Raw genomic sequence first — 61040 nt, forward strand, 5'->3', positions numbered from 1 at the left:
ATTCATGCTTTCGTGGCTGCATGTACCTTGTTATTTAGGGTACACACTTACAGCTAGTAGATAAATCCGTCCTGGAGACCCAGTGCACAGGATGGTGAATCTAGACAATATTGTATTATGATCATACAACCGGCTGAGAGATTAGATCTTAATTACTCCCACCACAAAAAAAGAGATGGTAATTATGTGAAGTGATAGAGGTGTTAACTATGGCTACAATGGCAATCATATTACAAGACAGAAATGTATCAAATCAGCATGTTATACACCTAAAATTTACACAATGTTACATGTCAAATAGACTCCAGTATTCATTCATTCATTCATTCATTCATTCATGACTTCTTTCAATAAACATAAAAAAGCCACATCCTCATTTAATGTTATTTAAATCTCAAAAGAAATTAAATATCAGGGGTGCCTGGGTGGCTCAGTCGGTTGGGCATCCTGCTCTTGACTTCAGCTCAGGTCGTGATCTCAGGGTCATGAGATTGAGGAGCCCCATGTGGGGTTCCATGCTCAACAGGGAGTCGGCTTGGGATTCTCTCTCTCCCCCTCTCCCTCCGCCTCTGCCCCTCCCCCTGCTCATTCTCTCTCTCTCTCTCTCTCTCTCATGCTCCCTCATAAATAAACAAGTCTTTAAAAAATAAATTAATTTAACATCAACACTTAAAACAAATTGAATTAAAAAAAACAAAGTCCTTAAACTAAATCCTACCCCCTCCAACATTCTCTCTCTCTCTCCCCCACCATATACCCACACAATTCTTATTAAAGGAACAAATAATGTGAAGGTGATCCTTTCCAAAGCCAGAAAACTATGAACTAAACAGCTCCCATCCCTCCTCCCTACCTCCCCATGGTATCACAAGCCCTTAAAAAACAAAAAACCAAAGGGGCGCCTGGGTGGCTCAGTCATGAAGCGTCTGCCTTCGGCTCAGGTCATGATCCCAGGATCCTGGGATCGAGCCCCGCATCGGGCTCCCTGCTCGGCGGGAAGCCTGCTTCTCCCTCTCCCACTCCCCCTGCTTGTGTTCCCTCTCTCGCTATCTCTCTCTGTCAGGTAAATAAATAAAATCTTAAAAAAAAACAAACCAAACAAAACCCCCAAAACCACACACACACACACACACACACACACACACACACACACACACACACACAACGTTGGGCAATGCAATGAAAGCAACTCGGGGGGGGGGGAGGGGGGAGGACTGGGCTCAACATGGTTCCTGGCAGGAGGAAGGGCCCCACAGAAACTGAAAATCAGACTTTTCATTTTCTTGCTCAAATTTAAGCTGACTTTACCTGAAACTAATCACTTGGCAAGGGTACCTCTACAGACCGCCTCTTTTCCTATTAAGTACGGAAAGATTTCGAAGAGCAAAAACTATAAATTGGCTTTAAGAAAAGCAGACTTTTATTTATTTATTTATTTGACAGAGAGAGACACAGCGAGAGAGGGAACACAAGCAGGGGGAGTGGGAGAGGGAGAAGCAGGCTTCCGGCTGAGCAGGGAGCCCGATGCGGGGCTCGATCCCAGGACCCCGGGATCATGACCCAAGCTGAAGGCAGACATTTAACGACTGAACCACCCAGGCGCCCCAGAAAAGCAGACATTTTTAAAAGAAAGAGGCCTGATTCATTCGAAGTGCACAACAGCCTATGCTGGTTCTAGATTTGGTTTGCGATGCATCATCAAAGGGACTTTTATATGAAACACTGAAAGGTCCCACTGTGACAAGCCTTAGTCTTGGAGCAAACAGAGGCCAACAGAACTCCTTCCTCCAGAGGGACAGAAGGCAGGCCCCCCCCCCCAGCCCCATGCCCCGGAAAAAGGCCTGCCCATCACAGCATCCTCTCACTACAAAGGGAAACAACAGGCCCTAGGATTCCACCACCCAAATAAATACAGGACTCATTTCTGTGTCTAATGGTTAACATGAGGTGCAAATGCCATGGGTCACATGGGTTAATTCAGAAAGAAAACACATGCAATCGTGCCATTAATCATTGACTTGAAAATCTTAACTCCCACGATAGGCTCAGTTCTTAGACTTTCCTCCAAAGAACAGTAATAAAGGAGGGGGGAGCCAGATGAGCTCCTAGCAGCTTTTTAATCAGAAAAGATTGCCGGAGCCAGGGGTCTACCATTGGCAATTAAGCTTCATGCGCTAAGTAAATGCCCCGGCCTGGTCTATTTCTCCCTAACCCTATATTCAATAATGTCATCCATTGGGATTTCATTGCACCAAGGGAGCTGATTCTAACTGTTGCAAAGAAAGTTCCCGGAAGTTCCCACTGAACTTGGCAGGCCAAGGCAGGGCACTTTGGCAGTTCCCCAGATTTGGATTTCAGTCCCTAAATCTGCCCTCAGGATTCCATTCTCCAGAGAATGGGCCGGCAGCAGGAAGGCCCCTCTGTGACAGATTTATTAACTCCTATGCCTTTATTTACAATCTCGCAGGCTATTGTTTCAGGGAAGAAAAGATGGTTCCATGGAAGTAAATCGGGTCTCATGTGGTTTGACATCTTCTGCTAACCTTATAAGCTTCTCCCCCTAACCCCATTATTTTTTGGAGCCCATATGAAGTAACTCAGGAAGGGGCTGGTTTAGAGAATGTGACTGGATGAGACATAATTTGGGGCTTTTTTTGAAAGCTCAAATCACCTTTGTCCTCTAGGTCTCCAAACACAGGGGCAGGACAGCCTTTAAGACAAAAAGAAGGGTGGGGTATGGGTATAGCTTCAGGGAGGGGTGGAATCTGTTGCTCTAAATAGACGCTAAGTAAATATTTGAGTCTACAACCGCAAAGTCTGGTCATTTCTTCCATGACCTGAGGGCACTTTCTAATCATCAGATCAAAAACATGGTCAGCTCCGTTTCCAACAGAGTAAAATCTAAGATTTTCCACTCTGATTCTTATGTAGCTTTCTAGTCTTATCTCTCACTCCATCTTCCTCCCCCAATTTTGTCATCACGACCTGCCCTCCCCACAGTCACCTCCAGCCCTTCCCCACCTGCCCACCCGCGAATGCTCTCCCAACACATACCCATGAGTGCCCGTGCACACACGCACACACACTTCATTTCAGGCATTTACCAAGAGCCTCCGACGTGCCAAATACTGCCTAAAATCCTCCCAACAAACCTACATGGTGGGTACTTTTTTTTTTTTTTAAGGTACTTGTTAATGTCCTCACACTACAGGTGACAAAGCTTAATCAGAGCGATTAAGTGATTTGGGTGAGGTCACACAACTGGTACGGATGTTAGACATGGGTCTAGAGCCCAGGTCTCCGAACTCCTGAATAAAAACATCACCTGTGTCTCCTCCCCACACCTCCCACAAATCCGTTCAAATGGAGTGTTTGGTTTTTTATTAGTACATCATGCTAGAATGACTTTCCCATAACTCCCATTGAAAACTCACCTCTCTCCTACATTCCCTGTGTTTTTGGATTTGACCCCTAGTAGGTCTCGTCACACTATCAATTTTATGTCAAAGTGGATACGTATCTGCCTCCCTAAGGATATTGGGCACAGACTAAAGGTGTGTGGAGTCTCTAGCAATGCCTGGCATCATGCTCTGCACCCTGTAGATGCTTAAAAATATTTGTTGGCTCTACTAGAAGAAAAGCCTTCCCAAACACCTCCAGCAAAGCGAGCATGACAACAGAGAGTGGGAAAACCTCAGCTGTCACTATTTCGTATTCTAGATTTTTCTCCTTACTCTTGAGCAAGAACCAGCACAGCTAACCACCAGCACCCTGATAGACTCTGCATAATCTGGGATAAACCAGGAGGGTCTGGGAAAACCTCGGGGAGCCCAGCAAACCCCGTGTGGAGATAGAAGCCCAACTGTGTCTCCACGGTGTCTCCTCTCCAACTCACCCTCTTTGTTTGGTTTGTCTTTGTCATCTAGAACATCAGCAAATACATTTCATGAGATCAATTATTCCATCAATAACTGAGGCCTGGCACAGGACAATCCCCCAATGAACTTTACTCAACTGAACTCACCGTAGCTGCAGAGAAACAACCTTAAAAATGACACTGGAAAACGGACAAGCAAACAGAATAAATATGTATACCAATCTATTTTACAAAGGATAGAAAGCAAAAGAGAGGAAGAGAAGCAGGGAAGTTCTGTCAAAAGGCTGGGTAGCATAAGCTTAGTGGACTGAGTTTAAATTGAAGCCCTACCAATTTTTAACCATGTAACCTTGGATGAAATATTTAGTTTTCTCTATGCCTCAGTTCTTTCCTCGAGAAAATACTAGCTCCCCTCTCCTAGACTCTTATGAGGGCAAAATATGATAGTACATGCTAAGTGCTCAGAACAGTGCCTGGCACACAGTAAGCTTTCAACGACGCTGTATGGTTATGACCAAAATTCTGCCAAGAGTTGAGTCAATGGAATCTGGGAAAAGCACAGGTCTTTGAGTTAGAAGATGGGACTTAAATTCCCCAACTCCGCCACTGAACAAACTGTGTGACCTTGAGCCAATCCTAGCCCTCTCTGAGCTTTTACTTCCTCACCTGCACTTGGATTTCTTATCTCTCAAGTCCTACCCTGTTTGTGGGGAAAGGGAAAGCATTTCCTTGTCAGTCTTTTCCCCTCCCCTTCAGTTCTCACCTGGGGCTCCAGGTCACTCTGTAGTGACATTTGCTGTCCTCCCTGGATATGGTGCAGGTCCCAGGTGTAATATCATCCCACTGGTTAATTCTCGCTGGATGGTCCATTAGCCTGACGCAGATTCACTAGCCACTGTCAGAACTGAGTCTACCCTAATCATAAGCAAAACTTCTTCACTTCATTATCCATTATCCAGGTTGGAGGGTCTTGGGGTAAGTATCTCTCACCCAATGGCCCTGGGGCCTCTTTGCTCTGACCTATAATCCTAAGGTTGACAAACACCTTTCAAATTGAGACTGGACCGGGCGCGGTGGCGCGCGCCTGTAGTCCCAGCTACTCAGGAGGCTCAGGCAGGAGGATCGCTTGAGCCCAGGAGTTCTGGGCTGTAGTGCGCTATGCCGATCGGGTGTCCGCACTAAGTTCGGCATCAATATGGTGACCTCCCGGGAGCGGGGGACCACCAGGTTGCCTAAGGAGGGGTGAACCGGCCCAGGTCGGAAACAGAGCAGGTCAAACTGAGACTGGAAACCAGAAGGACATTAAAAACAAAAGATAAACACATTTAACTATGTAAACATCCTTATACATTTGTGGGCCAAAAAAAAAAAAAAGTGCCACAAATAAAATTAGTAGAAAAATAATAGATTTGGGATACAATATAATATACATGACAGACCAAAGAGTAACATCTATAAGACAAAAAGAATATTGACAAATTGGCAAAAAAAAAGACGGGAAAATACACAAAGGATAGTGAAGAGACAATTCAGAAAAGAGCTAATCCAAATAGCAAAATTCTTTAAATTAATTATGGTTGGGAAATACAAATTTATGCAACAATGAGATATCACTTTACTCCCATTATATACCAAAAGGTTTTTAAATTGAAAGCGTCAAGTGACTACAAATGGAATAAAAACTAGGGGATGCAGTGAAGAGGGTACTCTCCTACACTGCTGATAGAAATGTAAATTGTCACAGCCTTTTGGAAACAATCTGACAATGTCTATTAAAATGTAATAAATATCACATACTCTTCCACCCTTCAATTTCACTCCCGGGAATCTATCCCATAAACATAAAACTACTGGTACAAAGGACATGTTTACAAGAATATTTATTGTAGCCTTGTTTGTAGTGACAAACCTGGAAATAATGCCCATCAGTAGGGGAATGATCCAATAAATTATGTATATTCACACAAAAGGAGATTTTTATAACCATTAAGAGAATGAATTAGAGCTGTATCAGTTGGTTTTGAGGGATTTCCATGAGGCATTACTGAATGAAAAACACAAGTGTGCATAATATGAACCCATTCTTATAGAATAAATAATGGCAAATCGTCATTTGTATGATTACATGTGCATGGAGAAAAATCTAGAAGAATTCATCCTGGGCTGTAACATGTTTTATTTGGTGGAGGCTGAGGTCCATGGGTGATGAATAGGAGGAGCTTAGGAGATGAAAATCAAGAACAAGGAAAATGACAAGAACAAAAAAAGACTACAGGATGTGTTCACGTATATGAAAAATTCTATTTGTGTATGCATAAACTAATTATTTATTATCTAAAAGTTTAAGGGGCACCTGGGTGGCTCAGTCGGTTAAGCATCTGTCTTCGGCTCAGGTCATGATCCCAGGGTCCTGGGATCGAGCCCCGCACCGGGCTCCTTGCTCAGCGGGGAGCCTGTTTCTCCCTCCTCTGCCTGCAGCTCCCCCTGCTTGGGTGCGCTCTCTCCCTCTCTCTCTGACAATAAATAAAATCTTTAAAAAAATATAAGTTTAATTGAAAAAAAATGGACAGCCTTTGATCATTTTTGCTTCATCTTCAGGGAGAAGTCTGCCCTGTGAAGCTGGTCTAGAATGGGTCTCTCCGCTATTTTTGGAGTAACAGTCAGAAAGTCTCAGAGCTCTGGAGACTGGCTGTGAGGGAGGATTTGTTTTACATCTGCCTCTCCTCCTATTCCTTCTCTCTCCCCAGCTCCACTCCCCTGCCTTTCCAGAGTAAAGAAACAGAGGGGGCGCCTGGGTGGCTCAGTCAGTTAAGCATCTGCCTTCAGCTCAGGTCATGATCCCAGGGTCCTGGGATTGAGCCCCGCGTTGGGCTTTCCGCTCAGCAGGGAGTCGGCTTCTCCCTCTCCCTCTGCCTGCCACTCTGCCTACTTGTGCTCTCTCTCTGTCTCAAATAAATAAATAAAATCTTAAAAAAAAAACGTTCCCACAAAATATATCATTCCAGTCTTGGATAAATTCTTCCACAAAACAGGAATCTGCATTACCTGGGGCCCCTGGGTGGCACAGTCAGTTAAGCATCTGACTCTTGGTTTTCAGCTCAAGTTATGATCTCAGGGTGGTGGGATCAAGCCCCACGTCAGGCTTTGTGCTCAGCATGGGGTCTGCTTGAGATTCTCTCTCTCTCCCTCTCCCTTTTCCCCTCCTGCTCATGCTCTCTCTCTAAAATAAATAAATCTTTAAAAAAAAAAAAAAGGAAAATGCATGACTCTTTCCACTTTATGAGGCTGGCATAACCTGTACCAACAACCAAGGTCAGTTTGGAAAAGGAAAACTACAAGATAATTCTACTCACATGAAGGTGACACAAAATCATAAATACCATCAAACTGAATCCACTTATATATAATAAAAAAGACAACAGGATGATTTGACTACATAACATAGCAAAAGAAAAATATCTCCTGATTGTCTTAATAGATGCAGAAAAGCATTCAATAAAATTCAACATCGATCATGATAAGAAATAGTAAACTAAGAAAAAAAGAAAATACTGTTTTTAAAACCTACCCCACACATAATAGTAAATGGTGAGTCCACAAAACTAGGTGGGCCCAGAGCAGTCCCTTAAAGATCAGGGACATGACAACAACTATGACCACTTCTCAGCATCTCCCTGGACATCCCGTCCTACACAAGAAAGCAAGGGAGGAACCACAAAAGAGAGTCACCTGGGAACCCACCCAAGGCTGACTTTGTGTAAAAACAGGTTACAGGAACAGGGAAAGTTTTAAGATAGTCTCTGCACGCTATGTAGAAGGGCCATATGCACCCCCAATGTTCATAGCAGCAATGTCTGCAGTAGCCAAACTGTGGAAAGAGCCGAGATGCCCTTCAACAGATGAATGGATAAAGAAGATGGGGTCCATATATACAATGGAATATTACTCAGCCATCAGAAAGGATGAATACCCAACTTTCAGATCAACATGGACCCACCCATGGAGGAGATTAGGCTAAGTGAAATAAGTGAAGCAGAGAAAGTCAATTATCCTATGGTTTCACTCATTTGTGGAACATAAGGAAGAGCATGGAGGACATTAGGAGGAGGGAGGGAAAAATGAAGCATGGAGCACTGGGTGTTATACGAGAACAATGAATCGTGGATCACTGCATCAGAAACTAATGATGTATTGTATGGTGACTAACATAATAAAATTAAATTAAATTTAAAAAATAAAATAAAAAATTCAAGTCTTGCTAATTGTAAGACTTTTGCACACAGCGTGGCATTTTCGGAGGGCTATGTATGCGAGGCCCACTGCCCGGGCCATGTTACAGGTCAACTAAAAAGTAATATTGGGAGAAGCAAAAAGCAACTAGAAATTGTTGAAATGTCCTAGTGTATTCAGCCTTAGTGAGTCACAGCGTACAGTAGGCCCGAGTCAGCTCTGGAAGTGCAGGAACCACAAAGCTCAGAGTCTCCACTGTCCTCCAGGGGGCCACCGCCTGCCTTGCACGCCCTTCAGAGCTCACTAAAGTCCTGAGCTAACAGAGGTGGATGATTCCTGTCCTGGAGGAGCTAATTTCTACAAACACTTCTACAAACAAACAAACAAAAAAACAAAACAAAACAAAAACACCCTTATGCGAAATAAAACCACTTTTCAAGCAAAGTCATCTGTTCTCATGGATATTCGGTCCGAGACTTCGTAGCAGCTTCCAGGAGTTTGAGCATCTCTATCTGAGATCACAGGATGCCATCAGGGGAATAAAGAGGAGAACAGACCCCTCTGGCCATAAAACAATTAGAAGCTTTTCATAACACGGAAGATAATGCAAGTAAAGTTGCTTTTTCAGCTTTGAAGCGGGGTGCCTATATCACTGTCTTATTTTTATGACTGTTTATTCCTGCAGTGTCCACTTCAGAAATAGAACTTCCCCTTTCCCCATCCAAGTGTGTTTTTATCTTTCATCTACAAAAAATATTTGCAATTTCTAAAGTTTCTCAATGTTGACAGTCCCCAGACTCCGAACTAAGCAAGGCTTTCTGAAATAATTAGGTTCCCAGGTCTGGGGGGATTTTGGTGCTTTTGACAGCTCCAACTCTGGGCAGCTTGAATTTCCTTCCTCTTTCTCTTCCACATTTTTGCTTCCTTGATCTCTGTGATTGTCTCTTACTGTTAAAAAAAAAAAAAAATCTTGTCACCATCACCTTCGCATTCCCTTTCTGGGTGTTACTGCCCCGAGTCCTTGTAGCGTTCCAAAGGTAATCACGGACAGCTCGTTAGACTGGAGTAAGGAGAGTGTGGTTTTACAAAGGTTTCTCTTCTGGGTGTGGAGAAAAGAAGTTGGGTTGCGTAGGAAAAGTCCTGGGTTCAAGTCCTAATTTACCTCATCTTGGGCAAGATGGATCCCCTCCGTGGGCCTCTGTTTCCTCCTCCGTAAAGGAAACGTTGGTCTACAGCAGGGATCCCAGAGGCAGGCAGCAAATGTAAAGGAAGGAAGCGCAGTGAGTGTAAGGAAAATCCTGGTGTCCAGAAGGCAATAAGGGGTGGTGGGGACTGCAGAGATCCCACACGGGCACCTCCAGAGGTGAGGACTTCTTCTCAAATACAGCAACTCAATTCAGCGACCATAGGAATGCAAACTTTGTCCTTCCAGTTGTTTGATTTCTAAAAAGAGCTCTGAAATATGGATTTTTATTTGAATTCTGATTTTTTTTTTATTGCTTGCTCAAAATATGTAGATTATCTTTTTCGAGTCAACTCCTAGAGTCTCTTAGGTCGAATGTCATATGATCCTAAGAATATGCTTGGTGGTTCTGCTGCCATGGAACTTTCAGAGAACCTTCCACATGCCTCCCTCCAGTTTTTGTGAATATTCTTGGAGCTTTGTATCAGGGTACCTCAGTCCATAAGACTCTGTTGCAGATTTGGGAATGACTACCTCATCCTCAGGGGAGAAACATTCTGGAGCTAGGGTTTCCTCACAGACAGGATTCTCCTAAGTCTGATTTCTTGGCTTGGAGTAAGCGAAGAGTGAGCTGGCCCTGAAGGTTCTGCCTCAAGCCCAGTCTCCTCTCTGGGAACAGACCAGCACCAATCCATTCGCCTGCTCTGATGTTGGGATTCTTGGTCTTTTCCCTGCTCCATTTTCTCACCTGTCACTAATCCAGCCCAAACTATTCTACACTGTCCAGCTCACCACCAGGAAACCAACCCGCAATGTCTGGTAGGTCTGACTCGCCCCCGTGCCTCAGGTCCCTCTTCTATTTGGTTCCTGAGACTCACCCCTCCTCCAGCCAACATCTCTTAGCTACTTCTGCTCTGCTTATGCTTAAGAGTCTGCTCATATGCAAACACTGACTGACTTTCCTACATGTCAGGTCTTTCCAGGACTACTGCAGGTAAGGAGAGAATAAGACAAAGTGGTTAAGAGCCCATGCTTTAAATACAGAAACACCTGGGTTTGAAGCAATCCGGGCAGAAAAGCCTAAAGCTGCTACTCATTGGCTTTGTGATCTCAGTCACATTGCTTAGTGTCCAAACCCCAGTTGCTTCATCTATAAAATGTATACAGTAATACATACCCATGATGGTTAATTTTATATGTCAGCTAGGCTGGGCCACAGTGCCCAGATAGGTAGTCAAACACTATTCTGGTTGTGTCTATGAGGGTGTTTTGGGATGCCGTTAACATTTAAGTCATTAGAGTTTGAGATTGCCCTCTATTCATGTGGGTGGGCCTCACCCAATCAGGTAAAGGACCAAACAGAAGGAAAAGACTGGCGTCCCCCAAGCAAGAGTTATCTCCGCCAGGAGATTGCCTTCAGACGTCATCTGCAACATCAACCCTTCCCAAATCAACAGGCAGGCCCACTCTATAGATTTGGAGCTTGCCAGCTCCATAGTCACATGAACCAATCCCTCAAAATCGCTTTCTCTCAGGGTACCTGGATGGCTCAGTTGGTTGAGCGTCCAACTCTGGGTTTCGGCTCAGGTCAGGATCTCAGGGTCATGGGATCAAGCCCCATGTCGGGCTTTGCACTCGTTGGAGAGTCTGCTTAAAGATTCCCCCTGTCCCTACCCTGGCTTGCATGTGCTATACTCTCTAAAATAAATCTTAAAAAAAAAAAATCTCTTTCTCTCAAATATATATATTAAACATATAAATATATAAAATATAAATATATATACTATATATGTACATTTTCTGAGTATAGATCTTCTAGATATAGTACAGATATACTCTGTGTGTTATAGAGAGAGAGACATGATCAATATCATATCTATATCTGTAGACACACAGTTCTATTGGTTCTGTTTCTCTGGAGAACTCTGACTGATACATGGGTTCTTGAAAGGATTACATGAGATAAGGTTGGTAAAAGATGAATTACATAGTGCCTGATATGTACAAATCCTCAATACGTGGTAAAAAGGGATAAATGCTTCTAGCTGGCTCCATTTCTTCCCTCTTTCTCTCCACTCCCTAGAGCCCAGGGCTCAGGTGCTGGCAGCCTCACCCCAGCACGGCTACCTCTTAGGCTGCAGGTGGGTGCAAGGGTCAGGTTTAGGCTGGAGGAGGGTGGAGTAACATGCCACCCTTTCCAAAAGATTCTGGGAGCAAAGCCAACTATTTTAGAGCCATGGGTTCAGGTGTTACCGGGGGGTACCTGCAGGTGTGGGGACTATGATGGCCACATCTAGTACCTTCTGAAACTAGAAAAGCCCCAGTTCATCCTCCTCAAAGACCACCAGCCTGGCATGATGTAACACTAACAAGAGATCCAAATCCTAAACCCTCTCCGGGTATTCAGACCCCCTGACCAGGCTTCCATCAGGCCAAAAGTAAAAACTAGCACCGTATGTGCTAAGCCAACAAACCATAAAAGGGAACAAGGAAGACAGACGTGCATTTTCTGAAGGGTGAGCCCTTACACATGCTTCCTGCCCTTTATTTACTTGGGGTCTGGTCACCCGGCCCTACTGGGGATGGATCAGCCAGACCGAAGAGCCTCCCTGCACTCAACAGCTTTGCTGTCTCCCCTGTAGACCCCGTTGGAGGGAAAGAGTCTCCGAAAACTTTCCGCCCTTCTCCTGGCAAGCCGCCTTCTGGCAGCAGCAGCCCTAGGATTCCTGCCCCGTGGTTTTGGGCTTGGACAACCTAGGCTTTCAGGACCTCCTGACCGCTCTGACGTCCCTTCTGTCCTGAACTTCCATCCCAGGCCACTGTATTGTTTTCACTGCCTGTACTTCTTAGCTTCCTCACCATAATAGGACGGCACCTTCCCGGCGCCCCTGGGAGGCAGGCAGGATGCTACAGCACACTGCGATGGTTTCGTACAACTTCTAATTGCGGTCCCTTAAGGTGCCCTGCAGGAGCCGTAGGGGTGAGTGTCACAGGGATGCGGGGCCTGACTTCAGATGTGGTCTCTAGCTCCAGGACGGGCTGCCTTACACTGGAATTGGCTGGTGAGGAATCCCCGGGGCCCAGCAAGGAATCCGGAAGCGGGATGCGCGCCGCATAGAGGTATAAACGGAGTCCGGAGGCTCCCTTTCACCTGGGTCTCCTAAGTCAGGTAAGCTCCCCAAGACGAGAGGGCCACAGGCCTGACCCCCCGCCCCCCGCCGCCAGAGTCCTTCCCCTTCATGGGCAAGCTGCCCTCCACCCTGCGTCTTCCACAACAATGACCTGGAAACCCTGATCCCAGTTGCAATTGCGGACTTGCACCCACCGTGGCACGCAGGAATTAGCGCCGAACAGGTGAAATCAGTAGTCCTCATCTTGGCTCAGACCTCCCTGGTGAGCAGATTTCAGAGACTTTAAACTGGGGTGGGGGGGGCGGGGAAGGGTTAATGGTGATTATAAAACATTATTCATCGAAAGGCACATTCTTCTTTCAGAAATGTTAAAAGTTGGGGAGAAGAGGTTCTAAAATGGATAAAACACAATATTAAAGACCTGGTAGTATTTTATTTATTTTTTAAAGATTTTACTTATTTATTTGACAGAGAGATAGAGAGCACAAGTAGGCAGAGAGGCAGGCAGAGAGAGTGAGGGAGAAGCAGGCTCCCCGCCAAGCAGGGAGCCTGATGCGGGGCTCGATCCCATATGACCTGAGCCGGAGGCAGCCGCTTAACCAACTGAGCCACCCAGGTGCCCCGACCTGATCCTTTTTAGTAGGTATGTGACTTGTTTGGGGTCCAAGGCATATCTATTCCATCACCTTATATCATTGATAATGTGGATGACTATGAAAATCGCAGTAATATATGACATTTTCATTGTGTTTCACACTTTATAGCATGTGAAAAGACTTCATCGTCCTTCATGCATCCAAGAGAAATCCTAAAGTTGCCAATCTGATTTTCGTCCTCTATCCAGAAAAAAATTCGTTCTTACTGGGAGAGAAGCTAAGTTCATCCACAGAAGGAAAGAACAGACGGTGTGGACATTAGAGAAAAATAACAGCACCCACAGAGGAGGGGAAGGGTTTAGGGGGTCGGGGGACTTGAGCTGAGGGTGTGAAGGATGTATGTGTGAGGAAGGGATAGTCTGGGTATTGTGTGCTTAGATCTGCTTTACCGTCCTTTCGGAGATACGAGAAAAGAGTAGAATTCCTTTTTACTTATTTCTGGCTATTGTATTGTGCTTCTTAAGTATGATACCTTTTTTTTCTTAGAGAAAAAGGAGGGAAAAGGGTGGAGAGAGAGGGAGAACTTCAAGCAGACTCTAGGCTCAGTGTGGAGCCCAACACGGAGCTTGATCTCATGACCCTGAGATCATGACCTGAGCTGAAATCAAGAGTCTGATGCTTAACTGACTGAGCCACCCAGGCGCCCCATTATGATACCATTTTGAGACTGAACCACTTGGGTCCAGGCTTTTAAGGGGAACATGAATTTTGATGCTGTAATATAGCAGGGCAAACATCATTCAGTGGAGTATTTAAAGTATTTAAAGCATAGTTTTTAAAAATGCTAATGTTAATCAATTTTCACTGAGTAAATACATAATTCTTCATATATTCAAAATGGTAGAAGGGGCAATGTCGGCTCAGAGATGCAATAAAACATCCTGCTTCAATGAAGATATGACAAATAAACTGAGTAAGTGTTCGAATGTTTGAACCAAATGATCAATTGGCTTTGCAAATTGTTCCAAAAATTTAGTATATCTGTATGTTGCCCACCATGACCCTGTTAAAATTCCTATTAAAAAGACTTGTGCCTGAGGCACCTGGGTGGCTCAGTCGGTTTGGCGTCGGGCTCCTGGTTTCCGCTTAGGTCATGATCTCAGTGTCCTGGGATAGAGCCCTGTGTCATTCGGCTCCATGCTCAGCAGAGTCTGCTTCTCCTCTCTCTCTCTCTCTCCTTCTGCCCCTCTCCCCTCCTCGTGTACTCTTTCTTTCTAAAATGAATAAATAAATCTTAAAAAAAAAAAAAGACTTGTGCCCATCAATTCCACACCTAAGAATTACCCAAGAGATAATTAGGAAGTGCAGAGAAATGGGTGACACTGGCCTGTGTGTACAGGAGGGATTGTTGGCTGTAGGAATCATCTGAAGGACAAATAGTGAAGACCGAAATACGGGACAAACATGCCATGGCTTTGCAACTGACGATAATAGAAAGGAGGGACCATGATTAACAGAAAGGCAACGTTTTCAGTACAAGGCTAGAAGACCAACATCAAGTTTTGGTGCCTATGAATATAAATTGCGGAGATTGGAGGTTTATATAGAGTCCACTGTCAGAAACAACCTGTAGGTAAGATGAGAGTACATAGTTTCTGGCCATCATGTTTTGCTGGCCTAGCCACAGCATGGTGGGTAAAGTCCCTATCATAGGAAGCTTTTGGTAAATTATTATCTACTATTGTACAAAATAAATCAATCAGCTTTACAATCTATTGTTCCAGGAGAGTTCAGTTATTGCCCTAGGTAAGTGCTTTGTATTTGGACATAGTTTAAAATATATTGCTTTGAAAATACTTAATTTGTTTCTACTTTTATGATATATAAAACCATGTGTCTTGTTTAAAGTAGTTTTATGGTGCCAAATGAGTACACTTCCACGGATGAAAACTTCAAAACCCCAAAGACACACCTGGTCCTGGTAAGGATTAAAACAAACAGAAGGGAGTATTAAATTCTAGGCAAACAGTAGCTTCCTTGTATCACCCAGAAGACAGAAGGACTCAGAAAGGCAAAATGCAACACCAAGAAAGAAATTCACAAAGGTACCTGCTCCCACCATTTCTGCACCTTCCTCCACCTCCCCCTTCTTTCTGTCTCCTCTCCTACCAAACCGCCCAGGAAGTAAAGGAAAGGAAATGAGTTACTCAATCCGCCTGCCTGTCTGGATGACTCCAGAGAGCCACCTTCTGCAATCTGAGAAGGTCCCCAAGAGGTGTACCAGAATAAACACAGGGCTAACCGTACATGGGCATTCTCCAGAGGAATCAAAAGCCCCTCAAATCTCCTGCATTACTGAAGCCAGTTCTTAGGTCCAGAAAGGGTAAGAGTATGGTGCCAGTGACTGGCAAGACCCTTAAGCTCGTGCCTTTCCTCCATGCTACAGGTACCCGTGAATCAGACCAAGAGGTGGTAGTTTTATGAGAGTGGGGACCAAGTTCACATTGCTGTTCACCTCCAGCAGGATGAACTTACCAGTTGCCTGGAGGGGCCAGGCTGGGGAGGAGAAGGTCAGCTCTGTCAAAGAGCAAGTAGTGGGCTATGGCACAGATCTGGGGACCCGGGGGTGATGCTGGGAGGCATTCCCACGGCAGTTGGTACACCAGGTCTCTCTCCCAACCTGGGATTGTATATTTTTAAAAAATATGTTTCTATTCATTTTCTCTTGTTCGTTTTGGTCCATTTTAAAGAGTATAGAATTTGAAATCAGAAAACCCAGGACATAAACCTGGGTACTCTGTAGTATAACATTGAATGATCTTGGGGAATTTATGTAAGTCCTGGGTCCCATCTAAAATGAGGATAATTGGTCATACCTACCACACGGAGTTGTTTAGAGACTTAAATAAGATCATTCTTTAGAGAAGGGCTTTGTAAGGTTCTGTATATGTTAATTATTATTTTAAAAACCTTGGCCCTGGCTTTTTTTGTGTGTTCGCTACTCCCCCTTTGTTTTTGCCACCCACCAATTTTATAAAACCAACCTCCTGAATCTTCATCCAAGTTGTTCGAAGAGAGACAAAGGAGGGTGGGGGAAGGGGGGGAGCGAGGTGGGGGAGGACCCGGACGGGATCTGGCTGAGGACAGAGTTCCATTGTTCCAGGCCAGCAGCCTCCCTCAAGCTGTCACTAATCAGCACGTCTGATTAATGACAGCAAAATTTTTTAACCGGCCAAGAACTAATCTATTTGTCCTAAATCAGCCTGTGTTTCCCAATCTTCTAAAAGAGATCATGAAAGGATTTGTCAAGCCCCTTAAAATTCAGGACGCTACCCTCATGACCCTCCCTTGATCTGCCAGTCCAGTTTTTTCACAAAGGAAATCAGATTTGCTAGACCCTGTTCATCCTTACTGAACTCATGCTAACTTCATGAATCACCTTTAGAAATCCCCACAGGCCACTTGTTCTACATTTGTTCTAGAATCTTCCAGGGAGGTATCTCTCCTTGGGGGTGATAGGACTTGGGAGAATCCTGATGGCGTGCCCGGTTAGTAAGGACAGAAGGGGGTCAGGTGCCAGGCTTTGTCTGGGAGTTATGAGCAAGGCAGTGAGGGTGAGCAGCAGGAACCTAAATGGGCATTCATGCAAGGAGTCCTCAAACCACCCCTGAAGGGACCCAAATCAAAGGTCCAGGGAATAGGTAAGTTGAGAATTAAGGTAGTCAGACATTAAAGAGAAGCACCTGACCACAAGAGTATAAAACCAATACTGGGAGCAGAAGAGATTGGCTGAACATAACCCACATAAGCTGAGGGATTAGCATGAGGAAGCTCAGATGAATTCACCAGTCTCCTACCAGCATCCAGCCTGATTTATTAGCCCAGGCACAGGACAGATGGCTTTTTCCATAGAGCGTTTTATAAGACATCCATCCATGACACAAAAAGAAACTCAAGCTTATATACAGATTCAGGAGCCCATTTTCTCCCATCTCTTGAAAATTTATCCATATGGGTGTGTCTAGTCTTCTGGCTCCTTCTTTGTCAACCACATGGTTTGTTTTTTTTAAATTTAATTTAATTTTATTATGTTATGTTAGACACCATACAATACATAATTAGTTTTTGATGTAGTGATCCACAATTCATTGTTTTCGTATAACACCCAGTGCTCCATGTAGTACGTGCCCTCCTTAATACCCATCACCGGGCTAACCCATCCCCCCACCCCCTCCCCTCTAGAACCCTCAGTTTGTTTCTCGGAGTCCACAGTCTCTCATGGTTCATCTCTCCCTCCAATTCCCTCCCCTTCATTTTTCCCTTCCTTCTCCTAATGTCTTCCATGGTGTTCCTTATGTTCCACAAATAAGTGAAACCATATGATAATTGTCTTTCTCTGCTTGACTTATTTCACTTAGCATAATCTCCTCCAGTCCCTTCCATGCTGATCTAAAAGTTGGGTATTCATCCTTTCTGATGGCTGAGTAATATTCCATTGTATATATGGACCACATTTTCTTTATCCATTCATCTGTTGAAGGGCATCTTGGCTCTTTCCACAGTTTGGCCACTGTGGACATTGCTGCTATGAACATTGGGGTGCATATGGCCCTTCTTTTCATTACATCTGTGTCTTTGGGGTAAATACCCAATAGTGCGATTGCTGGGTCATAGGGTAGCTCTATTTTTAATTTTTTGAGGAACCTCCACACTGTTTTCCAAAGTGGTTGTACCAACTTGCATTCCCACCAACAGTGTAAGAGGGTTCCCCTTTCTCCACAACCTCTCCAACATTTGTTCTTTCTTGCCTTGTCAATTTTTGCCATTCTAACTGGTGTAAGGTGGTATCTCAATGTGGTTTGATTTGAATTTCCCTGATGGCTAATGATGATGAACATTTTTTCATGTGTCTGTTAGCCATTTGTGTGTCTTCTTTGGAGAAGTGTCTGTTCATGTCTTCTGCCCATTTTCTCATTTGATTATATTTGTTTTTTGGGTTTTGAGTTTGAGAAGTTCTTTATAGATCTTGGATGTCAGCCCTTTGTCTATAGTGTCATTTGCAAAAATCTTCTCCCATTCCGTGGGTTGCCTCTTTGTTTTGTTGACTATTTCCTTTGCTCTGCAGAAGATTTTATCTTGATGAAGTCCCAAAAGTTCGTTTTCACTTTTGTTTTACTCGCCTTTGGAGATGTGTCTTGAAAGAAGTTACTGTGGCTGATGTCGAAGAGGTTAGTGCCTATGTTCTCCTCTAGGATTTTGAGGGATTCCTGTCTCACATTGAGGTCTTTCATCCATTTTGAGTTTATCTTTGTGTATGGTGTTAGAGAATGGTGGAGGTTCATTCTTCTGCATGTGGCTGTCCAATTTTCCGAGCACCATTTATTGAAAAGACTGTGTTTTATCCATTGCATATTTTTTCCTGCTTTGTCAAAGATTATTTGACCATAGAGTTGAGGATCATGGAGCCACATGGTTTTGAAAAATTTCTGGCAGCTCCTTTTCCATCATAGCTGTTGGTGGTTTCAATAGAGTTGAGTCAGGGCTAAGATTATGGGCTTTGGTGCCAAACAGACCTGGGTGTATGTCCCTGCTAGGTCATTGACTTCAGTGAGAACTTGAGCAACCAACCAAGAGCCTAAATTTTCTTGTTGAAAAATAAGGATAGCAGCAATCCTACCAAATGGGATCTTTGTGAGGCTTCCATGAAGTCACGTATTTAAAGATTTATTTATTTATTTGAGAGAGCGAGCGAGCGCAGGGAGGGCAGTGGAGGGGCAGTGGGGGAGGGAGAGAGAGAATCTCAAGCAGACTTCCAGCACAGCACGGAACCTGACTCAGGGCTCTACCTCACAACCCCAAGATCATGACCTGAGCCAAAATCAAGAGTCGGACGCTTAACCAACTAAGCCACCCAGGCGCCCCAAATCAGTTATTTTAAAGCAAATGGTACAGTCCTGCAGGCCATGTCTGTTCCACACATGTTCCTAAGGTCAATCACACCATTACTCCCCATCATTCACACCTCCCAGGATCAATACCCTTTGCCATGTGACGCTGCAGTTCTCCACACTAGAGATGGTATGTATCTCCCGTCTCATTGGTGTGGAGCTTGGCTGCATGTGACTTGCTTCAGCCACTGGAATGTCGGCAGAAGGAACAATGTGCCCCTTCTCAGTGTAGGCCCTGTGTATGGTGATTTTCTCATCCTATTTGTGCTCTGCCACCACCAAGGGAAGGGCATGTCCCAGGAGGCCCACTGGTACCAGCATAATGCAAGACTAATGGAGCAAACCTAGACCCAGTCCACAGCTGGGAGCCATGCCCAGCAGAACTCAGCCTAGATCAGCCAAACCCCAGTCAGCCCACAAACACACGACCCAGAAATAAGTGCTCGTCGTCCACCACAGGGTTTTAGAATGGTTTTTTAAGCAGCATTATTGTGGCAATAATTTATACTTACCTTGTCCAGGGCTTAGAGATTTAAGTTTATTTAAAGCAGTTAAAGGGTTCATTTCTCTTTTAGTCTGGTTCCTGTCAAGCCTCAATACAACACAATAGAAAGAGCGTGGGTTCTGGAACCAGAAAGACTCAGTTCACATCTAGCTTCCTGAGTAGCTTTGGGCAGGTCACTTAACTTCCCTGAACCTCTTCTTTGTCTGTTAAACGGGAATGAGAAGACCAGCCCCAATTAGCAGGAGAGCTCAGTGGTATCATTTATGTCACACATGCACACCCAGCGTCGGTTCTCAAGGAAGGTGACTAACTCTCCTCTTTTCTTTTTGAGTTTATTGTCCTTTGGAAAGCCTCATGTCCAGGTCTGGACAGAGCAGACAGAAGTGAACAGAATTTGGATACCTCCCCCAGAACACAGGGGTTGAGGCATTTGGCTTCATTCATTGGTTCATTCATTCACATGTGTGTGGCACCTGTCATGGGCCAGGCTCTGGGAATCTGGTGGCCAATCAGAAAAATGAAGTCACTGCTCTCATGGAGCTCACATCTTAGAAGAGGTCGAAGTAGATAATGAATTTTTAGAAAACAAGAAATCGACTACCTAATTCCAAGCAGCAATAAATGCCATGACGATGTGATTGAGAAAGAGTTGGGGGGGGTGGGGGGCAGCCGTCAGGTGGACCTTGTTGAGCCAGTGACACATGCTGCTTTCCAAATAGCAGAAATGTTCCTCTCTGGCCCTCCTAGCTCCGCACTTACCCAGAGAAGCTCTTGTCGCCAACGCTTTAACAAGTCACATTTTTTTCTCTTTCCTTAGCCACCTGCCACTCTTGGTATAGATCCAAGTAAGTCTTCTAAATTCCTGCTCAGTCGTGTGTTCTTCCTTCCTCCTTCTGTGCATGTCTGCATTCCATAAGTGACCTTGGGCGGCCACACCCACCTTTTTAGACACCCTCCTTTTTTTCCTCACTGGCACTGTTTTTGGTTTCAGACATAGCGGAAGTTCTGTCTTTAAAGGCTCTCACCTTGTCATGCCATCTTCCCTTAAAGAACCTTGCATCATGCTCATCTTTGAAATCCGCTCCTCTGTCGCCTCTAGTATTTGACTGTCCCCCAAGCCCCCACCTTGGCTCTCAAGAACTCCAGGGTAAATGAGAAGATCACCTTACTTGTCCCAGCTCATGTCAACTTCAGCCTTCTTTGTGGCCAGAAGAGAGTTTGCATAAGCAGTTTCCCTCCCTCCTGGTGGATGAACTGGTCGGGAACACATGCCAATAATTGACTAGAAGTTTCCTCTGCCTTTAGCAAAATCAATTTCCAGCAGTTATCTTGAGTAGACGGGTGATTCTGAAAAATGTATTGGCCATACAAGTGAACCGAGTGGCTCGGCAAAAATACGGATTCTGATTCAGTATGTCCAATGCCAGCCCCAAGACGCTGCATTTCAAACACACTCCCAGGTGCTGCTGGTGCTGCTGATTGGCAGAGCACACTTTGAAAGATGGTTCCCACCTGCCATCATGAGCACCACGTACCCTGAGGCTGGATTTGTAATCGGTGTGAAGAAATCATCTCTACCTCTAGGTATGTCTCCCTAGAAAGCAGTCTGGGGCACGTGTCCACGCAGTGCTTCTTCGCTCTGATGTTCGGCCTCGGTCCCAAGGCCTCACTCCCCAGTGTCCTCCCTTCTATATATTGTTCTCTACGGTCCTGTTGATTTTCCCAGTTTGCTGTCAAGAAAAGGGGTACATCTTACTAGGGCAGGGACGAACAAGACAAAAGATCTGCCTGCATGGTTCCGAGAACATAAAATGACATCTGAACCTGAAAGGGGGAAAATGTACACCGAAAACCCCAAAACCACATTCAAGGGAAAAGCATTCATTTATATAACCAGAAGAACAGCAGTGAGAAAGTATCCAGTAATCTTTAAGGATGTAAAAAAAAAAAAAAAGACAAGATAAAAGATGGTGTAAAATACTCAATCATTCATTCATTCATTCAACTCAGTTAATACTTGAGCATCTATTAGAGCCTGTGCCTAAGCCAGGCTCTTCCGGGTGCTGGGTATATGTGCTGAAAATGACAGAATCCACCCCTTTCCTCATGGAGCTGACATGCTGGGGGCGGGGGGGAAGGCTCTAAGCAAGGCAGCAAATACATAATTACAAATAGTGATGGACTACAAAGGAAACAAGGTGTAGTGATAAAGAACGGAGTGTCAGGGACCCACTGTGCAGAAAGTGGTTAGAGGCCCCTCTCAGGAGATGGTGTTCAAGCTGAGAATCCAAAGATGAGAAGCAGCAGGACCTGTGAAGAGTCAGATCGGAGGTGGAGGGAAGACAGCTCACTTCAAGAAGAAGCAACAGTATCTGCAAAGGCCCTGAGGCAGGAAAGAACCCAGTGGGTCTGAGGAACTGAAATGCATCAGCCTGACCAGAGCCCAGCACAGTGGGTGTGGACGGGGGCAACACAGGAAGTTGGAAGGGTGATGTATAGTCTCGGACATTTACACCCGTGGGCTAACCGTGGCTATTAAGCAAAATGAACTTGAAAGCTTAGCGCAAGGGGGTTAATCTATAATTTGGTGGGGTGGGATTTGTTTAAACAAATATTTCCAGCGTGTCTACTTCCTCCAGGATTGGTATATAGAAATAGATGGTAGATTAAACAGAAGAAAAGAATCTGATCGAAAGGAAATGGGCAAGACCCTCAGTCACTGTTGAGAAAGCTGTTGATTTACTTGGATAGATGGGAACCCAAGGGAGGAATGTGGTAGAGTGTGTTGCGGGGGGTGGCAGACATCAACGTAGCCCTGCATTAGGCCAGCCTTGGATCTCGGAAGCAAGAAGAGGCTAAACATACTGCACATGCATGTGTGTTTGTGTGTGTGTGTGTGTGTGTGTGTGAGAGAGAGAGAGAGAGAGAGAGAGAGATTAGAAATATATATCAATGATATTAAAGAAAACTTTGAAAGAGCAAACCCTCCATAACCTCACCAAGCTCACCTAACCTCTTCCATTTTGACCACATCTTTCTAGCACCTGTTCACACGTGTAAGTGGCCCACTTGCTGCAACCGTCACATGGTGCCACGTCATTGTCCTGAATTGTCATTGCAGCACACACTGCGACACAAATGCAGCACCTCCCAGACTCCGTGTTTCCATGGTCTCCACAATTATATTTTAGGGGATACCCCACATTTGTTTTAAGAAAAAATAACTGTCTTCTCCTTTGGTGGTCATGAGGCCAAGTTTTGGAGCCAGACAGGCCTGGAGTCAAACCCTCAGTTTGACCCTTACCATCTGGACAACCTGGGTGAAACTTGCCTCTTGGAATGACAGTCTCTTTGCCCATAAAGATGGAACGGTGACCCTTCCCTCCCAGACAGCTGTGAGAATTACAATATTGGATAGAAGCTAAACATTGAGATGGGTCCATGGTGATAAATGGAAGCTCTTGTATTAATAGTACCATTTTTAGGATTCCCTTTCAGCAGTTTGAAACAGGATCTAGCACAGTGCGAGGAACTCTGAGGAGTGTAAGTTTCACCCAAGTTTCACAGCAACAGACAAGACCATTGTCCCCTTCGGGGTGTAGCAGAAGGTCTTCTCTGCAGATCAGGCCAAAACAGCGCCCAGGCACTCACACCACACAATTCTGTTACCCAGCCCATCTCTGCACCTGGGTTCCCTCCCAAACAGGATTTACCTGACCTAATCCCACTGCGCTCTCTTGGGGTCCACATATCACTATCTTTCGTAAAACCACATTCATATTTTAGGGACCCCAAAGCATTCATCAGTCCGCTGAAGCAAAAACATTTACCAAAGCTTGCCGGGCCAGACTGAGAGTCAATGCAGCTCAAAAAAGCAGATCCTTTACAGACAGAAAGCTCTGCCCCTGCCCCCCACCCACCCTGTGGTGTTCCCTGCTTAATTCTGTTTTCTTCCTAAAGGCCATTGAGGCAGATCAATGGCCTTCAGCCGAGTATAAGGGTAAACGCTCTTCACAAAGTGTCCCAAGGTATTTGATACCGAACATAAGGACAGCAAGTTCTGTGTGTATAAAATAGTCAGGATGACATGTATTACTTCTGCAGGAAGGAAGAAATGACTCTGCATAACTCTCTTCAGCAAAGCAAGTATCAACACGCATTCATTTGACCACTTTTTCTTGAACACCTATTATGTGTTAGATGCTAAAAAGAATACAAATACTAATCGGGCATAAAAGTCACTTTTGGATGCTGACGGCCTAGGAAGAGAGCCACCACAGGCATAACCCACATATGTGGGGATGTGTGTGTGTGCACACGTGTGTGCATGTGTGTAAACACACAAGTACAAAGAATAAGCAATAATGCCAGATGAGAGGCTCGGAGAAAATACAGTGGTTGTTCAGGTGGGGACCCACTCATTCCGGTTGAGGCCTGCCCTGACCACCCTATTTAAGAGCATGATTGCTGCCAACTCCCATTTCTCTTTCCCAGGGCACTTATCACTTATTTATTTATTGTTTTTTATCTGCCACCCCCACTAGAATGTAATTTCTCTCCATAAGGGCAGAGATTTTTTTTTATTAAAATTCTTTTTTTTTAATTTTATTTATTCGAGGGAGGGAATTAAAGAGAGAGAGCACATGAGAGGGGAGAGGGTCAGAGGGAGAAGCAGACTCCCCGCTGAGCAGGGAGCCCGACGTGGGACTCGTTCCCGGGACTCCAGCATCATGACCTGAGCCAAGGCAGTCGCTTAACCAACTGAGCCACCCAGGCGCCCCAAGGGCAGAGATTTTTGTGTTTCGATGTGTCCCAAGTACCTAGAATGGAGCCTGGCACATAGTAGGCACTCGATAAATTTCCCTGAAAGCCAGGTGAGCAGGACAGGTGAGGCGAGAGACGACCATCCCTCCATCCCCCCATTTAATAAGCATCTGTTGAGTATCCTCTCTATGCCAAGCATTAGCTCAGGCCCTGGAGATGCAAAGAGAAGAAACTTTCTGCCCCCTCCAAGGGCTGGCAACCTGGACAGAGGACAAGGGCCTCCTGCTGAGAGAAACAGTGTGAGCAGAGGCCGCAGCACAGCTACAAGGCCATTTCAAGAGAAGGCGCAACATGGGTGTGGAGGGGGACATCTGGGAATAAAGCCGAAGACTCACCGTGGGCACTGAGCCCCGAGAGCACAGAGCCCCTGGCTGAGCCGTCCATCTGACAGCTGACCCCTTACATGGCTCCGAGATAGAGGCTTCCTTCTTAACCAGCTCCCTCAGTGACAGACATAACACTCCGTCACAGCCAAATAAATCAGACTTAATCCGAGAGGTGGGAAGTCAGCCAGCAGTAATGCACAGAGCTCTCTTCCTTGCAGCCCATAGATTTTCCTGCTTCACGCTTTGCCTGTTTTCAAGCCACAGAGGAACAGGGTCACACTGCAGACACGTACAGAATGCACTCGGGCTGCTTCCAATGTTGCACAGATTTTCCCAGCCAAGACGGGAGAAGGCTGGGTGGGGTGAGCACACCTGCCTTGCCCTTTGATTGCCAGGCCACCTTGAGAGGAAGAAAGACTGCTTCTTCAAGCAGTGCATTCCTGGAAACACCAGCTTGGGGCTACAGCTCCAAGGCACCCACAGGACTCCCCTTGTTCAGGCCTGTGTATAGCCAGCAGTCAGGATCACTCGCAGGGCCTCGCTGAGTGCCGAGCTCGGCGCCAGGCACTGGAAAAAGTCATAAACGTGGTAGAGGAGTCAGGAAGAGCTCGTATCTGACCCCCAGGAGGGAGAGAGGAGACACTATAAAAATAAATGCTTATAGGCATCCGTAGATTGGATCGCTGTTCTGAGCTTTGGGGGGAAAAATAGCATATAAAAATAATTCTGTTATAAACTGACTCTTTCCTATATATAGCCAATACAAATAATCATCCACTTCCCCAGCTCATCTGTTTTGTGAGTTCCTGTTTTTACATGTTGGTTAAAAACTCACCCACAAGCAGAAGTTCGAGGGGCACCACAAAGGAATGTCCAGCCATCAAGGTCACCTGGAGGTCCCTGCAGGGGAATGGAGGTGGGGGAGGGGCTAGGACAAGAACTGGATGATTCATTCACAGGGAAAAATCCGGCCACTTGGGCAAAATCAAAAGCATGCAATCCAGGTTGCTGCCACGGCTGGGCTTCGAGACTGGAGGATTCTGCAAGGGAGTGGACCCCCAAAGCACTCTGCAAACGCTCCTACCCCTCACCCTTTGCACCTGCACTGGAGTTTTTTAACAGCCTCACTATAAAATGCCCGGGGTCCACAGTAGGGAGAAACCACCTACATGATGTGGGTATAAAAGCATATGAAGGAGACAAATCTCTCCGGGGAATTAGATGGTCCCAGGTGTGACCTGTGGCTGCCCAGGGTGCCCTTCCCTGGGAGCACAGGTGTGAGCACTAAAACCCAGTTTCTCTTCCCTTTAGCAGCTCAGCCAAGGAAATGAGCCCCCTGTCCCTGTCCGACATCCACGCTGATAAAGTTCCGGCTGCTGGGAATGAGTGGTGGGGCGGGGTGGAGGGGGCGCTCAGACAGATGTGAGGGCTCACTTCCCAACTTGCTAAGAGAATTCCATGCTGGGTCTTGTAAGGGAATGCTACCTGGCGGTAAGCCTTGTAACTCTACCCGAGAAGTCTCCATTTCTTTTTGTTTCCTCCCTCTGTCCAAGGGAGCAATTTAAGTCACTCTGATTCCCCACCAACAGCCTATTGGATGACAACAGACCAGAAAAGAGAAGACATTCCAGAAATAGAAAAACACTGTGAAAAATACCTGCTTCGAGCTTCCTTAAAGCCTTAAGAAATAGGACCACTCCCTGGGAATGGGATTGTTCAGAATGTAAGGGGATCGGCAATAGCAGCGGAATGTATTTTTGGTGGTCTCGTATTTTTGGTGGCTTCTGGCTGTCCGGACAGGGAGGTGGATTCTGTCATCCGCTCAGGTGGCAGGCACTGAGTGTCTGCGCCATGCTCGGCACTGACAGGAGCTAACAGCGGATATCTCGCAAACACTTACAGGCCAGGTCCTGAGTTCGTCCTTACTCAGGATATATTATCTAATTTAATCCTCCCGAACACCTATGAGCATCTTGCCATTATGACTCCCAACTTAAGATCAAGCAAATGAAGGCGCCGAGAGGTTAAGTAATTTCCCCCCAAGATCACAGAGCTGAGTCACAGAAAGCCGGAATTGTACCTAGTTTAGGTAATCAGCTTGAACAGCTCTATTTTTTGGCCTCTACGAGAGATGTCCAAAAAAAGATTGTGCAACCTGCCCTGAAAATCTGTTCCAGGCTTTGCCCTCAGAAAGTCCCTTAAAGGGAATTTGAATTTCTCTACTTCGGTCCCAGTGCATTTCCTCTTGCTCAGCTCCAAGGGGAGCTGGAGAATTGGGCGTCGTGGCTTCTGAGAAGGGGAAGGGGAAGGGGTGGGGTGGGTCCTAGAGCAGGCACTGAGGGGATGGGTGCATTCATCAGCCTGGGAACTGAAAGCCCTCCAGTGGAGCTCGCCTGCAGCTCAGGGAGCCGACTTCCAGCCCGGCCAAAGCCCACGCTCCTCCCACCCTCAGAGAGCAAAGCTTCCTTTGCCTGCCGAGAAGTCAGACTTCTGCCTCTGATGGAACATGTCCGGCACGCTATCAAGCATACGGTGCTCATGGAAAAGAGCAAAGAGGGCTTTTGTCTTCATTCTGAGAAGAGGCCCTTCGATACCTGTGTTTCCTGGGCCTTGGAACCCCTACACACGTGGGGACTCAGCCCTAGTCATCCCAGGTCCTCACAGGTTAACAGCGGGACAGTCAGCAACCCTGGAGCACAGACCAACCAACCCCGAACCAGAGCATGCTTGTTCCAACACCAGTGGTTGTGTTTCCAGCACCATCCCCCTGGTTCTGTGGGGCTGGGATAGAGCCCCAGAATCGCATTTCTAACAAGTTCCCAGGGGATTCTGGGGGTCTAGGGACCCCACTGTGTGTCTCCAGAGATTGCTCTGTAGAATTCTGGGGGCTGTGCTAGCACCAGCGGATCCATTCCTGTAAATCACAGCTGACACCACAATCCCAGCACAACGTGATATTTAATAGCCCAGAAGCACAAGCGTGTGAGAGCAGCTGAAGAAAGGGGGACAGGTGGAGCCCAAGCGGAATGACACTTAAGAATAAACCCGTCAGGAATGGGCGACTGAGGAAAGAGGAAGCTGAAAGAACTTGCAGAAAGGCTTGTTCATAGGCAGGCTTTCTGTCTCATTCCTAACTGTCCGGGAGTTGGTCTGGGCAAAGTCAGCCCTGCCCTGCCCAGCCCAGACCTGCCTGAGGTGTTCTCTCCTTCCTCGGGACAGTAAATTCACCTCCCAAACACAGATGTCTGCATTTGCCTTCTCTTCCCCTGGGAAAGCTGCGGACATCTGTCTGCCCTGCCGGACCAGTTCATGAACACAGCCCTCATCAAGGTCCCTGCTGCATCTCAGGTTTCAGTACAAACAGCCAAAAGGAAGGGATCCTGCCCCACATGTGCAATCACTTACACTTCTAGAGAGCTTGGGGGTCTAGATCTAGAATATAGGGTAGGGACCTGACCAAGTCCACTGAGGGACTCAACCTTCTCTTCTTGGATCAGAGGGGACGGCGCCCCTGTTGTTCTTCCTGAATGGGAACCCCTTCTCCTTCCTCCTTGGCCTCATGGGGAGCCCCCTAACTTTCCTTTGACTCTCATCTCAGGCTTCCTGGCTTTGGGAGGTGAACCCTCAGCACCCCGGGGAGCGTGATCATTCCTTCCTCTGCTCGCACACCGTACCGTGTCCCCAGTTCCATCTTGTTCACACATCTGAGGGACAGGAAAGAGATGATTAGCCTCTAAGGATTCCCAGCCCATCTCCCCCTTCCTCACCAGCTAAAAAGGTGCTTTCCCACTTCATTGCTACCATTCTATCACTCTCTAGGATTCGAGATTGCCAGAACTTTTCTTTTCTGTGATACAGAATCAAAGGCTGGGAGAGAAAAATGAAGAGACGGAAGGAAAGAAGGTTTTGAAGAGATGAGAGGCATGTAGAGTAGGGCCAGAAACAGGTTGTCCCCAGGATAGAAAAGGGAACCTGGCACGGATCAGGGCAGCTTTCTGGGGGATTTTGAAGAGGGTCAGGGGAGGTCCAGGCTGTGAGGACAGAGAAGGGAAAAGGTTGGATTAAGGGTAGCTCAGGACTGGCAATGTGGCTTCCATTTACGGAGTCTGAACGTACGAGTAAAGGACTTAAATTACTCGGAAGCAACTTTTGGTCACCGGGACCCTCTTTCTTGGACACCTCTCTGGGACGGCCCAGCACAGACTACCCTGGACCACCCTCCCACCTGGTTCCATCCTTCGCTTCTCTGATCTTCCTCATTCTGCTGTTCCCCCGGTGTGTGTGGCCCAGAGCCTTCGCCGGAGAGATGCTCAGAAGTTAGCTGTTCCCCTCCCTTCTTCCCTTGTGTTGACCCTGAGCGGCCCATCAGGCCGAAATGAGGGCAGAATGGAGGATGGGCTGACAGGACAAGTCGGCAGAGCCAGGCAAATAAAACGTCCCACCAAGTCAGCCTGGACCAAGTATCAGCGGCACAGTGCTGACCTTGGCTGGGAGCCCACCACTTACCAGCCCCCTCCGGGCCTCTGGGGTATGGCTAATTAAAGACATGGTTACTCATTTCATTCCCAAGTCGCTATTTAAGGAAGTAGAATCATGCCATTCCTACAAGGCCTCTGACCCTACACTAGAGGCAAACAATACCAGGGCTTGTCCAAGGGGCCGTAGGCACAGAGCTGTTCAAAGAGCCTGGGAGGAGGGAGCTGACGGCAGGCCTTACAGCTGGCCCAGCTGCTGCCCTGCGCTCCCTCCACATTCTCCTCTCCCCCTCCCACCAACACGCCGGGATCTGGGGGCAACCCCTCCCTGAGCCCCCTGCCCGGGCAACTCCTCTGTCTTCTGGACACACTCAGAGTCACACAGCTGACTCAGAAAATAAAACCACTAGCAATCTCCTTTTGGATTTTAAGTAGCAGTGACTTGGAGCATTTGGGATTCTTCAGCTGTTTTTGAAGAAGGAAAAAAAAAAAAAACCAAACCAACATTGCTTTTCATCCACCGACTCTTACTGAGATCTGTTCTAGGTCAGGCCCAGGGCAAAGCACATGGAAAAGAAGTGAATAAAAGTCATTCCTGCCCTCAGAGGGTATCGAGTCTTACGGATGAAACAGATGCATAAACAAATAAGTGGAATAAGTACAAAAGTCAGAGTTACAGACTCTGCAGAGTACAGAGAATGTGGTGCGAACCTCTAAGGTGTGGGGGCGTGGGGGGGAGGTGTGCCAGGGGGCAGGAGAACTGAGGTGGGTTTTGAGGCAAAAGGAGGAGTTCATCAGGTACCCTAGTAAGGGAAGAGCACCCCCAGCAGGGGAAAGCATATTAAAAATCATTTAAATCATAGAAAACCAGGCTAAACCCACTTGTTTTAATGGGTCTCAAACTTTTCTAACAAATAATGCATCACAGTGATAATCGGTGGTGGGCTAATCTGAAGCATCCATGCTTCAGAAAAAAAGAAACATGAGATTTTTTTTATCAATTTTTTTATCAAAGTATAATTGGCCTATAATGTTAGTTTAAGGTAGTGTGAAATTTCTCAGATATTTATTTTCATTTTGTAAAATTGTGGAAATCGTGCATTATAGTTTATAACAGTCTCATGTTTGGACATTAAAATAATGTTTTCAATTTCTAGTCAGTACAATTATCTGACTTTCCAAACATACCTTGCCAAATAAAATCTGTCCATCATGGAGGAAGAAGCTTCCTGTTGACCCCTTGGGGAGAGAAAGGCAATTTTTACCCAGTCTGAAAACTAGAAAGCCTTTAAAAGATGGTCAGAGACCAGAGCTTCGTCTCTGAATATAAGAATGACTTTGCACCTTCACATTTAGGCCCGTTGACTGAGTTTAATAACCACAGTGACAGTGTCTTCCAGAAACTCTTCTTCAGGTAAGTTTGTCTTAGTTCCTTGAACCCTCGCTGTCTGCCATGCTGGTTGATTTGAGGAAAATTCCAGCGGAGGGCAGGCCACTGGAAACCAATCAACAATGGCAGAGTGAAAAGAGTGGTCTCTCTCCCACAAAACCAGCAACGAGAGCAATTCCAAGCTGAGTTTGCAATGATCATCAATTAGGTGCAAGCCACCATCTGAGGTTTTACCTCACGTGAAAGGTAATGATTCCCTAATCCCTATGCCAGGTTACCACTCCAGGCCAATGAAGGCAGAAACTCTGGGAGTGGCGGCCAGGCGTTAGAATTTATTAAACCTCAAGGGTGATTCCAATGTGCAGCCAGTTTGCAAATCAGTGGGCCGGATCACCATGGTTCTCAACCTTGGCTGCATATTAGAACCCCCCAGGGAGTTTTTTATACATATGGTGGGGGAGCCCGGCCGTCAGCCCAGTAGCTCAGAATCAGAATCTCTGGGGCTCAGGTGTGGGCACTGCGGCCCTTAGACCTGGGAAGGGAGCAGGTATGCCCCAGCTCTGCATTCCGGGAAGACTTCCTGGCAGTTTTCCAAGTCCTCTGTGGGTGCCTGGACCCACAGCAGCCATCAGGGTCATCCCCTGGGACCAGGAGGCAGATGCACCAGAAGCAAGCAGGTGAAGGGATGTCCCTACCTCTGGTTTCAGCCAGCAACAGGGAGGTGCCTCGGCTAGAGCCGGAGGTTGGACCGAGCCGCCTCCCCCCCACACACACACCAGAATTCATGCAGGGAAGTCCTAACCCCCAGTACTTCAAAATGTGGCCTTATTTGGAAATAAGGGCATTGCAGATGTCATTAGCTGAGATGAGGTCATACCAGAGGAGGGTGGGCCCCTAATGTAGTATGACTGGTGCGCTATAAAAAGGGGAAATTTGGACACAGTCCCACACACAGGGAGAGGGCCACGTGAACTTGAAGGCAGAGATCAGGGTGATGCATCTACAAGCCAGGGAATGCCAAGCATCACCAGCAAACCAACAGAAGCCGGGGGAGAAGCCTGGAACACATCCTTCCCTCAGCACCCATAGCAGGAGCCGACCCTGCTGACACTTTGATCTTAGGCTTGCAGCCTCCAAAACTGTGAGAAAATATGTTCCTGTTGCTTACACCCCCCAGTCTGGGGTACTTTGTTACTGGAGCCCTAGCAAACCACTACAGGGAGGGGAGATTCCTCCAAAAAAAGCAAACAGAAGTTCAACACACAAATGTTCTAAATGGATTTAAAAACAAAAACCCAGAGGTTTCTAGGTAGTGAAATCATTGGAAAGTATTTGGAAATGCAGAGAAATCACTTTGTTTTGTTTTTTGTTTTGTTTAAAGCACTTCACACTGCGGCAGGAAGCATCATAAACCTCAATGAACATTCCTGATCTGCTGATGGCTAGTGAGAAAGTAACTGGTTGTGTGTCCATTCCTACACTTTCTCTCCCTAGCTCATCCCAGCCGGTTGGGAGCAGGACAGGTAATTGCATTAAGTTATCGGGCAACTCAGATGCTCTCCTTTTTAGCATCAAAGGAGCCTTTCTCTTTAATCAATCAAAAACCTGAGGTCTCCCTGGCAAGGAGAAAAGTCTTAGAAGTTGGCCAGGAGCTGGATTCAAAGGGACAGTTTCTGGATACAAAAGATTCAGGTGGGCCTTCATCAGGCCCCCAGCAGAGGACCCCATGGGGTGGCCCACGGGGTCCTGGACAACAGAGGCTTGTACGCCCCCCAGCAGACACTGAGTGAGAGGGCGGGAGAGGACTCTGTCCCTCACACCTCACCACAGGCCCTATATTCATGGTTGTTCCATTGAATTCTCCTACCTAACCCTTTCTTGGGCACAGAGATTGTTCTTCCTTACCTGATTCCTATGCGGGGACCCAGATAAACAGAGCTCACAGACTGGGGGTGCAGAGAGAGAGCAGGAAGCGAGCATCTCAGCAAAGCACTCGTGAGTTTTCAGGGCCACGCAAGCCAGATAAAAAGATGATAAATGGATATTTAATTAGGGTCAGTGAAGAATGGAGAATGGGTGTTGAACTTAGCAGTGAATTTTGCTTTTTGAAGATATAAATAGAATCTCAGAGTCCTTTGACTCTTTTGACCTATGAAGATGGTTTTCTAATGGAAGAGTGTGAGACTCACCTTCCTATGTAAGACCTAAGCAGATCTCGGGAGCTTTAGATCAGCCTCTTAAAAAAAAAAAAAATTAATGCAAAAGAAAGACATTCATATCTTCCATCCTGACATTCTTTTCAGGTCCCCTCCTGCCCTAGGACTTTTCAGTGGGTAGATTTGGAGGAAAAGAAAATTCGAACATGAAATTACTCAATTTCAAGTCAACTTCATTTCCCAGCTCTCTGGTCGGTTATCTGCCAAAGCAACCACTTGTCCTTAGTGCCCTAGAAATGCCCTTGTTCACAAGGTCACAAACAGCTGGTTACCATTCTCAGCTAAGCCCTTGTTCCTGCATGGATCCCTGCTGTGGGGAGGAAGTTGAGCCTTGTATAAGGAGTTTCCATTCTCAAGTCCCAGATTTGAATCCCAGGTCCTTCCCTGGTGCAGGTGATTTGACTCTCTAAGAATGGAGAGGAAATGAACGATGGGAGTGTCTTCATATCCTCCTTGTGAGCATCTGATGGAAGAATAATAAATAAAGCTCTGTTGTGCTGATCAGGGGAATAATAAAGAAAGCTCCTGATGCACCGTCACAGGTGCTCAGGGAAAGGGCCTCCACCTCAGCTGAGCTCCCGTCCTCCCGTCCGGGGCACACACGAGAAAGGAGAGGGGTTGGGTCCGGTGTTCTCTCCTGGAGGTGGCTCAGAGGCCAGGCTCCTGTGCCCTGCCTTCTACAGAAGAAGCCAGTGCTGAGAGAAGACTGGCCTTTTCCATCTCAGGGAATCAAGTAAAGGCGAATCAGTGCGCTGGACCTGAATGCCAATCAGGAAGCCTGTGCTGAGCACACAGCACACACAGACCCTGTGCCAGGGACAGAGGATGAAGCAGTGGGTAAGCCTTGGCCCTTGCCTCCCAGCCTCCATACATCTCAGCGTGCGAATGCAAAACGTCTTTCAACACATCGACTTCCCTAAGAAACTGTAGTGATTTTATATTTTATTATACTACTGGGGCTTATTTTTATTTTAACAAAAAGGTTTACGTGCAAAAGAAATACATTATTTTTTCCTCTCTTAATCCGTAAACTCACTCATGTTTAGGACTGAATTCATTTCTAATAATATGAACAGGAAGTGACTGTTTTTTCAAGGTTGCTAAACAAATAAAGCCAACCACATTTTCACTGAAATATCTGACAAGACAGTTTTGAAGTCCTGGAGAAGAACTCATTCTCTAATTGTCTAATTAAAACCCATTTAGTGTAATAAACTAGAATCTCCCAGGGCCTCCTCTATTAGAGAAAACTTTATTAACCTGAGATGAGTTACAATATTAATTTAGAGGAAATAAACTGCATTTGGGGGGAGAAAAGCAAACATGCTGTGAGAACTCTCATTTATCCACACTGGCTCCCCATCTGACCACACATCATTTGACAGATATCTGTCTTCCCCAGTTAGGAACTGAAAACCAAGTTGCCTCCATGACCACTGGTGGTATTTTTCCTTTGGGAAGACAGATTTATTCTTCTGCTCTTTCTTGCAGCTAGGTCAAACTGAGCTTGATGTTCTGACACCCCCTCTCTTGTCCAACAACTTCCCATTGAAAAGTGAGACCATTCTGGTCAGCAAGGTTTGTCCGTGGCCTCAAAGGGAGCTCAGTGCCAAATGGAGAATGGCATTGTCTGATTGTCCTCCCAAGTGAGAGGATACAGCACGAAATTCTCTCTCCAGGAACTCCTGGACATGTGGCTGACGCAGAGTGGATCACAATCTAATATGGGGCCCTGAGTAAGAACGTGCTCTCAGAAGGTCACGTATATGTGTTATGTATGCATGGGTCTGCAAACTACAGCCATGAATACATCTCTATATCGTCAAAAGAGAAGTCTGAATTGAGGCCAACAGATTTCCCTAGAGCCTAGAGGCTTCTAAGGAACGTGTCTTAATTAGTAGATCAAAGTAGTTTGTATTTAACATGTCAAATAGATGATAGATACATAGATAGATAGATCAATCGATCGATGGATGATTGATTGATTTAGAAGTCAATAGAACTGTTTATACCAATAACCTGCAGAAGGATCAGGTACTAGGTTTCCCTCAACCTACATTTCCTCCTCTGTAAAATGGGCTCGATTACCTCTCCAGGTGGTATTAAGGCATAAACGAAACAGTGCGTGTAAAGTGCTTAATGAAGCAACTGACATAAAGTAAGCCTCAATAAACAGAAACCATTACCACTATTATTCTTATTGAAGAACAGTAAATTTAGGGGCACCTCTGTGAGTTCAGGAATTCGGAACGGTAAGGAGACAGACCTGGTTAATGGGAAGGTGACGACGGACCAACGCACCTGTAACAGATACTTTCCACAACAATGCACAGCTTAAGTGGGGCCAGTCACCTGGTGGTCAGATGTTCCCCCAGTCACCAAGGATGAGATGGTTTTGCCCGGGAACCCAGCTTGATTTCCTGGTTCAAAAATCACACCTGTGAAACTCGATCCAGGTGGGAAATTCTTCTGGTTGACTCTGTTAAAGCCATGGTTCATTATCAAGTTATTTCTCTGGGTCACTCTGAGGTCATCTCTTAATTAATAACAGCCCGGGGAGGGGGCAAACTCTAGCTTCTCAGCCTCTGCCGGGAAGCCCATTGTAGCACCTCTCGTCTGCTGAGCACTTCCTAGGTGCCGGGTGCCAGCCAAATAGCCTTCTGCACAGCCACTTACTTAAGCCTCTGATGACCCCCCAGCGGAGCAGCTACAAGGATCCCCACATCAAGATGAAGAATCTCAGGCTTGCTAAGTCCAGTTATTTGACCAAGATCACAGCTAATGGGGCCAGCACTGCAGGTGAGTGCCAGAGCCCTTCCCATCAGCCTCCGCTTCACCTAAACCATTAATCCCCCTTTTCTCTCCCATGTCATGTGTGTTTATACTGCATACAAGAACAAAAGATGGTTTAAAATTCTCATTTTTCTCACCTGCTGAAGAGCTGGACGGCCTATTGTTCCTAAGCAAGCTATACCTGGCGCTGGGCTCTCTAGATGATCCCTCCAATCATCTTCATGTGCCATCACTGCTTGCCCTCATCCCTGCTCAGGATTCTTTCTGGCCTTTCAGAAAACAACTGGCAACAATTTAGCAACTAGTTTAAATCTCTTCAGTTGGGTAAGAATCCCCTTCACGGAAGGCGGTTGGGGGGGGGGGTGGGGGCGGGCCTGGTTGGAGCAAAGCAAGAGTGCCACCTGGTGGGACATTTGGGTCACTGCCAACAATGTTCCCCAGGCAAAGGTGGGCGGGCAAGGTGGGCTGAAGCTACATCAAGGGTGGAAAGGTGTCCACACTGCCGGGGACCATTCCTAGACAACTACAAGAACTAACTCAGCACGGTCCAGGCACTAACTTCATGAAGTTCAAATCTTACTCAAATACAAGTTTGGACTTTAAAGGCATGCCTTTGTGCTCCAAAGCCCAGTTGGATTAGGGTGAGGTAAGAGGCAGGTCATCCATGCAGGGGCAAAAGAGCATCTCATCTTTATTTGAAATTTTGAAATTATTTTCATCGTGGATTTTTGGCATTGATTTTGACTTTTTAGGATTGCATTAAAATATTAGTTATCTCAATTACTGAGTTTGGAGAAACCCTCTCTTACATTTTGACACACCGCAAACACCTCTTGCTTCACCCTAGTATCGGCTCTGCTGAAGTCCTCCAAAGGATTCTGTTTCCTTTCAAAGCTCTGTCTGTACAGGAGCTACACACAGCTCCTGAGGTTTCCTGGCACACCTGCCTTTGCTCTGTCCCATCTGAGAATGGTCTTGTCGTCATCACACTCCTTCCTACCCGACTCACCCACTCAAGTCAAGAGAAAGTACCTAAACCGGGCACACACTTCGGTGTAACTGCCCAATAACCTGACCAAACACACGTGCCGATCACTAGCCTCATCACAGATTACGGCTCTGGAGCCGGCAGCTCCCTTGCCTCTGTTTCTGCCACGTCCCAGAGCACCGGGCCGCGAGTCTGAGCCAAGAGCGCGTCTCCCCACCGCGTGCCCTCACCTAACGTTGGCCGGCCCCAGCTGAGGGTCTGCCTTGGCACTTCACTTTCTCAACAATGTCCGAGCTGAATGCCCACATCAGGCCGTATCACCATCAAACTCTGTGTCTACGCTGGGTCATGCCAGGCCCCTGGTCCACACCTGAGGCTAGGTGGGAAGTTCTTTACCTGGAACAAATGAGTGGGTTGGGAGAGGGGCTGGTTCTGGAAACTCCTGAATTTTCATGCAAAATGATGTCCATTTTCTGGGGGAGATGGCGTATCACTTTCTTTCCACTCTCCAAGGAGCCCTTGATCCCATAGAGAGTAAAAATCGCAACAGTCTTTATAAAGTCTTCAAGCTTTATCAAGGGTCTGTGTGAGAAAGAGCAACAAGAAATCTCCTCCCATGCCTGGCCCAGGAAAACGAGTATCAGTGGCCTGATGTGTGGTATAGTTGGGCCATCCTGATGAAGGTCCATACATTTTTCAAAATTCAGAGGAAGGAAAAATTCTTCTCTCTCACTAAACTGGAATCTCAGCTGGATCCTGAAAACTGGAGAGTCCCTGCTGCCTTCTTTGTCTCTCCCTCTGTGCTAAAGATCTCTTTCGGCCTTGCTATTGTTCTCGGGCAAACTTCTTTTGCAAAATGGAGACTTGCCTCCGGAATATCCTTCCACTCTTTTGGCCTCCTTGACTCACCCTTCCAGATCAGCTTTCTCCACATTTCCCAGCAGGGCTGGGCACCTCGCACACTCCCATTGTCATGCAGATGACTTTTCTAGACTGATTTGCATATTTCTCCTGCACTCCAGACTCTGAGCCCAGGAAGGCAGGAGCCCAATCATATTCATTTCCTATCCCGGGCACCTAGCACAGAGTCCATGTGTGTGTGTTGGGGGCGAGGGGGGGGGCGCGGTTTGATGGATGCATAAATAAATAGACCCATGAATGAACAACCAGCCCCCCACACACACACATACCTCCCTGCCTTCATTTCCTCCATGAGGAGAGCAAGGCTCTGGGGGACATTAGCATGCCATGAGACAGAGCCACACGGGGTGGGGTGGGGGGGGGCCGGAGCCGCACCCACACCAGCTGCAGGCCTCCGGGCAGCTGTGTGCTGATGTCATGCAGTCAGCACCCCACACCACACTGCGGTGGCCACCATGGCTTACCAGCTTGCCTCGCCTTCTGTTTGCTGCTCCTGGGTTCAGAGCACACAGTAGGGAGACACTGACCGAGGGGACAAGTCAGGGGCAAGAAAGCGGGTCACTGGCAGATGCCAACTGCCCTCCCTTGGCAGGGTACGGGAACCCCGAATTTTCTCTGGGATGCTCTGTCATGACCATAGTGAGGACCAAAATGAGACACCGTTGGGCTCTTTCAGACTGACCTCAACAGCAGAGAAAGAGCTGAATTTCATGCCCAGAAACGCATTGTCCGTGAACCCAAACAGTCAGTTTGACTTGGCTTCCTCCCCCCGGAATTAGATTCATGAGAAGTCTGATAAAATCTCGGGCCGGCTGCTCGTCCCGAACACATTGCAGAAGCTGGAAAGAGCCGGGAGGACGGGCTCCCCAGCTGGTTTTGTTCCTGCTCGGAAGGGCGGGGAGAAGCCTCGGAGGAAATTCGTAGGCCCCCACACAGCTGTGGTCGTTACTGAATCATTAGATTTGCCACAAACAAGATAAAAATTTCAAACGACAAAGAGGACTTTTCCGTGGTCTGCCGAATGGGGTTTCTCATCGTGTTTTGGTTCCTTCTGGTGGCAGGGGCTGGCCGGCAGGGTTTCCTCACACACGCACTGCCTTTGCCAGAAAGCCGCAGGACCCCCCCGCGGCCTCTCCCACCGCTGCTCCCGCTCCCCTGAATGGGGCAAAGGGTTTCTTTTTTAAAGTAGGTAAATCCGGAAAAGACTCAGGGTTTTGAGTCATTGTTTCGTGAGTAACAGCCTGACCTTCTCTTGTCCGCTTCTCAGAAGTACAGGTTTCTTCTGTGAGGAACACAAAAGCCCACGCAGGAAAAGAGAAGAATATCCCAAATTCATGGCTGGGAAAAGGGAAGTCACTCTGCTGTTTGTCCTCAAATGTGCACCCCATTCAAATTCTCCACCTGTTCCAGATGTCTGCTGGAAATCCACCCCTTGTCCCTGATCCTGCGGTTTGCTATGGTGTGTCTGTCTTATCTGTCACCCTAGACCTCAGACCTCTTTCGTACCTACTAAGTGTGTAATAAATATTATCGGCTGATAGAAAACCTAGCGCCAAATTAAAGTCGAGAGGATTTTTATAAAAACGAGTCATTTAGAAAGTATCACTAGAGCCAGGACCTTTATACCATGTTTCATCCTCACTGCGATCCTGTAGGGGTGGGTTTCTTTCCATTTTACAGATGAGAAAACTGAGGCTCAGAAGGATTCTGGGAGTACAAACTGCTTCTCAGTGGTGGTGGGTAGAATTCCAGGACGGTCTCACTTGCAAGGCTGTGCTTATCACCTCTTTGGACTTCCCAGGGTTTCAGTGGATGACTGGGGGAGCTGTCAGTAACCAAGACCTAAGGGATCAGGACACTGTGTAAAACACATCCGGGCTCAGAGCAGAGAAAGGTTCACTAGCGTGCTGAAGTCATTCATGCTTTTCCTGGCAGAGCGGCACCGACCGCCCAGGAAGCCCTCATTCCCCAAATCCCGCCCTTGCCCCCTACCATGGCCAGCTCTCCACTCCCATCCATCCTAGGTGGGTATCAGGCCAAAAATGTCCTTTGTCTGCTCCCCTAACTAGCCCTGAGCTGGGAGTGTGGCACAGTATGGTGGTTCTGAGGATGTGTGTGACTGCTGACACACGCCCGAGTCGTGCTCATAGCTGATATCCTTGAATCAATCCCAATACTCTTTGCTAGAGAAGATAGACCAGACCTCAGAATCCTTCCAGTACAGCATTCCAGGCAGACACCAGCAATCCATCAGCATTGTCCTGAGATTAAGCCTGTCGTTATTGGCATAGCAAATGATCAGTGGAATTTAATTTCCATTCCCTTCTCTCTTTCCTGCCTGCCTTCCCCAGTGTTTCTGGGATGGGTAGAGGGGTGGATGGGTAGATGGATGGGTGGATGAATGGAAGGACGGATGGACGGACAGATGGGTGGGTGGGTGGATATGATGGATGGATGGATGGATGATGGATGGATGGACGGACAGATGGGTAGAAGGATGGATGGATGGATGGATGGATAGATGGATGGATGGATGGATGGATGAAGGGAAATTGGTTTCTCACCTTACAGAGGAGCCCTGGTTGGCACCACTCCTAATTCTGCTGATTTCACTCAGTGCTGATGCTTCTTTGACAAAACATGCTCTTAGCATGTGGCGTTTGTTATAGGAACTGATGAGATTCCTGGGTCATCCTGAGGCCACGGAGGATCCTCAGCGTCAGCACTTTGTTTCTCACTCAGTCTCATTTCCTCCCCCTCTAACATATGCCTGAGCTTAAAAACATCCACTCATCCCATACTTCCTTCTTCTTTTTAAAGCTCAAGCTGACAAGAGAAATTTCTTCTCCCACTCACCTTTTTTTTTCTATACAGAGAAGAAAAAATACTTACAATCCCACTGTGGGGTGCATAGGAATGGCCAATGATTAAAAACTCTTTTGTGTCTTTGGAACCATCAGCATCCTTAACCTATGCCATTAGCTGCCTAGAGGTTCTGAATCATCCCACGATTTAGCTATGGATGGGGAAGCGTGTCTTTCCAGGGCCTTTTAAGAAGCCCTGGCTTTGGTTTTGAACCAATCAAGTTATGGTGTTATCAGAATATTCTTTACTTAGCAAAATACCCCTTAGTGTTCAAGAGGAGGAAAATGGGGGCACCTGGGTGGCTGAGTCGTTAAGCGTCTGTCTTCAGCTCAGGTCGTGATCCCAGGGTCCTGGGATCGAGCCCCACATCGGGCTCCCCGCTCCGCGGGAAGCCTGCTTCTCCCTCTCCCACTCCCCCTGCTTCTGTTCCCTCTCTCGCTGTGTCTCTCACTGTCGGATAAATAAAATCTTTTAAAAAAATAAAAGAGGAGGAAAATGTTAAGAAATTTTTATTCAAGTCAGTTTGAAGAGGAATAAAATAACTCTTATAAAGCAACACTTTTGAGATTTGAGTACAAGTAAATCAGAAGCATATGGATTGTGTGCTGTTAAAACATGCTTTTGTTTCCCCAGAAAGGAAAAAATACTTGGGAAAAATATATTCTATAAAATGGCATATATTGGAAAATAGCTGGGGATTTTTAACAACCAAAATGTAGCCGGGATGGTCCAACTCTAGTTATTAATATCCTGGAACCAGCTAGGGAGTAAAATTAGGTGGTAAAATTATTGTACCATTTCTCACTCCAAGCTGGAAATGACATATTCCTCAGATAGTTCTAAAAAGAGAAAAATTATATACTGAGATCTATGAGGTGAGGTTTTGTTTTATTGTCTTTGTTTTGATATTCTGATAATTTCTTTTCACTGGACTCACAGTCTGGGAAAGTAAGAGTGTGGAGGTAAAGATGGGGTCCTAGAGTCAAACGGTTGACTTGAATCACACCTCTGCCCCGTTAGCCATTGGATCTTCACAAGACATTCACCTCTCCCTGTGCCCTAGTTTCCCCATCTGGAAAGTGAGAAGAAGAAGAAGAAGATGATGATGAATTATTATACTTACCACCTGGGTAAAGCACTTGGAATAAATGCCTGATGCACAGCAAGTTCTCAGTATGTGTTAGCTGGTATTATTTGTCATCTCACCTAGAATGCTAGCCACTAGACAACTCCATGGCTCAGTCACACACGTCAAAACTTGACAAACCTTTAGGTAGGCTGACAAAGAAAAAAATGAAATAAAATGAAATGCAAATGGGGACATTACAACCAACTGTAAAGAAATAAAAAGTATTAGGAGAGAATACTATGAACAACTGTACACCAACAAATTTGATAATTTACACAAAATAGCAAATTCTCAGAAACACACAAATTACCTAAACTGACTCAAGAAGAAACAGAAACCACAACAGACCGATAGTAAGTAAAGAGAGTGAATCGGTAATCAAACCTCCCTATGAAAAAAAGTCCAGGACCAGATATCTTCACAGGTGAATTCTACTAAATATTTAAAGAAAAATTAACACCAATCCTTCTCAAGCTCTTCCAGTCACTCAGTTCTTTCAGAACTCTGCCCTCCCTGACCCTTCTATGTAACTATAGTACTGCTTCCCCACACACAAATATGCATTCCCTCACCTCAACTTATTTTTCATCATAGCAAGGTCACCACCTCATATATTACATACTCATTTTCTTATTTATTTATTGACTCTCTTCTCCCTCTAGAATGTGGGAGCTCTATCTGAGCAGGGAATTTTTTTTTCTACTGTTGAATTCTCCATGCCTAAGATAGTGCCTACCACATAGTGGTGCCTATAAAAATTTGTTGAATAAGTAAACTGTCTCATCATTTTTTTAGTGAAAGAGAATAAAGAGAAATCTAGAGAGGACCTGGGTATTGCAGAACTCTAAGATCTAGCTGACTAGAAGGACATGAGCCTTCAGAAGCAGATAACCAAGAAAGTGTTGTGTCAGGAAAACGAAGGGAAATGTGATTTCTGAAGAGCAGGGACTGGTCAGCAGTGTCAAATAATGCTGAGAAATCAAGTACAACGAGAACCAAAATGTCCACTGGATTGAGCTGTAGAAGATGAGTGACCAACTTAGCAAGAAGCATTTGGGGGTATCATAAAGCTAGAAGCCAGAAGCCAGTCTGTTTTGAGGGGTAGATGAAGGTGGCAGCACATTCTGACAACATTTTGAAAAAGTTTCTTTATTTAAAAAAAAAATGAAGATACAGAGATAAGGAAGTTGCTAGAAAGGGCAGGGGTCAAGTGAGGATATTGTTTTTAAGTGGGCAAGATCTGTAAATGTCTAAAAGCCTATGGAGGGAAGCCAGTGGGGGGAGAAAAGAAGTTGAAAAATACAGGGGAAGGCAAGGTTCCCAGAAGGAAAAGTATGGGAGCCAGACCATAGCACTGGCTTTAGCAAGGAACAACCTCTTCTATACCTTCAGGCTGGAGGCAAACAAGACCCGGAGAGCCCCCACGACTTACCCACCAGCCCAACCAGGACCCAGGTCTCCAGTGTTTTTTTTTTCCTATGCAGTTTTTTTTTTCCCCCTCTTGCTCAAATTAGAATGTTCAAGGGGCAGTGAGGAGGAGAGAGGGATAGAAACCAAAACCGGTAAGTAAAAAATGCTGACTGCAATAGATTTTGTCCCTGAAGACTTTCACGGGGAAGCTACTTCTTCCTACTCAGGAGCTCCCTTCCCTGCGCTGTGAGCCTCATTAGCACAGCATCTCCCTGAAGCCCTCACTCACTCCTCCTCAGGACAGCAGAGGGACTTACCTAATCGGGGAGTCTGTGAGAAGAAACAAAGCATGCACAGCCCAGCCCCTTCCTGTGTCTTCTTTTTAGGAAATACCAGAGAAAACATGATCTAGGTGGCTCTCAAACCCACGGCAAGCATAGCAATAAAGCTCTCCACGCCTTCCCTGTGTGGAGGGTAGCAGTGGTCCGACTCTGTCTGCAGCCAGATGGGCAAGTCTGGCCAATATGTGGGCTCAGGATTAGGAAGTCCATTTGCCCACAGATATATTCCACTTTCTCCAATGTCGGCCTTGTCGATAGGAAAGATGTTATTTTGGTGTCTCTCGGCCTCCCTCCTTTGTCTTTTTACTTTTTCCAGTGGATTCAGAAAAAGATGAGGAAGAAGGGAGCTAATTACTCCAACAGAAATTACACTATTAAAATTGGCGTGTGAAACTTGATTCTCAAAATCATTCTTTTTAAGATATAAAGACCAAAGAAACATATTTTCTGATATAATTTAAAAAATGCAAGTGCATTATTTTCGGAGAACACTCAGAGGGGAGAACAGGAGAGCCTGATTGCTTTCATGGATGTGTAAAACTCAGAGGACCTGCTTTCTTCATTCAGTTGGATCAAAGTACGAAATCACAGTTGATCATTTCTTCAGCTCTTTCCAGGATTCCACTGTTTTCTGTCTGGAAACAGTCATGGCCACATCCACAGTTCCAAACTTGAGAAAATGACCCAGAATCATCACAACATGTGAAGAGGCCTCATGAAAATGACCATTCTGTGGGGCGGGGCGGCCGGGGAGGGGGGCGGCGGGAGGAGAAACCTGCCAAAGTACATTCTTCCTTGATGAGAAAAATGCATCAACAATTGTAAAATTAGGTGTTTGGCACTGTGTTGAGCCATGGATCCAGTTTTCAACTCACTTCTTTCCAACTTTTTCAGTGCCAAAGAGTCGATTCTAATAATCATTTCAGAAATAGTCACTGTCACCTTCTCCTATTACTTCGGTCTCCATATTTCAAATTGAAAAATATTGGCCTTGACCGTACAACTTCTCTCTGCTGCTCCCAAGTTGCTATTTGGAAATTTACCAAATAATCTTGAGGTCTATCAGGGAAGACAAAGATTAGCAGCAAAATCTCTCTTGCAATGTTGCTTGAAAGCTATTTTAAGAAACAAAGCTGGGGATTATTCAAAGACTTTATGGCACATCAGACTCCGTGGGAGGTTGGAAGTCGAGGGTGGGAATGTGGGCAGGGACTAAGGCAGCTGGTAAAGGCGAGGCCAGAGGAGACTCAGAGCAGAGGCGTGTGGTCTGCGCACTGGTCCTGCAGTGAATGGCCTCTAACCATCCCACATTCTTGCAATGGTTGTGCAAATTTAAAGCTCCCAGAGAGAGGATCCGGCCCCTTTGGTTTCTAAGAGCAGGCACTTCCCTCTACCGCCTGCCCTCCAAAAAAGCAGCCTGTGGTGGGAAGCTCCCTAGAAGAAAGAAAGGAGTGCTATTGGAGTGGTGGGATCGGGTTCTGGGGAGAAAGCTGGACGAGTGACCCCTCTACCCAGGCCCCGAGGGGGAGTCCTGTGAGCATCAGCTCAGTGGCTTGATTTATCAAAGATGGTTTATTACATGGTGATCCTGAGAGCTCTCATTCATCCAAATATGCTTCACTACACACTGATTAAGTCCTTCTGAGTAGAGATGCATCAGTGGACAGAACAGACGCAGTCCCTGACTTTCTACAGTCCCTGCCTCCTCAAATCATCCACCTCGACTTATGGGCCACTGAGTTCACCCTTGCTGTTAGGAGCCCTCAGTTGCTATAAAACAGTCCTGCCCAAACCTCAGCCCTGGTCTGATAGAAGGTCTGGGCAGGAAGGACACCGCCGGCACAGGCTGGAAATACGAAGGACTGAGATCTCTGAGTTCAACTCATCTGCAAATGAAAAAATGAGCTCGAGCTCAGTGTGGACGCAAGGAAATGCAGAAATGTCACAGGGGACTGATCACCAGCCAGTGACCCTGAGGGGTCTGCAGACAACAGCGCAGCTTGCCAGAAACTTTGTACCTACTGATATTGGCACATATTCATGCAAACAAACATTTCTGTTTCAGTAGATTCTTTTGTAAAACTAATAATTTTACATTCAAAGAATGAGCTGAGCTACCTAAAGTGTGTAGTGTGTGTGTGTGTGTGTGTGTGTGTGTGTGTGTGTGTGTTCACTGGCAAGTATGAAAAACAGTTAACTTTTTCCCCTTGTTTTTCATGGTGACATCTGGGCATCCATGGTGGTCAATGTCATGGGAAAATCACAAGCCTTGGGAGCTTCCAGGTCTAATACACTGTCTGTTGTTTATCTGTGTCCATGGCCTTGGAGAAGTTTCCTAACTTCGTCGAGGTTTGTTTCCTCACTTATAATATTAGAATGATAATATCTATCCCTTGTCATGCACTTAACATGTGTCACGTACGATGCTGAAAATTTTAAGTGTATTCTATAATTTAATTTTTCCCCCAATCCATTTTGTTTATTTTTTACTTATACTGATTTTGCAAATGAAGAATCAGACCTAGCTCAGCTAAGTAATTTGCCTAAGATCATGAAGCTAGTATGCATGGAAGAGACAGGATTTTAACCCAGGTATGTCTGACCCCGGAGGCCTCTATTCTCCAACACCTCATTCTACTACCTTCTTACAGGGTATTTCTGGTAGGACAGGTTCAGCTGCAAGTGACAAACACCCTCAACATTCTCCTTCACAATCATCAGGGACTGCAGCTCCTTCTTGTTGCTTTACCATTTCCAGTAAGTGACTTCCACCTCATGGTCCAATATGGCTGTTCACATCCAGCTATCATGTCCACATTCCAGGTGGCATAGAAAAGAAGAGACAATAAGGGGCATGCTTCTTCCTGTTTAGGACACTGCCTCAGAATTGCATGCAACACTTTTGCTGACAACACAGTGACCACACAGGCACGTGTAGCCACAAGGGAGGCTGTGCTCTGTGGCCTTCTCATAGAAATCCATGTACCTAGCTAAAAAAAATGTGGCGTTATATTATCAAGGAAGAAGGGAGAGGTGAGCGCTGGGGGACAATCTCTGGTGTGTGGGGAAGTGGAAACTATGAGGAGGGGCACCTGGGTGGCTCAGTGGGTTAAGCATCTGCCTTTAGCTCAGGTCATGATCCCAGGGTCCTGGGATCGAGTCCCTCATTGGGCTCCTTGCTCAGCGGGGAGCCTGCTTCTCCCCTCCTACTCCCCCTGCTTGTTTTCCTGCTCTCACTGTTTCTCTGTCAAATAAATAAAATCTTAGGAAGGAAGAAAAGAAAAGAAAAGAAAGAAAAGAAAAGAAAAGAAACAAAAGAAACAAAACTATGAGGGAGAAGTAAATGAGGCACCAGGTCCACTGCCTGGCTCAGAGTAGGTCCCTGGAACATAACACGGTCATTTACTATGATTGACCTCTATCAGGCATCCTGCAGAACACATGCAGAAAACCACAAATTCAAATCAGGGAAGGGAAGGTCACAGAAAAAGGGTAGGAGAAGGAAACAGTTTTTAAATCACCATGATAGTATGAATTGGGCCTCTTTTTCCACACAAAAGCACCGCCTTTGCTCATTTGCAGCCTCCCGAGGACGGTGTGGAAGGTGATAATGAGAACGTGCCTCAGCAACCATTCCCCCCCCACCCCACTCCGCAGCACCCATGCACCCCACGTGACCCACAGGATGATGCTATCACAGGTGACCGCCGGTAAGTAATTTCTACTGCAGCAGTTAATGGAAATGCAGTTTTCATTACAGTAAGAAAATTGAAATCTCAGCCAGTCTCTGTGGGTTCCATCTGACCCATTCCTCATTTCTCATAAGATTGTGTGTTGTTTCCATTCCCCTCTGATTAACCTTTATCATGAAAGGGTAGGGGGAGCCAAGGAATTGAAATCCCCGGGAAATCTCCACATTACACTGCCATTCAGCACTCGTCCTCAACCATCCTGATACCGGGGCTCCCATCAAGTAGGAAAGGGCCGTTTTTAATTTGAGGTGGGGAATATTGTCTCGGAGGGAAGGTTCCAGATGGCCGGGCTGAGTTGAAGTGACAGACTCGCAACCAGTGTGGGAGGAAGAGGGGAGAGGAAAGGGAGAGAGGAGGGGAGAGGGGAAAGTGGCGGCACCGAGGGACCGTGTCATTGACAAGTCCTCAAAGGTAGCGGACAACTTCCCTTGGCTGGGAGGTATGTGGGGCGTCGATACTATGAATGCCTTTCCACACAAAGCATATTCTCAACTCAGTTTGGCTCTGGCTCTTTGAATTGCAGATCATCCATGACTGCACAGAATTTCTCCTTTGTTAGAAAGAAGTTAGCTAAACATGATGCAGACTTGCTCCTTCCGATGCCCCTTTGCTCTGAATTCACGGTCCTTGTCCCTCAGCTCTTGACCTCTCAGAGCCCCATGTCCTTTCCTGTCACTCCTGTCACCGCCTCCTCCTCCCTTATGCCACCCACTCAACAGAGTGAGCGAGGCGCGAATAGTCAAGGCGCTCAATATCGTAATTTTGTTGAGAAAGCAAAAGAGCACTAGACACCCTGCCTTTGGCAGAGGCCCACCCTGTTTCAGGTTTTATCTCTTCCCTGTTTTTTCCTGTCCCTGCTCATCATATGACCAAATGGGGCCTGGCTGCCATTTTCTTAGCCCAGAACTGATAACTCTATCAAACCATGTGCAAGTAATTTCCAGAAGGGGGACTCTGGTAAAATCAGGAAGGAGCCATTTGAGCAGCCAGACTCAAAGGTTTCCCATAACCTACATGTGTTCCAGCCACGACCAATCAACATGAAGTAGTGGTGGCAGGGGGCGGGGGGTGGGGGGTGGTGTCCATCCTGGAGAGCTGAATGCCTTTTCTGTTTGATTGCTCAAAGGTCTTTGCGAAGGGAAAATTGCCTTTTCCCTTATTTATTCATTCACACATCCTCAAATTCTTCTTCTTGCTCAATCTCCCTCCTTCAGAAGATACTCATTTTGCCATGATTGGCAGCAGTTCCGAGGCACTGGCGCCACCTTCGTCCGTTAGTCTCCTGGAGGCCATTCGATCCCAACTTGCAGGGAAACTAGGATTCCAGGCTGGGGACCATTTCACTGGTCGGTTGGGCTCAGGTTCCCTCTTCAAGCCCAGAAGCTTCCTTGTCCCCACTCTTGCTCTTGAATCCTGTTTCATTTGCATCTGTATATGCGGGAGACATTGGAGCCTGTAGATAGCAGGACTGCTGTGAAACCGACAGGGTCTGACTCACCCTCATCTTCTCCTTTTTCATCTCTAAATCCAGTGAAACCACGTGGTGTCCCTCCAAAAACCCAAGTATGGAGCTGATCCCTGCTCCTTGGCCTTCTGCAAAAAGGCAGAGCAGCAGTACCAGCAGACAGATAGTGGGCCAAAGAAGGAACGACTCACAGGGTATCGAGTTCAGAGTACTGGGACCTTAGGGATCATCCCTCTTTGTCACTGCACAGAGAAGAGTGCCATTGTCAAGGTTGCACACCAACCCATGGCAGAGCCAGGCCAGAGACGGAACCTCGGGCTCCCAGTTCAGGGCTCTCTTCACTGTGCCCAGGGTGCCTGATGCAATACTGGTGATTTGTACCAAATGGCACGCCCCAAACGCTAGAGTTCCCAACACCATAGGAAGATACCGAAGGGACATAAAAGGTAGAACCATTGATGGGGGGGAAGAAGGGGGGCGGACACACAGAAACTTCTTTTTCTTTATGGACATCTGGTGTTCTACTGGCCTCTTCACAAGGTGAGAATTGAATGAGCTGAAGGACAGGAAGACAGCAAAAGAAATGAAGCAAGGGGTGCCTGAGTGGCTCAGTCAGTTAAGCGTCTGACTTCTACTCAAGTCATGATCTCAAGGTCCTTCAGCCAGGAGTTTGCATCTCCCTCTCCCTCTGCCCCTCCCCCTGCTCATGCTCTCTCTCAAATAAATAAATAAAATCTTAAAAAAAAAAAAGAAAGAAATGAAGCAAGAGGGTCAGAAGAACGTACCATGGTGGCTGGGAGAGTAAGCAGTGGAACAAGCTGGTGTGGCTCTAAATCCCACTCTCTCACTTACTAGCTATGGTGCTTAACCTTTGTGCACCTCAGTTTACTCAGCTGTGAAATGGAGATAATCTATGTGCTCCTAAGGTAAGGATTAAATGAACCATGTCATGGAAAGTACTTAGGACAGTACTGGACACAGAGCTAGCCGTTGTTCTATTAGCTGGGAAGGAAGCACGAGGAACAGCCCGGAGATAGCCACAAGACCCCTGTCAGGCCGACGGTAAGTAAATCCCCCTCCCTGTCTCTGGTAGTGTTGCTAGGAGAAAGTACAGCGTGATGAAAAGGGCCTGGATTTAAAAACGATGTGAGTTAACGTGCGGCTAAACTGCCATAACAGAGAGGCCTCAAAACACCATGACTTGGGGCGCCTGGATGGCCCAGTGGGGTGAGCTGCCCACCCTTGGTTCCGGCTCAGGTCACGGTCTTGTGCTGGTGGGATGGAGCCCCGTGTAGGGCTTCCGGCTCAGGGCGGAGTCGGCTTCAGATTCTTTCTCCCTCCGCTTCTGCCCCTCCCTGCTTGCGCACACACTCTCTCTCTAAAATAAATAAATTAAATTAAAACACACACACACACACACACACACACACACACACCATGGTTTACAGTACAAAGAAGATTATTTCTCTGGCACATCACAATCCTGATGTAAACTGTGCTGGTCAGTGAAGGAGCTCTGTTTCTTTATGATCATTTGAGAACCCTGGTTCTTTCCAAGTTATTGCTCTGCCAACCCCCTCACGATCTTGTCAAACGGAATCCCCACTCCCCCCCTCCCCCGCCCCGTCCAGATTTTAGCCAGCAGGTGGAAGGAAGGCGTGAGGAGGAGGCATACCCATGGACTTAAGCCTCAAGCCGGTAAGTGGCACCGTGAGCTCTGCTCCCGTTTAACTTGCAAGAATTGTGTCACGTGGTCACAGAACCCCCGACGGCAGGGGAGGCTGGGGATGGACTCTAGTTGTGCAGCCACGAACCCAGAGAGGAGGAAGAGAGACCTACGCTCAAATCCAGTTCTTTCGATTACTGATGGTGTCTAGGGGCCAGTTATGGAAACTCTTTCTACCTCCTGTAGCTCATTCATTGAACCAGCTCTCGATGGTCAGGCGCTCTTTCGTTCTGCAGGTATTTCCTGAGCACCTACGGTGGGGCCGGACTCTGTTCGAGGTCCGGGGGATGCAGCTTTGAACAAGACAGACCACGCCCCTTCCACTCTGACGCGGATTTGCTCTAAGGCTAACGAGGAGCCTTCCGAGGACTTTTTCTTTTCATTCCAAATCCATATTCATTTTCATATTTTTTTAGATTGTTTTTCTGAACAAGGACCTCAGATTTATATGCTCTCCAGGCCTCACTAAATTTGGATCTGCCCCTGCTGCTCTCGTGGAGCTAACGGCTTAGCTGGAAGAAACGGTAAACAAATACACGTATACAACATCAGATGCTGACGAGTGCTATGATGTACAGCTGCAGTGAGGGTGAGGAGAGAGAGCCCTGCTATATTCGGGGCGCCCTGAGACCCTTTCTGGAGTCACGTGAGCAGCCACTGAAGGAGGGGAGTTGTTTACTACAGACTAGTGTCATTCACAGATCTGTGTGCTGCTGATTGTTTTTTAGAATTTATTTTTGGTAGCGGAGTTAACGAGTCAGAGGGACAAATGTTTTGCAGGTTCTTGAAATCATGGGCTGAAACCTCTTTTTTTGTTGAGACTTCTCATTAGGATTATAAAAGAAACAGTGAGGGGCGCCTGGGTGGTTCAGTCGGTTAAGCGTTTGCCTTTGGCTGCTCAGGTCATGATCCTAGGGTCCTGGGATCGAATCCCGCAGGGAGCCTGCTCCTCCCCCTGCTTGTGCTCGCTCTCTCTCTCTCTGACAAATAAATAAATAAAATTTAAAAAGAAACAACAATGATAAAGACCTAGATTTCAAGACATTTTAATATCATTTCTTCAGAGCTTAGATATGATCCAGACATTTAAGGGTTACTTCTATCTGGACTCTTTGGGCTTCTCTGTGTCTGAGGTCCTAACTAGCCTTTTTCACCTCCCACACGAAACCCCAACATGCAACATCCTTATTCTAGAATTATTTCTTAAGTCCCAGAATTTTAGGGTGAGAAGGAAACTGGAGATTGCTGACTCGCCCTAAGACTCATAGTGAGTTGATGGTCAAGCTAAGCTAGAGCCTCAATCTCCCAGTTCCTCTGTCTGTAATCAAAACCAGTGACAGATGAAATGTGCCTGCAGTGTTTTGTGACAACAGGCCTTAAGGCAGAAGTTTTTAAATAAACATTCATGGATATGGCCTGCCAGATTTACCTACTTCGTAGGTGGTTATGAACATTAACTGCAGTAACAAATGTCAAGTCCGTAGCACAGTGCTGGAACAGTGTAAGAGACATTTAAATGCTAGCCGTGGATACGACTTTGGTGGCAAAGCCAGGGTAATGTTCCAAGACCAGATGTGGGCCCCGTGGGAAAGGGAGCAGGTGTGGGGCAGTGTGAGGTGGTCTTGGGGCCTGTAGGCATGAACAGAAGATCTCAGCAGAAAGGGGCTGGCCATTATACCCCCAGAATCCCAGGAGCTGGAGAAGAAGTCACATGAGACCACCCAGAGGGATAGAGACCTTCAGCCTGGGTCAAGGGAACCACAGGAGACGGGTGGTGGGGGGGGGGGGGCCCAGCTGGAGGCCGCTGCAAAGTCCGTGACAGAGCCAGCTTTAATCATCTGCCAGGCCACCCCACAGAGGCCAGCTGCGGGCCCAAAGGGCTTAGGCCACCCAGCCACGTGAGAACTCTCTTATTCCCTTACCTCTCCCCTTTCTGGGCTTCATTCCAAGCAGGAGGGAAAGAGCAGCTAGCAAGAGGGAGGAGGTGAGCAGAGGGAGAGGCCAGGAAAAGACCACGCCCCCTTTCCCAGGGCAGGCTTCCAGGGTGAGGCAGGTTTGAGCCAAGGGAGAAGAAAAGATTTCAGGCAAAATTGGTTTCCGGGTTTTAACTATTACCTGGGACTTGGAATGTTAAGGTCTGAAATGAGGCTATTTTGTTGCAACTCAAAGGATTTTTGTGTTGTCTGAACATGACAGTAAGTTCATCGACTTGCCCAAGTCAACATTGGAGGAAGAGGGATTCTGCTGCCATCAAATAAAATTTAAGGAGACCAAGAGGGGCCGCACAAAACATGGGGATCGGCCCCTACGGCTCTCAGGGACAGAATGATAATAGACAGATGGAGAGAGAGAGAGAGTTGCATTTTTTTAAAAAAGATTTTATTTATTTATTTGAGAGATAGAGAGCACATGGGGGTGGGGGAGGGTCAGAGGGAGAAGCAGACTCCCTGCCAAGCAGGGAGCCCGATGCGGGACTCGATCCAGGGACTCCAGGATCATGACCTGGGCCGGAGGCAGTCACTTAACCAACTGAGCCACCCAGGTGCCCTAGAGAGAGTTGCATTTTGTTTACAATCCCTGTTTCGTGCTTTTCCAGTGAGCCAGATATATACGATTTTAATTTGATAGTCATTCTGGCAGTGTCACACACGTGTAATGTTATTTCCCAAATCATCACTTCCTGCTAACAAGACCCACTTTTATTCCACTCTAGTGCACTCACGCCTGAGTTAAAAGTAATTTTTGGACCTCCTTTTAAACTTCATCCTCCTGATTGCACACGTGAGAGTTTTATCTTCTGTAAGCCTTTCACTTTAGTTGGCACTAAAGGGCACCAGAAGCTATCAGGTAACACACTGAGGGTAAATTCCTCAGCGCGGAGGTGATATATATAATTTCCACTCCCACTGCATTGGCTAGAACTAATCCCATAGTTCACCAGGTGGTGAAATGTGCAGGAACACGTGGCTATTCCATGAATATAGTCAATGTCTCTGCTACAAGTGCAAAGGCATGAAACCATTTCCTCAGCTTAGGAAACAGAATAGTTCAAAGTGATTAGAGAAGAGAGTGCAGAGAGGCAATAGCAAAAGTTAAGAAAGATAGGAATAAGATGATGGAAGCTTCTGTGCTGTGCATAGGAGTCTGGACCACCGTATGTGCAAAGCAAAGCTCTTAAAGAGTTTTAAACATAGTATGGTGGTCATTTTTGTGTTTTATTTTTTTAAAAGATTTTATTTATTTATTTGAAATAGAGAGAGATCGAGCGAGAGAGAAGGAGCAGGGGGTCCCTGCTGAGCAGGGAGCCTGACTGGGGGCTCGATCCCAGGATCCCGGGACCATGACCTGAGCCGAAGGCAAGGCAGACGCTTAACCCACTGAGCGGCCCAGGCGCCGCGTATTTGTCTTTTAAGTGCATTCCTCATGCAGCAGCATAGGGGATGAATTAGAAAAGGAATGAAACAGGAGATGGAAAGACTGGTTTGATTCCTACAATTGTCCAGGTTAAAGATGATGGAGGAACTGAAATAGGGTCGTTGGGGATGAATACGAGAAAGGTTAAAGAGACAGTCAGTAGAACTTCATGACTAATTGGATATGGAAGAGGGAGAAAAATAGGAATGACTTTCCCCTCTGCTCTAGATGCCACTAATTAAGTGGCCCCAGTGAAGAGAGGGAATGCAGGGGGATGAGTAGGCTTGGGGAGAAGACACTGAGGGCGATTTGGGACCTGAGTGTGAGTTACCTAATGTGCTTGTTACAAGTTGAATTGTATCCCTCAAAAAGATACGTCCAAGTTAAAACCCCCAAGAGCTCAGAATGTGACCTTACTTAGAAATAAGGTAGCTGCAGATCAATTCGGATGAGGTCCTCTGGAGTAGATTGGACCTTAATCTAATGTGACTGGTGTCCTTATAAGAAGACAACTATGTGACAATGGAGGCAGAGATTGGAGTGATGCATCTACAAGCCAAGAAACACCAAACCTCAGAATCTAGAAGGGGCAAGGAAGGATTCTCCTCTGTACGCTTCACAAGGAGCATGGCCCTGCCAACACCTTGATTTTTGACTTCTGGCCTCCAGAACTATGAGAAAATAAACTTCTGTTGTTTTAAGCAGTTCCTGGTACTTTGTTACAGTGGCCCTAAGACACGGATACAGGCATCCAGGTGGAGGTGCCCAGCTGGAAGTATAGGGGAGGTCAGACCAGTCTTCCTTTAAAAGCCCAAGGAGGGATCAGTAAGGAGCACAGAGCAGGCTGGGGCATGTGCTGGAAGAGCTGTATTTTGCCCAGGGTGGAGGGGAGGAAAGGGGAACGGACAGGGAACATCATAACGAGGAGGACATTTGAAGAGGGCTTTGGAGAATAAGTTGGGATCTTTTTCTGTCCTAGCTGATGACAAACTCCAGGGAGCCAAGCCTACATATCTGGCAAGTATCCCTGGGCACTTTTGTGTTGGGCTCTGTGCTAGGCACTGAGAATATGATAGAGAGCGAGCAGGCACAGTCCCGATTCTCAGGCAATTATAATCCCCTGGCGACACAGACTAATGCCGGTCAATATCAAGTAACCACCCAGAAACATATACAGGCACTCACTCTGATAAGTGATATGAAGGGACATTACCAAGTGTTAAGAGAACGTATTTCAAGGAAATTGTTCAAGCCTGGAGGCTGTGAAAGGCTTTTTGAGGAAGTGAGGTTTGAGCTGAGATCTGAAGTAAAAGAGTTAATTTTAGGTGAAGGGGGAAAGGGAGGGGAAGAGTCCAGGCAAAGGCTCTGGAGCAGGAGGGGAGGCTCATGCAGATTTGAGGATCTGAAAGACAGCCAGGGTCACTGCAGCTCAGTGGCGGTAGCCACGGTCTGCAGGGTCTTGAATGGTTTAGTCCACATTGGCAAACAATGGATAGAAGGGAAATAGCCAGTCAATGACTTTCCAGCTGGGATCCAGAAGGGCAAGATTAAAGTTGTATTTTTTTATTTTATTTTTTTAAAGATTTATTTACTTATTTGAGAGAGAGAGCATGTGCAGAGTCAGGGGATGGGGAGAGGGAAAGAATCTCAAGCAGATTCCCAAGGAGCTCAAAGCCCAAACTGAGGCATGACGTGGGGGCTCAATCTCCTGACCCTGAGATCATGACCTGAGCTGAAATCAATAGTCGGATGCCCAACCAAATGAGCCACCCAGATGTCCCCTTTAAAAAAAGTTTTTAAAAGATTTGTTTGTTTTAGAGAGAGAGAGCGAGCGAGAGAGAGCGAGCGAGAGAGAGAGCAGGAGCAGGAGGGGCAGAGGGAGAGGGAGAGAATCACTCCGAGCTGAGCACCAAACCCAACAAGGGGCTGGATCTCACAACCATGAGATCACCACTGTGAGATCACGACCTGAGCTGAAAACGAGAGTCAGACACTTACCCAACTGCACCACCCAGGTGCCCCCCCCTTTTATTTTATTTTAAAGATCATTTTGATGAGAATGGCTGGAGAAAGTCAAGAATGGAAGCAAATAGGGGCACCCAGCTGGCTCAGTCAGTGGAGCATGCAACTCTTGATCTCGGGGTCATGAATTCGAGCCCCATGTTGGGTGTAGAGATTACTTAAAAATAAATTAATTAATAAACTTGTAAAAATATTAAAAAAAAAAAAAAGAACGGAAGCAAATAGAACTATGAAACTATTGCACCGGTCCAACTCAGAGAGCATGTTGGCTTGAACAAGGTGGTCGCAGTGGAAACGGCAGACTTAAGAAGGATTTCTCTAGGCACTCATTGAGGGGAAAATGGAATTCATCAATGAAATCAACTGTCTCTACCTGCAGCTATTCCATGCTCTTCTCTGTCTTCAGGTTATAAAATACTGTCTCTCTGAGAAGTGACGTTGATGACTGAGTACAAAACATCTTGACATCTGATAATAAAGACTTCATCTCTGAAGAAGAGGAAGTTAAATGGTGTTCTGAGGAGAGGATGATGCTCTTTCTAGTTGGGGAAGGGAGGCCCATCAGAGAGAGAACAAGAGGTTTGGCCCCCAAAGGCTTTCCCAGGTCATAGTGATCCCACGACCTGCCAGCCACCAGGCTTTCTCTCACCTGATATTCCCTAAGGAACGTGACCCACAGGCACCATGTACAAAAGGAATATTCTGTACAGTGGGGCTCCCCCAAGGCACCCTGCAAGACACTATGATCACCTAGAAAGGGCTGATGCTTCTGTAGGTAGGTTTTCCTCCTCTGTTGCCCCTACCCTTTAGACACGGGGATGAGAGTGAAGTTGGGACTGTGGCCTTTTCGTTATGCAGGAGGGTGTGCTTCTTCCCAGGGGCCTGGCCCACACCTGACATTCTCCTGAGCACCAGATTTCTAGCTCCTGGAGGAGGCAAAGCTGTAGTCCCAGGTGCCATGTGTCTTGGCCTGCTCTTGAAACTAGGGATGTGTTAAGTTCAAATCGTTCGCTCAGTTGGGTACCTCATTAGATGTAAGATGCTGCACTAGGTGGGTCTTGAGTTCCTCTTCCTTCTCCATCATGCCAAGGAAGGACGGAGTTCAGAGGAATGAAAGGCAGCCAACCATCCTTGAATACCTGGTAGTGTCTCACAGCGGATAGAATCTGAAGATTCCTGGGGAATTACTTTGAATCTTATCTTCTTACTCTTATTCAACAGACATTGGAATAGACTCTGTGGAGATAAAAAAAAAAAAAAACCCGGACTCGTCACTATAGAGAACAAACTGGTGGTTCTAGAGGGGAGGTAGATAGGGGGGATGGGTGAAATAGGTGAAGGGAATTAAGAGTGCACTTGTCTTCATGAGCACTGAGTAAGGTATGGATTGTCGAGTCACTATACTGTTCACCTGAAACTAATACAACAGTGTATGTTAACTATACTTGAATAAAAAAATAATCAAATCAATAATGCGTTTTCATCCTAATTAACCATGCCAGAGCTACTAACGAAGTGATACAAATGATTCAATATTATTTAATAATGACATCATATTCACATTTATGCCCAGCTTCCAACGACTCTGAGCTCCCCTTGCCAAACAGAAGGACCTGAGCCTCCCTTTGAAATCTTCCCATTATTTCCAGGCAATTGTGAAGGGGTGTCGGCGTCCTGGCCCCAGGAACCACACACAGTTCTCCATTGGCTTTCTCTGCAGTAAGTCATCATTGTTGGAGGCCACCCAACAGACCCTTAACAAAACCTCCCACTGCTGACAGTGCCAAGACTGTCCCCCCCAACTCTGTGTCACAGCTTGTCATTTGGGTGCTGAGACCTATGCCCAGAGTCTCACAAAGTCTTTCATGAACACTTTTCCTGTAGACTATGGCCCTTACCCATCTCCATGGAGAAAACTCGAGCCTGGTTCCAAGGAGGGTGGAGGATAAAGGCCATAACATTCCTTCCTTGTCACCCCTTTTCTGTCTGTGGTACCCCCTGCACGCCCCAGGTCCATCTCTCCCCCTTCAGTCACACAAGCCCCAAGCATATCCAAAGAGCTTCTTTCACTAACTACATCAGAGCTTCATCCCCTGCCTGCCCAGACACACGCAAGCAAATTAATATATGTATAGAAAAGGAGCCAAAAGGTCACGCATCAAGGAGTTTTCATAATGACAATGATCTCTGGAGGATGAGTGCTGGGGTGTTTCACATTTTTGTCTGCTGACATACCCACTTGCTTAGCTTTCTTGTCATTATTTTATCTTGTAATGCTTTTTTTTTTAAAAATTACATATTAATATACATTTTACAGTTTATTATCTAATGCTTCCATTTTTAAAAATCACTTAAGATATTAATATTTGGCTGATAACTGGAAACCCTCCAGTTTATTTTTGGTCTTCCTAGAAGTTGCTTTGGAGACTTCAGGAACTGTTCTTTGAGTGTTATCTGGCTCTCCATCTCAACCTAATACGGAAGCTGGTGAGAGCATCTGGGAGCCCTCACCGTGTGCCAGGCGCTGTGCCCAGTGCTTTCCATGTGTTGAACCAGGCCACCCTCCCAGGAACTCTGGGCGGGCACCGTAATCCCCGCCGCCCTGAGGAGGACCCAGCTCCTGAGAGCCGATACAAACTACAAGGCAGCACAGGATGGATACCAGATGCACGGTGCAGAGATGCACATTCTCCAGGAGACAAGAGGCCTAGAACCCTCTCGGGTGGGGGTGGGGGGGTATCTGGTTAGGGTACCACTTTGGGGGCTTCCATCTCCCTCTCTCAAGAAAACCTTCCTCTTGGCCCAGATTCCTGCCTCTGGGGGAAGAAACAGACAAGGGCTGGGTCCTCGGTGGAGACTGGCCCAGCCCCACCCACAGGCTCTCGCCCAAAGTCAGCCGAACTCAGCCAGGCCGCTTCAGAGCCCTGGGGCCCGACCCCGCCCACCCCACCCAACCTCCTGAAAGCGCTGAAGGCCACGGGCGCCGAGAACCAGCTGGCCCTGGTGGGATGCGGAGAGGAAAAACCCCGGCAGCTGCCGCCTAATTGGCCTTCGAAACCGGGAGAGGCTTCCAAGTGCAGAAATGAATTAAATAAGCTTTTTTCCCCCCTTCGGGGTGGAGTACCAGCTCCACGTCTCCACCCGAGTCACACCCTAGCTGCGGCTATTTATAAGATCTAAATGCCAGCTGGAACCTGCCAGGGTGAAACAGAAAACAGAGGGCTGGGCCCGAGGCAGAGGCCCCCCGGGCCCCGCGGGGAGCAGAGCCGGAGCGGAGCAGGGAAGGCGGGGGGGGGGGGGGGGGGCAGGGGGAGGGCGCAGGGGGGGAGCCAGCAGGGGGTAGCCAGCGCCTCCGAGGACCCTCTCGCCCCGCCCCACCCAAGCCAAGCGGCCCTAGCCCGCCGGGAACTTGGAGTGCAGGCTGTTGGATGCTTCTCGGACATTCCACAGCCTGGGGCCCAGGGCGCGGTGTTGGGCAGGGCCCCCGGGGCTGTACCTGCTGGATCCGGAGCAGCCGGCAGAGTCCAGGAAAGCGGAGCTGGGCCGGGGAGGGGGGGGGTCGGGGCGGGGTCCCGGCCGAGGCGGTGGCGTAGAGGACAGAGGCGGGGACGCGGGGGCCGTCCCGGTTTCTGCTTCTCTTGACCTGGCGTCACCTCATGCGCGCTGTTAACCTCTGCTTCCTTGTTTGTGAAACCCGGGCGGGAATTAAACCAGCTGGGGAGGATTTTTGAGAAAACTGAACGGACAGTAAGGCCTCGGCCCTGAAACAGGAGCTGTTGCTCTTGGACCTTCTGCCCAGGTGCAAAAATGCCGCTGCGCGGGCCACTGTCTGGACCAGAGACTTGCAGGGCAAACGCAGCTCCCCCTCCTGCCGGAGGGCTCGAGGGCGTGGAGACAGATCACATCGCGGCTTCCGGGGTCCGTGTGCCCCCTGAGTCACCTGACACACTCCAGGTGACGTCCTGCCGCCCCAGCCCCCTGCTCTGCTGGGGATCGCTTCCCCACCCAAAAAAGCCCTCCTCTCTTTCTCTGGGGAAATCCTCCCCTTCAGGAACTTTCCTGACCCTTGGAGCACACTGGAGCTCCTTCCAGAGTTTCTAGAGTAGCCTCGTCTTGTGAAATGCAGACCCCGCGGGTCATTTTAAGTTTCCTAGTAGCCACACTGAATCAAATTAAAAAGAAACAAGTTAATTTGAATACATTTTATTTAACCCAATATATCAAAAATCATATCATTCCAGAAACATTATTAAGGAGACATTTTACATTCTCTTTTTCTGCTGAGTATCCCAAATCCGCTGTGTAGTCTACACTTCTGGAATCTCCGTTCCCCCTAGCTACTTTTCAAGTGCTCGGGCTGCACGCGCGCCCAGGGGCGCCTGGACTGGCCAGCGCAGTCCTAGAGCATTGGCTGGGTTTGCCATGGGAGGGTTCGGGGTGGTCTCCCGCCCGGTCTTCCATGGTGGAGCAGGGGACTACTGCCGGTGTGGGGAGGCGGGCAGCAGAGCCGGGGGTCTGGGAAGGAGCTGGAGACAGGACGTCTCTCCTGTCTTCTTCTCATGGGGCCCCTGACCGCGAGGGTATTCATGTCCCGGTGCGGAGGGGGTCATGCGCACTGTGAACAGAACAGAAAAAGCCAGTGCCCCCCCCCCCCCGAGATCTGAAGGACCCTGGGCCACTGAGACTTCTGCTGTCAGAGGACACAGCTTCTGCACCTCCCTCCAAGTTCACAGCTGGAGGGAGGCTTTCAGGGGAGGCCAGGCTGGTCACGGTTGGGGAATAAAGGGATCAGATGGGGGAAGAAACCAAAAGAAAAGAGACTGCAAGGGGAGCATCTTCGAACAACCTTGGGGACCCTGGCAGCCTTGTCAGGCAGCCTTGGGAACTGGAAAAGCGTCTTTGGCTTCCAAAGTGTCTGCAACGCTGTTAGGTTTGTGGCCTTCGAAGTCTCGGTGTGCCTCTGCCTGTGAGAAACAGTTTCTAAACACATCACATGAAAAATATTTTCTTTTGGTGCTCTGAGGGCCTGAGCTCACTGAGAGCTGATCCTACCAGGGAACATGGAGGAGGGCACTCCCTGACTGGTAAGCTGCTGCCGTAGCAGCAGCACGCACCCCCATTAAACCCCAGGATTATGATCCCTGCTTGGTGCAGAAAATGCTAGAACTTTCTAGAAGATTCCGGATCAGGCCAAGATGGGACTTTGTGGATGGCGCCTGCTAGTCCTGAAGCCACGGAGGTGACGACCCACGGGTTCGCACAGGTCCCCACCCACCAGGGGCCTTCCTGAACCTTGGGGCGGCCTGGCTTTCTGATGCATTTGCTCCCCTCTCTTGACTGCCATCATGCAGACTGCCAAACTAGTTACTGAGAGGATCTGGAATCTGGGGAGTAAGAAAAATCACCACCTATACGCCAGGGAATGTTACGGGGGCAGTCTCAACCCAATGACCTCTTCTGGCCAACCCGGCATCAGTGCAGCCCAGCCCCTTTGGGGAGGCACAGTTACCCCA

General features: G+C 47.1%; 1 long non-coding RNA gene and 1 pseudogene across 4 annotated transcripts; one reads left to right on the top strand and one right to left on the bottom strand.

The window, feature by feature from the left end:
* The first annotated feature begins 4940 nt into the window (after positions 1–4940).
* On the top strand, positions 4941–5222 carry LOC148164929 (signal recognition particle RNA; annotated as a pseudogene).
* Positions 5223–37772: 32550 nt separating this feature from the next.
* On the bottom strand, positions 37773–59409 carry LOC114196874 (uncharacterized). Of its 4 annotated transcripts, none has more exons than XR_003606815.2 (4): positions 59024–59409; positions 56552–56763; positions 41392–41546; positions 37773–39245 (listed from the first exon to the last, which is right to left on the bottom strand). It is a non-coding gene; the product is annotated as an uncharacterized LOC114196874 (long non-coding RNA). The 4 variants fall into 4 exon arrangements; XR_003606812.1 differs by lacking the exon at positions 37773–39245 and adding an exon at positions 40792–41340 and having other exon boundaries at positions 41475–41546; XR_015767798.1 differs by lacking the exon at positions 37773–39245 and adding an exon at positions 43125–44582 and having other exon boundaries at positions 40792–41546.
* Between the last annotated feature and the right edge of the window lie 1631 nt (positions 59410–61040).

The sequence above is a fragment of the Eumetopias jubatus genome, unplaced genomic scaffold, assembly GCF_037043125.1.
Source record: "Eumetopias jubatus isolate StellerSeaLion01/CBP00866 unplaced genomic scaffold, mEumJub1_p1.0 scaffold_2, whole genome shotgun sequence".
NCBI classification, from domain to species: Eukaryota; Metazoa; Chordata; class Mammalia; order Carnivora; family Otariidae; genus Eumetopias; species Eumetopias jubatus.